This window comes from Onychostruthus taczanowskii, unplaced genomic scaffold (genome assembly GCF_017590055.1).
Source record: "Onychostruthus taczanowskii isolate IOZ18803 unplaced genomic scaffold, ASM1759005v1 scaffold35, whole genome shotgun sequence".
NCBI lineage: Eukaryota > Metazoa > Chordata > Aves > Passeriformes > Passeridae > Onychostruthus > Onychostruthus taczanowskii.
In genome coordinates this window covers 5,982,744-6,054,832 of record NW_024500905.1, presented here as the reverse complement: position 1 = coordinate 6,054,832, position 72,089 = coordinate 5,982,744, and positions in this window count along the sequence as shown.

Sequence of the window (72,089 nt, the reverse complement as noted above, 5' to 3'; positions counted from 1 at the left end):
CTTCTAAGTACTTGAATGCCTATCATATCTATAAAAATATGGTATTGCACAGATCACCCTAACTTAATTTTATCAATTATGGGCTCTACATTTTGACTCATCAAGGAACCAAAAGTCATCAGCATCTTAGGAAAAGATGCAATGACTCCTTCCATATGGCAGTTTCTAAGCAGAGCTGGAATTCTGGTCTGCAGCTCAGCCTGGAAGCTGAGTGGAGAAACCTTGTCTTGCTTAAAGTAGAAGCTCAATCACCTTTTTGATTTTTTATTCAGGAAAAGAGGGAAATGTTTTTTGGAAATGGCAACCACATAAGCAAGCAGGTTGTTGAATACTACCCTTTTATTCCTTTAAATGTGAGGCAGATTACACAGAAGAGTCTTCCATTTGTATAAAGGCAAAGGAGAGAATTAAATGGCCCAGGGGTGATGCGGAACAACATATCCACTGTCACCACAGGTCTTCACCTTTTGGTATGTATGCAGCTGTCCCTTCAAAGACATGCAGGTGAAAAAAAATATTGGTGTAACAAAAACACAACTAAATCCTATACAGAAATATCACCATAAAAGTCACATCAGATTACTGGCTGGAACACAGTGCTAAAAATAATGTGTATTTTATAGCTTGTAATTCATGTATGCAATAGAAAATGAAAAGTATTTTGAAACAAAAATTACTGACACATTTAAAACAGATTTTCATAATAAGAAACAGAAATTGGTTTATCACATCCAACATACCACCATAACTTGTAGCATCCAACATGAATTAATTATGTTCAACAATGACTACCAGTTACCTGAGGGAACTATTAAAATGGTTTTCCTTGTAAATTCTAAGGGGACAAAAAAAAAAGGTACGTGCTTTAAAACCTTTGTTTTTGTTGCTAATAAAGCATTTCTGCTCAGATCAGTTGTAAAACCTGTCAAGTGTGTATTTCTCTTTTGGACAAAAGCTCTAAAAGTTTTAGTCTCTGTTTCTGTATGTACACTTTTCATGTTTCTCCTCCTTATATCCCAGAATGCAGTTGGTATTTTTACCTTCACCCCTAGGTCTTACCATGGTGCAGCACCATGGGCTGCAGGGGAATCCCTCCCTCAGCACCTGAAGCTTCTCCTTCTCTCCTGCTTTGGTGTCTACAGAGCTGTTCCTCTCACATATTCTCGCTCCTCTTTCCAGCTGAAATAGCTCCTGCACAGCGATTTTTACCCTTCCTAAATTCTTTATCTCAAGTGCTACCACTGTGACTGATGGGATTGGCCTGGCCACTGGTGTAGCTGTACACTAGCCTAAGTTCTGTGCCCAGCCTACAAGATTTGGTTTATAACTATGCCACTACTTTGATCATTACCTGTTGAACCCTATGCTTGAATACTTCAGGGCATGTCCCCTGATCTTTCAATCCTACTCAGAGCATAGCACAATCTCTCTTGGGCTGTGCAACATGCCTACACTCCTAAAAAGTTAAGGGAATGAGTAGAGAAAGCAGCGCATGCAAGGCTCAGCCTGTGGAAGTGCTCCTGTGACCCACAGATGAGGCAGAGATGTACCCTTACCCTTTTCAGTATCCTGAGAAATAATTCACGGATCCAAAAGATTAGTTCTAAGTAGAGTGAATCCACCTGTACTCAGTTATCTGTTGTGGCTCCCCAGGTTGTCCAATTTCATGTCATTACCAGGCTGTGCTATTGCATGAAAGAAACATTCAAACATTAAGTAGAACATTTGTGAATATGAAAACCACAGGCATGGGAGAATATTTGAGATCAATTATTAAGAAATTATGAGTTTTACACCAAGCTCAGAGTTATTTCACTTTACTAATTTCTAGATTGCTAGGTATCTAGTATAAATTAAAAAAAACCCTTATATTCAGTAAGACATACAGACACACAGCAAGAATATCCACCTGTCTTAAATACTTGTTTTAGAATATGATTATAACTTAAGAAATTATGACCTAAATTGTAGATGTCTAAAATGTGGTTGGTTAAATCAGGTCTAAGATCAACAGAGACTTCCCAGGAAGCACAAACTTGAATATTTAAGCCATGGTCATAAATTTATACTCACTTCACCCTAAAACCTAAGAAATTATTTGATTCCAAATCAGAATGAAAGCAGTTTGATTTTTACAATCAATTTTGGAATTCTGTAAATTTTTATGAATATTTCAGATAACATCTGTAATTAAAGCCTTTGAATTCTCCAGGAAAAATCTTAAACCATATCTTAGAATAATTTTGAAAGCCTCATTTTTGGACTTGACAGAGTCATTTATTTATTTGTGTCAAGTCCTTTATTCACTTTTTAATGGACTAAAACCTCATTTAGATGATGCATTTAAGCATCAAGCTTGCTGACATGAATATCAATATTGCCTTCAATACAATTAGTTAAACTAGATTAAGTTACATTGAAGTAGTGTCAATTTTATCACACCGCTATGGATCATACTATCAGCATTGTCAAAAGTTTTCAATCTTGCCTATTTTCATTAAATGGTAGACTAAAAAGGAGATTGCATTAATAAAGGCCAGTGATCTTCATTTGTGTGTCCCACCCCTATAATGTATTAACAGTGCACGAGGCTCTGCTTCTCTGCTAAATGAGAGGAAAGCAAAGCCACACACAAGACCCACACAGTAACATCCTCTACAGCAGTCAAAATAAGCATGCTGAGATTTTTTGTTATGTTTTCCACTGTATGATTAAGCTATTCTTTCCATTTACATGTACGCTAATCACCCAACAAAACTGAAAAAAGGGTCATAGAAACAGATGGGAAGCTTTTAACACTTGCTGGCTTCTGACCACACACTTTCTTATTTTCTGATTTAAATTCAAACACTTCTCATTTTCATTAAACTCATCTTCTGGAATTTTAAAGACAGAAAAGAAAATTCATGGATGTGGTGGGGGATGCCCGCCCCCAACCCTTTCTCAGGCCTGCTTTACAATTTCAGAACCTCCTGATAAGCCTTGACTGAACCAGCGGGGTGTGAAGTGGTCCTTGACCATACCAAATGAGCCATGAGTTGGGTCTGACCATACCAAGAGCTCTTGCATGGTAGAGATGGGATCAACCAGAAACATCAGCTGCCCAACCAAGGAAACAAAGGACAAACAATTATCCTCTGTAGCTACGGCAAACCATTTACCTGAACCATAGCTCAAGTGGAGTAGCATCACTGGGAGTTGTAGCTTGAGTGGGACTGTACCGTTGTTACTGCACTCTGGGCAAAACACTACATTGTTTGCACTCTGGGCAAAAGATGCAGTAGTTATTGGCTTGGATTTTGGCCAGGATGGAAATTTACTGGTGACCAAAGTTAATCATCCTGGGACCATGCAAACAACAGTGTTAAGTGAGGCCCCTTTCATTGTTATAATTGTAGCTAATCCTATCAAATCACTTTGTAACGTATTCAATAATTTAATGCTGATAAAGCAGTTTGCACCCTTATCTTTTCATCCATATCCTTTGCACCCTTACCTCTTTTTGCTTTCCTGGCTTCAATGCAAGTCATACCAAATTGTTTCTAATTGGATCTTACTTTGTGTGCTCTCATTTGTGTAGTAACTAACAGAGTGAGCCTTTCCATCTAATTCTGTAAAGCTGTAGTTTCACAAATTCACATGAAACCCTACTTTTGCCAATACATTTGACAGTGGTTTTTTAAGGGATCAAACCACTCATTTGCGACAGTAGACTGGCAATATGCAGTGAAGATACAGTGAGGTAAAGTCAACAGATATCTAAACTGTATTGAGCTCCTGTGGTTTTTCACATCATCTTGGGTATCTCAGAGTCTGTGTCCATTATATAATTCTTGGTTTACTACCAGGACCATAACTTCTCTCTTAGGAGGATAGGCTGGGAGAGTTGGGCCTGTTCACTCTTGAGAAGAGGCAACAGAGAGCAGGCCCCACCAATGTCTGTGTCTGAAGGGAGCATTTCAAGGAGATGGAGTCAGGCTCCTCTCGGTCATGTCCAGCAGTAGGGCAAGAGGCAACGGGCAGAAACTGAAACACAGGGAGTTCCACCTGTACATGAGGAAGAACTTCTTCAGTGTATGGCTGACTGAGCAGTGGAACAGACTGTCCAGAAAGGGTGTGGAGTCTTCCTCACTGGAGATACTCGAGAATAGTTTGCAGTTCTGTGCAATGTGCTCTAGGATGACACTGCCTGTGCAGGGAGGTTGGATCAAATGACCCACTGTGGTCCCTTCCAGCCTTATACTTTCTGCAATTCTGCCCGTTTCTGCAATTCTGCACAGACACAACTTCTTTTGCACAACATCAGTAAACAAAGTCAGCACAAATAATGAGACAGAAAAAGGTTAGGATTTCTACTGCTTTACATCTTGAAACAAAATATTATTCCTATTTAAATTTAAATTTTAGATTAAGATCCTTATTAGGAGCAATAAGAAATTCCTCTTCAAATTTAGGGCCCTCAAATTAACCTTGGGAATGGGAAAAGACATACGCTAGGACACTAACAAACTTCCACATAAATTTGGTGAAGATTGCAGAAATAATGTTCTCATAATACCCAGTTCTAAAAGTATTTGTTGACTTTTACAGACATCCAAAACATCTTTCTTTCCATTCAGATGTGCATATTATTGCAATGAATTTTTTTGGAAATTAATGGGTAGACACTCACAGCAGCTCTGACATATTCCAAGTTTTCTAATTTACCCAAAAGTCTCAAACAACAGTTCTGCTAGGCCAAATATATTTAATCACATAATTTAACCTTATTTTGCAAAACCCTAATAGATGCATACAACATTACACTTTCTTCCCTCCATAGTACAGAGAAGTTTTCATTTATATATTTAAAAGAATAGAATTTGATAGAAGGATTTTATCAATCCTCACTGAAACTAATAGGACTCAAGATCAATCAGATTTTTTTTATATTTATATCTGCACAGCTGGATTTTGTAAAGTATTATCATTGAATTAAAGACAATGTTTGACTAACATAGATAATAGGAAAGAAGAAAAAAGCCGCAGGAGCTCAGACAAGTGAGGTGACAATCAAAAAACACAATAAGACACAGAGAAATGATGAAGAGAAAGGCATCTTGATTTTTACTGCTTTGATTTCTGCATTGCTTACAGCAGCAAAAAGCAAACAGCTAAGCAATGAAGCAAGCAGCAGCAAGAAGTGAAAGCAGTGAATACAAGCATCAATTTACTGTGGTGTATTCTGCTGACTAATAAAAGGAACAACTAATTTGATTTGGAATTTGCTGTGAAACTCTTGAATGGACTTGTTGCAGTGTGCTTTTATACTTTGTAATACTTTGTAATAGTTGGATTTTGTACTCCCTTATTCCCCCCCGATGATGTACCCCTTTTTGTACCCCCTTCCTCTACCTGTGTAACCATTCTCCTGTGTTGAGATCATCCCCCAAATCCCCGCCCTGGCTCTCTGTCAGTCACTCAGCACCCCACCCCTTCTATCTAGATCTTTCGGTCAAAGCTGTCGAGTGATTAGCCCGAAGCCAGGGGTCAGCCCCCCAAGGATGATGTTATACGCTATCCCAAATGTCCATCCCCTAAGGCTGTATCCCTGGAGGGTCTTTATTGGTCAGCAAATGTATCTACCCTCGGTTTCCTCCCCCCCTTTAAATGTAACCTCGAGACTCCTTTGTCTTGCTCTGAGCACGGCGCACCCTGAGGAGAGGGGCTCCCTGGGGAGCTCCGAATAAACCTTGGACTGGCCCCCTGTTCAGAGTCGGCCTTTTACCCTCCACCAATGTCTCCAGCGTCTCCTCTGATGCAAAGGTGACTAGCCTAGCTGCCCTCAGTACCCTCAGGGCACCAGAGAGTGTCCCCCCATTGTCGGTCACTTCGGGGCTGCCCCCCCCGCTGTTTGCCGACCCGGGGCTGGCCGGGGTTCACTGGGAGGCACCCAGAGAGACGGAGACATGGACTTCTCATTTTCAATGTACTGAAATCTTTTTAAAAAAGAATAGTGTTTGTTTTTTAGAGCAATGTATTTGTTCATTTCACTGGAAAGAATAAACTGATCTTAAATTCAAACTGGTCTTGTAGAGGAAAACTAGAGGAACATTTTTCTGATTAGAAGTTATAAGTGACACACAGATCTGTATAATAGATTAGTTCAGGTCATATCTGTTTTAAACAGGGATTTCATAAATATCATTATTTAAACCTCTTGAACAATAAGCCTAAAAGGAAAGAGTCTTCTTTTCTAAACTACCTCCCCAGAACTAAAATAGAATAAAAGTTAATGCAGTTATCCTCTGGGCAGCTTTGCTGGCAAGCTTTATGGTTTGTGATCATAAAACATCTCAGTAAACTGAATTTTAAGTAGCTGAATTCTAGTCAAGAATTTTTTATCCCACTTAGGAATTGGCTCATAGTGACAGAATTTATTCTCCTTGTTAGCTTAAACATTGTCAGAGAGGAAAGGCATTTTACTTTCTGCTGATCTGCTTTTGAATATAAAAATCCTTTTACTAAAAACGATTATCTGAGTCATTTAAGATATATAGTCTTGAGTGCTAAAATTTCCTCTGGTTTTCCTTCTAAATAAAAACAATTGGAGAGCTGTTCTGCTCCCAACAAATCCATAAATATTCCTGGCAAAAATAAATCTTAGGAAAAGGGAGGGGGAAAGAATGTTTGCTCTATTTTGGAGAGTAAAAAATGAAAATTCAGGGCAGAGACTTTAAATATCCTCTTCTCAGTAGAAGGAAAGTCTCAGTCTTTTATTATACTGTTCTCTCTCATTTTTTTCCTAAGGCTGAAAATAATACATACAAAAACTTTTGTGTAATGGTTTCCTTCTATATAATAGCTCCACCAAAGATGTAAATTAGTCTCTGTGCAAATATATCTTTAAAATAGGGGAAAGAGTCTTCAATTAAAGAGAGGGAATACTTATGAATAAATGTCCTAGGGCTTCCAGTTTACCACCTTTTTTTTTTTTTTTTTTTTTTTTTGGTCCAAAACCTCAAAAGTCTACTGAAGTTTACTGGATGGGGAGTAATTTATTTATATATTTATTGTCAAAGGCTGGACCTGAACAAAGAATCAATACAAATAGCAACTCTAACCAGCACCAAATAAAGATTTCAGGTACATCTTATATATATTATATCTTCTTTCCCTATACCTGAGGGTGAGTAGTCAGAAAAGTAAGTTATGATAATGTTTTGCACTTGGGGAATCTGCCAGCTACACTGAGTATAATGAGCTTCATAACAGTTCTCACACAGCCTTGACTTTCTGGGTTGGATTAACCCTGTCAGGATGCCAGGCTCCCACCAAGCCAGTCTATCACTCCCGTCCTGAGCAGCACAGGACATGGGGAACATGAAATAAGATGAAAAAAAAAAAAAAAACAAAAAAAAAAAAAAAAAAAAAAAAAAAACACCACAAAAAAACACCTCCTGGCCCAAGACAAAGGCAGTTTAATAAAGTAAAAGCAAATTTTGTGCATGAAAACAAAGGAGAAAATAGTTTTCATTCTGTACTTCCCATCAGCAGGCAGGCAATGCCCAGTCACTTCCTAGGAAGCCAGGCTTCAGTATGTGGTTGCTTTGGATAGCAAACACTGAAATAACAGTGTTCTCTTCCTCCTCATTTCTCTCAGCTTTTATGGTGAGCAGATGTCATATGGTGTGGAATATTCCTTTGGTCAGTTTGGGTGGGTTATCCTGGCTGTGTTCCCACCCAGGATCTTAGCCATCCTCAAGCTACTGGTGATGTGTGAATATTGGAGAGACAATGCTGATTCTGGGCCAGGGCTGCCCAGCTGTAGCCAAAACACGTATTGTTATCAGGACCTTTCTTGCCACCAATGCAAAGCTCAGCAATGTGAGGGCTGCTACAGGGGAAAAAACTTTATCTCAGCTGGACTCAGTACATTTTCAGGTAAGAAATAACTCCTATGGCATGGGCCTATGGCAGCTGGAGGAGCAATTAACTCTTTGGGAAGACACAGGAGAACATCAAGAATGAAGACACTATTGAAGCATAGTGAGAGTGAATCTACACGCAATGCAAGAAAAACACAATTAATGGTATTGAACTGAAAGTTATCTTCTTTTTAATGTGTTCACTTTTCTCTTCTTTCCTTCTTTCCTTTTTTTTTCTTTCACTTTAATTGACTGGGCTGTGCAGTGCTTTGAGCAAGCTCTCATTTAAAACGGATTTCCTACATTGCAAGGTCAAGCTTTGCTGCACTGATAACCCTGAAGCAAGCTTGGCTGGGAGCCCTCAATCATGGTGCAATTTTTATTATTGTGTAAGAGGATATCAAAAAAGAAAGCTGCAAATCAGAGAAGAAACATCTGAGGAGAAAAACTCTTGGGATTGTCAGGATGGATTTTATTGTCTGCATCTCTGTTTTGGGACAGATTCTGTATATAAATACACTTAGATGGACATAACTTATATGCTTTACTTATATATTTTACTTTACCTATATATTTTTCAACCTACACATGCACACCTATGCAAATGTATTTGAAAACAGAAGAAATATGTTTGTGCCTTTGCACATTTTGTAAAGCTATAATGCAGATATTTTTACACATAGGAGAGAAGGGAAATCCTAATATCCTACAGTCCTACCTCATTTTCTCTCCAGGAACAGTTGCACAATTTTTCCACATTCCAACAAAAATATGTGCCTGAATGTGTTCCCAGATTTTTTCATATATTTATTTATCTATAAGCATACATGTATGTGCATAATTAATTATGAGTATTGATCTCACTCCTTTGATTCCCCCAAACTGCTGTACTAAAATTATCATCCTACATTTCAACACTTGAAAAAGACCAATTATCTACTGTCTATTTTATATTCTGCCTCATATTCAATTCAACCGTTCATCAATTAAGTTTGTGGGAAGCGATTATAGCATCCTACTCCAGACTCAGTCCAAATCTCTTACATTGAGTATTGCCTTTACTGCAAGATGGAAAGGTTTAACATTACAAAGTAATCATTCTTCCTGAGTGATAGATATAAAAAATTGATGCTAAAAGATGTGGTATCTTGAGACTTTACTCAAACAAAATACTGAGATGGGCAAAAAATTATTTCCATGCAAAAATTGTGAGAATACTTTTGCCAAATTCAAATTTTGTCTTTCAGAGTCACAGGCATGACTCCAACACATACTTTCAGCTATATTCACAACATTTTTCAGAAAGAATCATGAAAAGCCCTCAAAAAACAAAACAAAGAAAAACCTCCATACAAATGTGTTTGCATCCAAGAAAAATAAGCCACAGAGAAGAGCTAAACTTGTAACAGCATTACTTAAGAGTTTGGCTAGACAGAGCACAAGTAGATACTCTTCACTGAAAGAGTCTTATATGGGAAAACATCAATTACTGAAAAGCAAACTGTCCTTAGAAAACATAAATAGCAGGAGCACAGAAAGCATAAGCAACAGAAGACTGAGACTGCATTTTCAATCCAAGGGGGGGTCAGATCCAGAAAATTTCTGGGTAGTTGCTCTGATACCATTTCTAGATCAGCCTATTCTTAGCTATTCTGTCTAGGAGTTTGAAACACAGTAGAGAGTTTCTCTTAGCTTTTCCTGTTGGAGAATTATATAAATAATAATCATTGTGATAGGCACATGAACACCAATTTTTCCTACTGTAGTGTTATATCTTCCAGGCTGCTTTTTCTTTCTTGAGATGAAAAATGGTGTAGAAAGTCACTTAGTTTTGTCCAATTGCTCCCAATGCTTATTTTTCTTTCTATTCAGAATTCATTTTAGCTCATTTTTTTCTCACTTTTCTCTTGAACCCACATACTGTCGGTTAATTAAAGCAAACAGTAGTTATTTGGCATAAAAGAAATTTTTACAAAATCTGCGATCATTTTACTTAACAGACACATCAAAGTCTGTTATGAATAAGTCCAAACTGTGACATTCTCCTCAGGTGTTTTGAGCATTTTTGAAACTTCACAGAAATCTCAGATGAGGAATGGCTGTCAAGATTTCTTACATTTTAACATCAGGTTTTTTAAAAAATCTTAATATTTCAGCCACTTTGACTTCCTGGAGTGTCCAGAGGGCCTTTAGAAACAATCAAATCCCCAGATGAACAAGACTGAGAAATGGCACATGTGCTTTACACTGAAAAATGTTCTTGAACATTGACATATCTATTTTTTCAAGATTCACTTCCCATATTTGCTGAGAAAGAATCTTAAGCCTGAAACTTATGTCTTCACTCCATATTCTGCTCCATACTCAAAATCACCTCAAGAGAAGCCCATGTGTGGCTGAAGTCTTCAAGATTAAAAAAAGACATAGATGTTCCCAAATTGGTATGAAGCCTGAAAGATGTCTCCAGTAAATGAATGACTGGACACTAAATGATAGAATGAAATTATGTGACTTAGACATCTCACCTCAAAGTTCTCTCCCTCTTGAAAACAGCAAATGGCAGATAAGGATAGGCTATAAAAATAACTATTATGGCTATGAGTAAAAGTTCCCTCTACAGGATACTATTCATTTTCTTTGAGGTAGACATAGAATTACTTTATGTCATATACAGTTACTGGATTTGAGTCCTAATCAACATACAAGAAGACAGATACCTTTCTGCCTTCCACAGTTGCTTTTTCTGAGCTCCCATCTTTATCCACACATTTCATAGAATTCATTTTAATTAGCAATGAACCTCTCTCACATTTCTTTTTGGCACATGTAAATGAAAATTTCTGGTCTAGAATAGAAAAAGCTATTTAAAGTCAGTGTTTTTTCAAAAGTTAAGAAACATTAATATTAGCCAAAAATACTGAAATCTATACTATTTTTGTATTCATCTACATGTACAGAACTCAGAGATCTTAATCTTCTTTCCTACACCTACAATAAAATACTCAGAGGTACTAAGCCCACTGAATCATCTTTTCTGAGTCATTAAAAAGAGGTGGAAAACAGTCCATGTGGCATAATTAATGTCTTGCAGCCTGGTGAAAAAGAATCATTTGTAGACTAAATGAAAGCATCAGAGCCAGAGGAGAGTGTTGCTGTTGATATGATGGTGATTCTCTGCTAAATTTGAGTGGAATGTGTCCTAGGAAATGGGGAGGAAATGGGGAGTAAGTTAAAACAGCTGTGAAAGTGGCTTAATTGATGTCAAGGTCAGTGCAAAGTTGCTTTAAAGGCATTTCAATTCCTGCTTCTGCTCTGAGACCAGTACAGAATTAGAAAAAAAAAAAAAAAAAAAAAATTGTGAGATTTGTGATTTCAACCCAAACACACAGAAAAACAAAGAAACAAGCAAAACAAATAAAAAACCAGACAAAAAAATCAAACCCAAAACACAAAAAAAACAATTGTTCCTTTAAAGATCACAAATAGTTAAATCCTCTGCTCTCATATCAGGACATAAAGTCATCCCTTAGGCCTTTTTGGCAATAGCTTATTGAGTCTGAAATCACAGTGGCTATGGATAAAGATTCGGCAGTGAGCTTATTACAAACAACTTTGCATTCACGTCCTTCATTTGGATTTCTCAAACCCAATAACTGAACACCCCAGGCTACAGACAATTACTACCCTATTTTAACCATCAAGCAAAGGCATATTAGAAAAAAAAAATCTTTATCCATCCACATGGAACCAAAAACAGGAAAAGCAAAACATCAGGATATACACCCCAGTGGGATTTAGTGGACTACTTCACCAAAGCAGACTCAAAATAAAAAAATTGACAGAACAAAAACAATATCAAAGAAAACAACCAAACAAAAAAATATAAAAGAGACTACAGATATTTCTCTTTTTTTCAAACTATGTAAATATCAAGTTTTTTTGGACCTCAGTTGAAACTAAGTTCCAAGAGCTACAAAAGCAATGGTAGCAACAGGTGCAGGATATTCAAAGGGATGAGTCATTCCTCTGGAAAATACATACTTTAACATGAGTAGCAGTTGTAATTTCACTGATCATTTTGTTTGTTTGGGTGATTGGTTGGTTGGTTGGTTTTTTCTAGGAAATCTTTCATCACCCCAAGAGGGCTTGCATGTAGAAAAATACAAAAATAATTTTTCTTTGCCTGTCCATTTTCTGTGACTATTTATACAAAGAAGAACACCTCAAAAGGGTGTTTCAGATTAGTACTAATTATTCAGAGGAAATATAATGTGGATGATGAAGCATTAAGAATTCTCCTGGAAACCTGAGGGAGCAGTATCATTGTACTGGGACTCTAGAAGTAATTACGACTTTGTTTCTTGTGTCTGCCTGTCCATGTCTCCCTCGCGGTGTGGTGTCAGTGTGTCCTTATTCCAACACAACCCTTGGGAGGGAGATTGGGTAGCAGATAGTTGAGTTCCAGGATGTTTCGTTTGTGTGGGATTAAGAATAAAGTACAAGTCTCAAAAAAGTAGGAAGATACAACAAAGTAGTAGACAGTGCACCTTCAACAGAAATTACCAGCACACTAGGAAGTCCCTACAGTTTAAATGAAAATGTGGCCTAATTTGACAGTAAGAGAGGGAAGAAAAAGAGAAGGATCTTTCCATTTTTCTTGCCCTCATAACTACTGGCGCGAGGCTGGTATGATATGTGTCATATAATGCATACAAAGAAAAGTAGATACCTAACTGACTTACGGTGATTAATTGCCTGATTCTGGAATTGAATTACCATTGGCTAGCAAATTTTATTACACACATTTATGGTGCTCTGCACCTTTTTTGCATTTTACAACAATTCTTAAATTAAATTATAATTTGCTTACAAGTACACATGTTACATAACTCAATATAGTACTTGCAGCATTGTTACAATAGCAAACAAATGGTCATAATCAAGAAAAAGAAATTTATAGTACAGCGATATAAAGCATATCACAGCAGAAGAACAGCATATTAAAGTTATTAACTAAATTAAACATTAAATTTGTAATTTTTCCATATTTTATTTGTTATTCAAAAAAATTTTCACTGATTTCAGTGTTCTACCTGAGTGACAAGAGTGGCATCAATGAAAAGTTAAAATGTTTAAGTTTACTTTGAAGATCAATCATGATATCAGTCACTGAAGATTAGAAGTGACAATGACTTCCCAATTAACAGAATCACATTAGTTCAAAACAGATAACAGGCACAAGGGTTTTAATTCTGTATTTTAGTGTGATTCTTCAAAGTATTGCTGGTAATTTTAATGAATCACATGTTATCAAGCTCAAGCAGAATGTTCATCTTAGCAGTGTTAGTATATTTACTGGATGGAGTCAGTTCCATTCAACTTAATAATTGGTCTCATTGCATTAGTGAAAAGAAGGAATAAATTACTTTTAAGATCTTTTATGTATCAACTTGCCTTTGCAATCCTTCAGTAAAATTACACACATCTCTTGCCTCAGATACTTTGAGCACATTCTATTCCCATTAATTTCGCTCCTAGCAGTCCTAGTATCTTCTAGCCATATCTACTCTCTACATACGTGCAAGTATTGCATAATGTCATATTTGTATTTGAACCCTGAAGTTCTAGTCATTCTACAAAAAATATCAGTCTCAAATTATGGAGATAAATAACGTCAAAATTTTGGCATAGCTAGACCTTGGTCTAGTTGAACACAGGCTGACTCCATGTCAGTTTTTATTTTAGAGCAAGGGTTGGCATTCTGTGCCAACATCAGCCAGCCCTGGCTACAAATGAAAACCATTGCATCCCACACTATGAGAAATGAGAATGAAAAAGTTGGGTGCTGAACAAGTTGCTACCTTCACTTACTGCTTGGTAGATTCTGCAGTCTTAGAGTCAAATATGTAAATGTGTAATTTTTAAAAAGAGAGCAATTTATTTTTGAAAGCCCCGACATTTAACGAAGCAGTAGTCAGTGATAAACTGCTCACAAGGACTGCCAGCAGGCGACTTCACACACTGTAAGCACTTTACTACTGAGTGATTAATACTTATCACAAGGGAAAATAATATGCCATCCTTTCTTGCTAAGAACATAAAAGAAGCTGCTTAGGTCACCAGGAGCAGAGCTGTGGACATGGCCACAGTAGTTACAGCTACCCTGAGATGCTCAGGTCAGGAATGGGACATGATTATTCAAAAGGCTAGATAAAAAGTAATGCTCAAAGGCCAAACGGGTGTTAGCTGAGTAAATGAATAGTCAGACTACTTATGAACTTCATATTTATTAGAATGCAAATGTCAGTTGGAATTAGACTGTATGAGAAATGTTTTATATCTCTGTTATGTAAATGGTGCCTTAACAAGTCATTCAAACACTTGCTCAGTGTCTGGACAACTAACACTGAATTGAGTTTTGGACCCCTTGTTCCTAGGGTGATTCCCTAAATCTCAGTAGCTGATGTAGCTTTTGGGAGACATTGATAAAAACCACTGGATACATATTTCCATTGTTTCAATTCAAACCAAGGGCCATGTGAAATGAAGCAATGAAATGTCCTTCCATTGCTTACACTCACATTCATTTCCTGCTCAAGCAGAGAAATGAAATTCCTCAGCCAACAGTATTTCCTTTGTTTCTTTACATCAATTGCTGTTAATTATATATATACGTATATCTACTCATAATAATATCTAAACTACCTTGCAATTTTACACCATTGATCTTGCTACAGAATGGTCCTTCCTTTTTAACAGGTGAGCAAACTGAAGACTAGATGATAGCAAATATTTGGCTGCTTTAAGAACGGGTAGGTATTAGGTATGTGGGTATATGTGGCAACTTGAAAGTCAAAAAGAAATCTTTGGCAGAGCAGGAACTGAATCGAAGCCCACTAATATTAATTCTAGAACATATTTCCTTTTCTGTTTCATTATGAAAGGAAGGTTCTGCCACATTATCTGTACAAACAACTTGCTGTACCATTACCAGTTATCTTAAGTTAAGGCTGCTATTTGTGTTGTCACAGCCTGCACAGAATAAAGACAAATCCTATCATCAAACTCAATTCCAGCCCTGTATGAATGTAAAACTTGAAGGGTATTTTCTGAGCATATCAATGCTTTTGTCTGATGTCTAATAGGTTCATATTATCTTCATTTCTCAGTTGTAATTAAATGTAATGATTGCATATTTATTTTTATTTACAAAGGCAGTTGCTTGTATAATAAAATTTGATTTAATCGATTGAAGAATCATTTAATGGACTTTTGAGGACCAAATGCATGTAAACAATGCTCTAATCAGACATCAAGACATGCATAAATCAAAGTAATTAAATCAATGTAACACTAAGAAAATTGTGAACCAGACAGATATTTTTAAAAATAAGCAATAAAAGATATGATTTAAGATCTCAGTTAAGAGAACAGCTGCAATACTGATTTCAGTATCCATTGTTGCTATCATTAAATAGCTGTCCCTGATCAGAGTCCTGTGATCAAGGTATCATAATTAGGAGCTAAGAACAATATCTTCCCCATAAGTGTTCTTCAGTATAAAATGGATAAGACCATGGAGGAAACCAGAAATAGTTGTCGTGGTGGAAAATTATAATTTATGTATATGTTCAGAATATGAAACCATAAACATTTCCCATATCTTACAAATGACACAAAGATAAGTAGCTGAAAGTTCAAACTGTCAACTAGGACAGAGAGTGTAAAGTTTAACAATCTACTTCTATGTGTGCTTAATCATAGCGCTTTGTGAAAATAAATCTCCAAGTATATAATGAAACTGAATATTCATTTTCTCATTCTTTTTTGCAAAGAGTATTTCATGTCTCACACTATCCTCACACAAGACAGAAGGGAAAATATATGTTCTATGTTTGCATAAACTCTGCATCCAGGTGGCTCCAGGCATGGCTGGTGTCTGGAACCAAGGTCTGCTGCATGTGTAACCAGCTTAAATGCCCTTTGATGCACACACAATGTAAAAAACTTGAGATGCAGCCATCAGAAATTAACCACTATGATGGGTTCACCCCCCCTGATACTCATAGTGTCAGGTTATTCACAGCATATTTTCATTTGTACTGTGACATCTCAGCACATGCGGAGGGCAGGTAACAAGAGCTTTCTGCTGGTCCTGTGGACAGAAGGACACACAGTTATTTGTCCAGATGATGCAAATCTAATATAAATAAGCAGTCATCACTACAAGCAAAAATAATCCATCCCCCAGGCTATGTCCTCTCTCCTCCAATGATCCCTTCTCTCAGTTTCTATCACAAAAGAGAGGGAAACCACAGTCTGATTAAGGCCAGGATTTATCACTTCTAGCTTTAGGTATGTAACAATTGAGGCCAATTTGGAAGTCTCCTTGGCTGCAAGGTATCTTCTACAGTCAGTGGAAACAGGCATCTACTGAGTGCTATTTAGTACATGTAAGATAAACTAGTTTTAATCCCTCATCAACTGGTGAAAAAGATGGGAAAACACCTTTTACCTGACAAAGGGTACAAATCCAGGTCTTACTTCATATCCCAATTCATTCCAAGAACCCATGTGGGAATAGAAAAACTGGTGTATGCTTGCAAATTCTTGGATGACACTCAAGAATGTATTTTCAGGACTGCATCCCCAGCTGACAATGATCTTACCAGTGAAGATCCTTTTGACATTATGCCCATAAAAATGTTTCTACCCAGGTACATCCAAATGCAAATGTGCTTTGAGTCACAGTTTTGTCAATCCTGCCCTGATGTATCCTTCCTCTTCTGTCAGTTCATGTTCCACAGTCTTTGCTGATAGTCTCTGCCAGCTTAATGTATTTGTTCATTCCCCTGCCCCAACAGCTTCTCTCCCACTTTTTGCCTGGAAAAGGAGCTTCCTCAATACCTCCACTCCTAAACTGTGCCTTACTCAGGAATGCATGCCACTCATCCTTTTTCAGCCTGGATGACAATGCTCTACAGAAGCAGTTTATTTACTTGCTCCAAATGTGTCTACCTGTTTTTCACATGAAATTTCTGTCATCTTTTCCCTGACAGTCAGTATCCAATCCTTTCTCTTTTCTCTTCTGTTTTCTCACTCCTTGCTGATTTTTTCCATAAGCATAAATGAGGTTTCAACAAGCCTATACAACATAATTATCATTTGACAGGAGGCTAGATTTCACAAACAAATAGTTAGACAATCCACCAGTTCACAATAGTGAACCTAAGATAAAATTCTCTTTTCAAATAAACTGACATGGATTGGTTGATATCAAACCTGAGAATTTAGACCTTTATCAGGTTAAAAATGAAAGCTTAACAGATGGCTTGTTAGAAGCTATCTACTCAAGACAGAATGTCAGTATATTGTGATGAATTTTTAATATAAGCCAGAAGATTCCTGGAAAATTTTTTGTAGCTATTTGCCAAAATAACCTTAGGTCTTTTGCGCATTTTCAATTTTTTTGCCCAATGCACACCAAAAAATACAGATTATCTGAGTGTTTTCCAAAAGTTAAAATAGGAGAAAAACACCTTTTAGCAAGCAACTTCTCTTACTAACAGTAAAACATGAAGGGATTCTGCACCTGAAACCACTTAATGATTTTATGGAAGCAATAAAATAGCTTCAGGTGTTTCTCGAGGAATGAGTTTTAAAACTGGTGGGGAGAAGATCCATCAAAAGTAAATCAAGGGTTGTTTTGCTTGTGCCACAAGAAGTGTGTGTAATAAAAAGTTATTAAGACCAAAGCTACCTGCAGCATTGCCTCAGAACACCGTCCGATTGCCAAAGCATTCTCCAATCAATCAACCGCCAGCCCCATTTCTCCTTGCCAGCACTGACAAGTCACCGTCTGACTGTAGATTATGAGATAAAAGGGAGCCAGTAGCTTTGGTTCCTTCTTTATTAAATTATTTTCAACACTCTGTTCTGTCTTCAAGACAGGTGTGAGCTGATAAGGAAAACCCCGTGCTTTCTGGAAAATTATTTCAAAACATAGGTCAAAATATAGTCTGATGTCTAGTCAAGGTGTTAATTAAAAATGTATAAAAATATAATGGGATTTGAATTGTCAGATACATACTAGATGAAATAATAATATTCAGCCTTAGAAAAAATCTCATTTTTAAGATACCTACAGGTATCTTTATTGGAAACCACATATGAAAATTTTTTGCTACATACTTCTTTCATAAATTCATGAAAAATTGCTTATTTTCCCTCTTGTTTATAAATGAACTACCCTGTTTGACCCTGAGATTAGCTCAGTTTGTTAGAGCATGGTGCCAACAACCCCAGGGTTGTTGTGGGTTCAATCCCCATACAGGCCATTCTAATCCTTAAACACCAGGAATGTAAGGATTGGCAGAATAACTGGTGTAATTTATGTTTTATAATACAAATCTGGAGTCATACCACAAAAAAAAAAAAAAAAAAAAAAAAAAAAAAAAAAAAAAAAAAAACCACCAAAAAAAAACACCACCACATAGAAAAATAGATTTCCAGATTGAATTTACTGCATTTTATCAGCTCCTCCTTCTCCTTCACCTATTATTCCTGTAGCTATACCTGCCATGGTCTTCCAGTGAGCAGGTGCACAAGAAGCCTGCAGGGACCATAGGCAGGACAGCTGACCTGAAATTTCTGAGGGGATATTCTGTACCACATTATGTCATATGCGGTGGGCAGTTAGCCAGGAATCTCTGATCTCTGCTTGGGAATGGGCTGGGTGTCCGTCCTCAGGTGATGAACAATTGTGCTGGACATTGCTTGTTTCTCTTGAGTTTTGCTCCCCTCTCTCTCTTTTTCATTACAAGTATTATTATCAGTATTATTGGTATTGTATTATATCTTATTAAAAATATTAAACCATTCTTACCTCAACCCATGACTTTTTCTTTCTTTTCTGATTCTCTGTCCCACTAGGATGGGGAGCAGGGGCAAGTGGGTGAGTGGCTGCATAGTGCTTGTCTACTGGCTGGGGTTAAACCATGATACCTGTTCATTTTATCAAATATAGCTGTGACTCTGCCAAAGGTTTGACACTTCTTCATCAAAGAAATGTCTATGAACACAAAGACCCACTCTGCCTTTGTTCTGCTGGATAGCCTAGGCACCAGCAATACCTTAAATTGTTAAGGTGTCATAAAGAGCTTCTGCTAGATCTCTATTTTACATACAAATGTGCTTTCCAGTACTTCTCTTTGTCAAGAGTGAGACTTGAACAACATTTCATGTAACTAAGTTGAAAGTAATTTCTAACCGCAATCTTTGCTTGCAAAGATTTATTAAGCTTTTTTTTATTTTCAAGGATGTATTTATTTTTATTCATTTTGAATGTCATCTGGTCAAATAGATCACTGGGTGCACAAAGAAGCATTTGAATTCACAGAAAATTTCATGCATGCTACAAACGCTTTACAGGAAAAAAATACCAGAAAATTAGGAGAAAAAATAATCCCAGTTCATCAGCAAAGTGTTGTGATGAACGTAGCTCCTCTCATGTACGGTACACGCACAGTACTGTTCTGATAAATCAGTAATATCAACACTCTGTGGGAGTCTTTGAAACACAGAGAGGATGCTTGTTAGAGATCCCACTCTCTCTATTTGAAATGCATCAGAAGTTTATTTCAGCTACTCAGCAGATCCCTATATAGCTTGGACCTGCCAGCTTGGGCTTAGTGTGTCAGGGTGCATCAGTGTGTTCAGAAAAGTGATTTATTGTGGCAGCATGAATGTCTAATTATGTGCATAGTTTACAGTTTTTCAACAGGAAAGAGCCCAAACAAGTGAAAAGCTGAAATGAGATTTATTTTTTGTTACCAGTATTTGCTTACATATGCCTGCTGTTTCTTCCTTTAAATTAAATTACTTTCCATCCCTCTCTCCTCCTGCCTTATCAAAGCTATATTACATTACAAAGTCTTCCTTAGCTGGATAAGTTTTTGAAAGCATCTCTATGCCTTCTTCCCACAAAACATCATCTTAATAATTTTTCTCATGTGTGCTGGCTGACAGTCATTTTCAGTATCTACAATGCTATTAGTTTCACAGACATTAAACTTAAAGGACAACTATTATTAAATCAAGCCATTACAGCATATAAAACACGAGGTTTAAATTGCCCTTAACCTTGGGTTATTTCCTGAATTATACAATTTTTAATTTAACTCCTGCCTTTCCAGATTTTCAGTCACTGTTTCCCATGGGCAAGACAGGTGCTCAGCCATCTCCAGGAGAGCAGGGCCCCATCACACGTAATGGTTACTCAGAAAGGCAACCACCATCACTCCAAACGTCTACACCTTCTTCCTCCTTTCCTCTACTTTATGTGCTGAGCATGATGTCATATGATCTGGAATGCACCTTTGGTCAGTTAGGATCACCTGTCCCAGTTCTGTCTCCTCCCAGCCCCCTGTCTTGGCCCCAGCACGGCAATATGAAAAGCAGAATAGATCTTGACTCTGTACAAGCACCTGTTAGCAAAAACAAAAACATCTCAGTATTATGAGCCTTGTGTTCACCACAAATTTAAAAATTAACCCCATACTAGCCACTGTGATGAAAATTGACTTGATCCCAGGCAAAAACAACACAGTTCAGAAGATAGAATTATTAATTCCCATTATTAGTGTCTTACTGCAGTCCTCACTGCAGTAGCTCACAAATATGAATTCATTTGTCTTCACAGTACCCAGGTAAGATAAGTGATTCTTAATATCTTCATTTTATAGGCGCAGGGGGAAAAAAATCTAAGACAAAGGTTTTCACTTAGAATGCCCAGTTTGAGATATTTGTTATTCCTTTTCACTCTGTGCAGAACATTTACAAAGCCCAGCTCCCAGTGATTTCAGTCACTGCTCTGAATGCTCAGCAATTATGCAGATCCAGGTGGAGGATGCTAAGCTGAAAACACAGCTAATGCCTAAACATAAAATTAGTGCCTGCCTTTGTAGAGTTTGATTCAAGCAACTTACCCGTAGGAACACTCTTACAGCAGCAGGACAGAAAATAATTCTACTTATGAGCAACCAACTGCCTTGACTCTCCCATCTCTTCCTACAGTCTCCTTCCTCACTTAATATTTAGTTTTCAGTAATAGAAACAAAAGTGCAAGCAATGCAAAATTACATATTCTGGGGGTTTTGGGCGGGGTTTTTTGGGAGGAGTTTTTTTTTTGGTTTTGTTTGTTTGTTTGTTTGTTTGGGGTTTTTTTAAGCCTCCAGTAATATTTTGTTGTAAGAGAACTGAAACCAAAGCTGGGAGAGATTAAGCCCTGGTCCAGATAATGCAGAATTGAGCAGCCTCATACTGCTCCTGGACTGTATGACCAACCACCTATGCTCCTCAGACCCGTGTACCCTTTGGGAATACCAAAGCAAAACCACAGGCATATGCATCTGTAGCACACATTGAATGAGTTCTTCAGCTATCTCAGACAAACTTATTCTCAGAGTAGCTGCTGTGCACCTTGCATGCACAAATTGTAGGTCGGATGTGTTCAGAGTAGACTGGATTACAACTACGTGTCTATTGTGACCTCTACCCAGGATCTGGAGAAGAGATGACTGAGAGGGGACATCATCAATGTCTGTCAGTATCTGAAGGGAGGGTGTGGAAAATTCTGTGGCTCAGAAGAAAATCTTGCCACGGGATGATCAGTAGAACCTCGCTTACATTACGGAGAACTGTCCTCATTACAAGTTCAAAATTTAGTGGAATGCAGACACTACCTTGAGGACACCTCTTTCAAAGTCTCATTGTGCATGGCATGCCCTGTGTGAGATGCCATCATCCCTGTGTAAGTGCTGTATGCCCTGGACTATTGCTTCCAGCCTCTTCTTTTCAAAACAGGTTCAGCTGTACCCAAACAATTCAAGGATATCTTTGTCAGATCTTTCAGTAAGACTTAAAAGTGATAGAGATCTCATCATTTATATTTGGATTATATACTCCAGAGGTGTAATTCTTAAAATAGGAAAGTTATTTTAGTAAACTTTCCTCCAACAGAAGTTTACTGATTATTATTGTTTCTCCAACAGCACAACATATAATTTTTAAAAAAACAGCATTCAGGCTTAAGCAACTGAAGTGTATGAAGTATTAAACCTCAAGAAAAAAAAAAAAACAGCATGTTTCAACTGATTGTTGTTCCACCTAAACTCCCCTGACCTATTTTTCCCCTCAGGATGCATTAAGATCTCTCCATATATGCAGCTTGGGTTCATTCTATCCATGGTAAGCACCAGCTACGAGCCGCGTGGTCGCACAAGGATGGTGCTGTGTTCATACTGACCTAATGCTCAGCATCCCAGGGGAATGCCTTAGCTCACATAAGCATTACCTTAACACAGATGTATGAATGATGCTTGCTCACAGCTGACCAGGTTTGGCAGCTCTAAGTGTGGGCAAAGTTGTTTGTATGTGCTTGTATGTCTGTTTAAAGATATCCCAATTTACATCAAGGCTGTCTTTTTCAGACAGCACAGAGTGATTTTAAGTAAGAGCCCAAGTGAGAATTGGAAGTGTGTTTGCAAAACTGAGATACTATACGTTAGCAAAAAGATGTATAGTACTTGAGAATTGTAAGTATAGTAGTGCTTATGTAGAACTAGAGATATCAAGCGGTATAAAGTGATAAGGATGAAAGAAAATGAAGATTCCCTCTAGACCTTATTAATGTATAGGTATCAGGACTCTCATAAATATATTCAATAGACTGCTGTAAAGTTCACTTGGAGGTTAGGATAGTGAGCAGACTTTGTAGTGTGAAGGTGAGATAGCTAAAATTGGTTTACAGAACAGCTAATCTTCCACTGATATTTCTGAAATTCTTGTAACTGTCTTTGTCATTTTCTGATGCCCAGTAATGTCAGCCTTGTCCTTTATATGCTGATTGATTCTTCAACTCATAATCCATTTTCCATCTTTAGCTCTTTATTTTTTCACACTGTCTATCCAGGGCAACCAGGAATTTCTCCATCAGTGTAATGCACATTCCCATCATGCAGCCAGCCATAGCAGCATGACAGGATTTCCATTAATCAAAATTGACTATATCCAGAAGCATAAGTTGAGCAGGAATTCTGGAAATAGTTGTAACCAATCTTCTGTAACACTGGGCGCTGATCTGGACACAAATGTCTTGCCTCATTCGAGCATCTTAGAGTTATACCAAGTGGATAAGGACATTACTTGATACTGCTAGTTGCCTTTGAAGAACCCTTGCTGCTGAGGGACTTCACTGAAGACCTCACAAATTCCTTGGTTTCAGTGAATTACCTTGGTGTTTATTAATTGACTTAAAAAGAAAAAGAGATATTTTTAAAATAGGGTTCACAGTGTATTCCCCAAGGAAATATATCAGTTAAGTGTCGCTCTGATTTTGTAAGACTTTGTTAAGCCTTCTGATGTTTGCATTCTTTCAACAAACTTTCTCACACACAGTTCTGTAAATAACCTATGTTTTGCATTCTTTCATGGAGGTGGAGAGAATTGATGGACCCTTGGTCTGTCCAGTGGCATTGGAGAGGTGGCACTGTCACCCTCCAATCCACTGTCACCTTTGGAAAACTATAAATGTTGGAGTCAGAAAATAAAGTTTTTTCTTCTTCTTCCTTTTTGTTCCCCGCGAGAGCAGCAGTGTCTGTGTCATCATTTCGTGCCGTATCACGACAGTTAAGACTGCAGGGTTAACTCAGATTAATTTTACCTAAACACTGAACTCTGAATACCAATTCCATGATCAGTCTCAGGGTAGCTTTTGGACAGGGAAAAGTAAAGGGTCAGACATTCTAGTCCCTAGGGAAAAGATTGAACATGCATAAGATACTTATGTACAAACATTTTCCTTTTGCACCTTTCCCCAGTGCTAGTAGTTTTCCCTAATGATGAGGCCAGCACAAACAGAAAGGAAAAGCAAATAAATACAAAATTACAGACTATTCAAGCTATAGTATTTTCAATGTACTAACATTATGGGAATTACATGTCTAGTTATGTGGTTTAGCTTTCTTTCCCAAATTCTTTCTTTAAGAAATGGCCTAAACACATGTTCTTCTGTCTATTTACACATCTGCTGTGAAAGCATTAATGAGAGATTGCAACTTTGCTGATCTGCCAAGCATTTTAAAAATCGTATCCCTGGGCATTGTTTTCAGCCCACTCAACTTTTTTTCTCTTTCTAACTGACAGATATATGGGGAGGGGCTTTCCTCATCTATTATTAACTTCTTATATCCAGGATCACATGATATAAATGGCTTGTAAATACACACTTCTTTGTAGTGGGCCCTTCAAATATCAGTCCTGAATTTCCTTCTTCTCTACTTCAATGTGTAGCTAGTGGGTCATTTCTCTTGGGAGTTTGAGGGGATCTGTGATATCTGCCCAGTTTACCATTTTACTGGTATTTTTCTAATTTTTTTTTCTCTGCTACAAAATATGGGATCTCCAAGCCCCTATTGGGAGGCTTGTCATGCAATCCTCTCAATGAACCTAGTGGTAAGAAAATCTATAGAGATCCTTACCAAACTCCTCTCTTCAATGATAAACCATTAACTAACATGACTTTTATAAATTTTAGTGTGCAGAAACCACTCACCATCACTCAAACTGCCTTCTTTCTTTTTGTTTCAGGGAACTTCAAGCCATTTATGTCTGCAGTTAGTTGGTCAACCTGAAAACTACAAATGGGGCTTTATATTGATAGCAAACTCTTTAAGATACCACCATCATGCACACACTCCCCCACATACAAAAATCAGGACATGTTTTTGTATTTCCAAATGGAGAGACAAAAGATGCTCCTATAAAGTATTGAGTTGTTCTCTTTCATGACTTTTACCTATTGCTTGTAGAAAATGAAATAAGAAATAAAAATATAGAGGCCTCAGAATAAGGCTTTATGTCAAGGAGCAGGCACTCATTCCCTCCTGCATCCAAGAAAAATATAATCCTCTCTCTTACTTTATTGCCCAAAATTTCAAGGCAGATCACACTACCTGACTTGACGGTCTGCATGAGAGTGGAATGAAATAAGATTGAGAAATACAAAAAGTAACAATTAGTGGAAGCATTTCCAAGCCAGAGGTAGAGTGGCAGTCTGATAAAGACATTCTTAATTGTGGTAAAAAGGCACATGCACACTCAAGGGCTGCAGGCTCAGGATGAAATGCTCATCAGCAGATGTACTAGCCCCTGTTGTGGAACTAGGATGTCAGTCTCATGCATTATTGCCTCTTTGTCTACACTTCCTACCACCTCATGCCATTACTCAGTCTGTGCAGGATTCAGACACCTCTGCAACTGCTTTGGCAGTAAACAATCCTAGCTATGGGAGAGAGCGGCTGGTACTCAGCTCCCACGAACATCACCCCTCCTGCATAGCAAAGTACAATGTAAGAAAGAACTTGCTACCAAAATAAAAGTACAGCAGATGGGAATATTAACTCTTATCAGGAGGTGTCATTGCCAAAGAAGATGTTTAGTAGCTTATGCTACTTTTAATTGGTTCATGGTAGAGCATGCTATGGACTCTTTAGTGAACACCAATAAATGCTTTACTTCTGAAACTGATAGTTTTAACATGGAAAGATGCTTACAGAACACATAATACCTGTGTACATGCACACACACACATGCACTTTGTATTTAATCACTGCATATCTCAAGAGCAATACCAGAAAAATATATAATGAATACAAATTCAAAGTCTATGAAATTTTATTGTTGCTTTTTTGATCCACTGCTCATATTATAAAAAAACTAGCACACAATTAAAATAAATAACAATAATTTTTAAAAAGGATCATGACAGAACACATTCACACATTATGCTGCTCTAAATCAGTAAGTGTGGAATGATTAGTCACTAGCAAGTTCTGATTTTGCAAGGGCACAGGAATAGGTGAATACAGTTTTATTATTTGACCCCGAACCTCTGATTAGCCTGGGGGACAAGTTTATCCAGACCAGAAACCCATGAGAATCCCAGATATATACTGTGTATACAAACATGCATAGTATGTTTTAAAAGTCTCATAAATTACATACCTGGAGAATGCATCACAGGTTTTTTCTATTGTCATCTGGAGACAAGTTTCTGCCCCATCCATAGGCAGAAGCACACCACCAAATTTTCTATTGCTAAGCCTAGGACATCAGGATTAAGATTTCAAGACAGCAGAAGAAAATAGTAAAAAAAGTATGGTAAAAGTTTAAGATTATCCTAAACTGACCAGAATACCTTCCTTGAATTCACTGGTCTGTTTGTAACTCCCTTGAATGCATTACATAGATGACTGGTTGCTATGCTGAGATGAATTTAAAAGGAATTAGCAGAGAATAGTCACAGATTCACATCATGGTGCAGCTCTGCTCCACTTCACTGTCAAAGGATTTTACTAATGTTATCAATATTAAAAAAAAAAAAAAACTCTATAAAAACACAAAAAATTGTGTCACATTTCCTTAAACACCTGTATTTTATGCACAAGCTCATTTTATCCTATAAAGTACAGCTGCACATCAAACTCTGAGGAAAGGATCAGGAGAGCAATGAGTGAGGACAGAAACATAAGTCAGCTATAGCAACCATCTCTGTCTCAGGATGATGTTGTTTAATAATCAACATTGAATCCTCTAGGAAATGTGGAAGAGTTGTTGCAAAAAGAGTGGAGAAAGTCTGGCAGCCTAACTAGTTTCAGGGAAAGGGTACTAGTCTTTCTCTCTTCTCTAAGTGCTGGTCAGGAACTTTTAGATGAGTAATTAAAGAGATAAATTTCTTCTCTTCATAAGGAAAAGGCTGCAGAAGATATCTAAAGACAACTTTACAAAAAAAATCTTTAAAAATGGAAATTTCTGCTTAGTAATAAGAGAATGTGTCACCACAGAAGAGCTAATAATAATTTGCACAGGAATGAGAGACTTCACTGTGGGATATCTGGACCATCTCTTTGAACCTAATCTTCACTCTGAGAGTTGAAGATGGGATCATATTTATGCTTTTGACCATAAATTTCAGGCTGGTTTTGGGACTCTTTCACAATGAAAGATTCTTTTAAAACATCAAGAGGATTTTCTAACAAAGAAGGACAAAGAGTCTGATTAGTTTTTAGGATCCAGTCCTAAAGAACATTTATATTTTTCTTCACAAAGTGAACAGAGCAAATCTAAGGCCTTGCCATTCCTCATCAAATGATTCTCATGTTCTGGCCAGCTTTATAAAACAGAACACAGACAAGCAATACAGAGAAATAAACACCTGAGAAGGTTTAATAACTTTCCTTTATATATGTGTATGTTATTTTTTGTTACCTCCATACACATGGAGAAAGACAAAACAATCATATGTGGTTTTAGTTTAGTCACATGATGCAGCCAGTTCAAATGACTTCCCTATTTAATATAGAGCTGATTTAATCTGACTGTTAGAAAACTGCCCTGTTTAAAACAAGGTTCAGGGCAATAACTCCTGATTCATACACTTTCCTTCACTTATTTATTCTCTAATGAATTGTGTTTCTCATCTGGAAAGACAGAGCAGCTTATACATACCAAGTAATGCATGTGAAATAATGCTAGAGACAGCCTAGCTATAATGAATAACACTATATCCAACTGTAATTCCCAGATGAAAAGTTAATTCAATATTGTACCAGGTTCAGCAGATTGAAATTCTGCCTGTTCTGAATTACTCCACACACATTTTTATGAGAGATACAATGATATTTTTGTGTTCAGGTTGATATATATGACATTTCTTGCAGAAAGATTTGCTACTGTCACTAATATCCCTTGCTGGTTTACACAGTGGCTTAACCACTGATCAACACACTTTAAAAAATTCCTAGTAAAAAAAACCCCAGATTTTCTGTATTCCAGTGGTGTCTACCTATTAAGTTTTTGCTTAATAAGTTTTTGAACATATAAGTTCATATACATATTCAGAGTACATTATTAATAGCAATTATAGCAACTATATTGAATTATGAAGAGATCATGCATTAACTAGATGATGGCTAAAGCTTCAAATATGAGTTCCATGAGAGAAGCAGCTCACCTCAGTCTGTAAACTGCCTCGAAAAACTGACCCACAGAACTGTTACCTGATACAAGTTCAGACTATCTCAGCATACACAAGGATATTTCCATGTTTTATTTTCAGACTATACAGATCATGGGTGTCAAACATTCAGTGTCTTACTGGAGAAAGTCAGTCTGAGGCCTAGTGGTCTAAAATTTATGAAATTGAGATTTTCCTATCACTTACACATTTTACATGGACATATTTCTTCAAAACTCACACTGAATGACCCTACTTGCTGCTTCTTTGCTCTCGTCTGACAGACTACATTTATCCTGACACAATGGGTGTGCAGCTGCATTCATCCACAAAGTTCAGACAAGTTAGAACAAACTTAGTCACTGCCTCTGTCTTGCCAGGGAAGCTCTTTCTCAGGAGCACTGCAGGAGGCAGAAGACATGCTGTAGTATCATCCAGAGTATGGTTAGAGGGCTCTGATAACAATTAACATATTATTTTAGGGTTTTAAAACATGTTAAAGTCATTAACCCCTTTAAGACTAAGGACTAAAAATAGTTATCATTATACATATATATATTTGAGCAATTGGTCTGAAAAACCAGGAATATGATTGTATATTTGCTTGAGTAACAAAAGTTTTGTACCTGGTAAACTGAGCTGCTTACCTTGCTGGTCACAGCTATTTCATAATAACCTGAGTATTTGTCACACCACACTGGATTTTTGATGTATATTATTATGTTGTATTAACTACAATATCAGAAATAACGCTCCAGGTTCACTTTTATCAGTATCTCTAATATTTTAGATGGTTTGGCATAAAAAAAAAAAAGCAAAAAAATTTAGCTGAATGGAATGAATGAGACAAGATCATTTAAATCTGGTTATATTAATAAAGCACACTGATGTACAGTCCAGGATGCCAGCTAAAAGGAATATGGTCAAATGTGTAAATGTGTGATGATGGCAAGCTGTTCTATTCACACAACAAAATAATTTTAGCTTTTCATTCTTCATACGAATGCATGCAAAGGAATTTCCTATTTATAAAATTGAATTAATAATGTTATTGGCTTCATAGGTCTATTCAGGTTCAGCTCCTGCAGCATTTCAGTTGCTTCAACCATATCATCTCTGAAACTAGACATTAAAAAAGGAGGAGAGGAGAGGAGAGGAGAGGAAGACTGGAAAATCGTTGTTCATCTTTGCTCAGGAAGTAGCTTTTTAACTTAGTGCCCTAGCAGAATAAGTGCATCAGTCCAAGGGAACAGCCATCTCTACCTCTCAGCTTTACCTAACAGACCTCAATTAAGTATCATAAAAAAAAGAAGACTTTTTGTTGTCTTACTTCTAGGAAGTCAGAGTGTCAGTTGTTGTCACTATCCCTGAAAAGGCTGGGAGTGGTACAGCATCTGTCTAGGTTACCTGAATATCTCCAAAAACTCAGCTTTGGCACGGCTGGAAAATAATGTAGCCTTCATGGAAAATTAATGCAGTGAAAAAACAAAAGATGAACATAAATCCCAGTACACTGAATCCACAAGTGAATAGGTTCAGATAAAGTGACAACAAATAAAAGTATTCTTTTATGGAAAGGTTGAAGTAAAAAAAAATTAATTAAATTAATTGAAAAGTAAATTATGGAGAAAGCACAACAGACGAGAGAGAGGTTATGCATGCTGACTTTAGATCAAGATGCCTTAAGCTATCCCAGCATAATTTAGAATGTATTGGATAAAATGTACTGTGCTTTCAGCTGCTTAAAATTATCCGAAATCGTGATCTGGTATAATGTTTGCCAGAATTAGAAGTACAAAACTAAAACATGTTAAGTCAGTTCAGAGAAGAAAGGAATTAAAATAAACTTCACTGAAATTCCACAGATATTTGTCTTACTTGATGCTGTAACTCACACAGCATTACTGCTCTTTTATAAGGAAGAAGTATTACATGTAGTGTGAAAGTGAACACTCAGAAATAATATTTTCATACAGTGGTTCTTCTGGGAAGTGAAAATCTCTTTCAAAAGCAATATAGAAGGTTGCTAAAAAGTGTGGGATGTCAAGAAAATTTGCAAGTTTTCCCTGCGTGTAACTGTAAATTGTACTCGAGTAAAGCATGGATTCAATTAGTATTTAAGATTTCATCTTATGTGCCCTTCACAGGACTTGCTACATTTCAGAAACAAGTCTTTAAAGATTTTGCTGAGTTTTTTATTATTTTTATTGGATCCCTATTTCAGTAAATATTAACTTTAGCAATTTTTCCAAATATTCATTCTCTGCATATCAGCTGACTTCTTTACATCTTTTGATGTTTGTGAGGCAACAAGTACCAGCATATCACAGAGCTTTAGGAGAGCTGTTCTCCCTTCCCACATCTCATTTCTGATAGGGCCACCTACATAGTGAAGTTGATTGGAAAGCTTATAGGACATGATGTTTTGGAAATGATTGTGTTCAGGAAAACAGCAGGCACCAAGGTCAAATTGTCAATCAAGGTGTAAAAAAAATACAAGAAAAGAGAGATCCAGAGAAAAGAAGAGTCAAAGAAATACATGTGCTCAACATATATATGAAATATGTGGTATCATTATTCTGTAAGGAAACAGTGCAAATCACATGTGCTGCATAAGTATATACATTTTGGGAAGATAAAAGGGCAGATTATATAAATGCAAATTACATTCATTTCATCCTTCATCATAAACTATGACATCAGAGATGTCAAATGAAAGACCATTCGTTTTCTTGACTGACAGATGAACTGAAACAACTCTCTCATTTTTCTTTCTCAGTACTGACAGTAACAAATCCTAATAACATTAGGACTTTCATGAACCATTAAGATTTCAAATTCCACTGTGCATGTCCACATTAAGTGGTATTTTAGTCCATGCAGAGCTGAACAGTTATTGGAAAAATTTGCAGAATAAATGCAGAGATAATACAGATTATTGAACTTACCTTTAATAAAGGGTTTGAATGCATTTTAAGGGCTCTTTAAAATAAATAACTTGTAAAAAAGGGAAAAAGCGAAATATGGAAATATGACAGGGAAGATTTATGGGGTAAAGTTTTGTTTAACAAGAAAATTGGAGAGACTGAATCTTTTGTTGAAAACTAATGGTAAATGTCTTATAAAAACTATTGTACTATATTACATAGATGGGTGAATAATTTAATAACATATATTGTGTACAAGTGTATTTCAACAAGGAAGGAAATGTTTATAAGGAGAAATAATAAATATTATTAGACCATCTGGGCTAGTTGAAGAAAAAATTTTAAAACTGAACCCCTTTGAATAAACCATCTTGTGTTGCACATGAAATGTGCACATACACACACACATACACACATATACATCTCCAAATGTCATGTCTACTGTTCTCAGCACTTTTCTGCTTCTTTTGCCGCACATAAACTTCCACAAAATGAAACATGATAGGTGCTATACAAATAAAAGGAGCTTTGAATTTGGGTGAAAGAGGATATTTTTGTCTCCTAAACTGAGCATAGTGGGGGACCTTCGAATAATTCACAGTGAATGACATCACCTGAGTCCTACTGTGGTAGTTTACTGAAGCTGGAAAATAATGTATTTTGACTCCATCTACCAAAAAAAAATGAAAATCAGTCCAACTTTGTTTTGTAGGCATTTCTTATGTCAAGCAGCAGCAGCTGTGATTTCCATCAGGAACCGTCCAAAAACTAAAAACAATGACAATTTAAAACAACAAAGTTCAATAACTGTGGAGCCATTTCACAGCATAATATCACAATTTTGAGCACTCACCTCTGTGAAAAATGGGAACTCTCTTGCTTTTTCTAGCTCTTGCTTCACTGGATGTACCCAGAAGTCTCAGAGAATTGCTTGGCTACAAGGTTAGTGTCCTAAAGTTCTTGCAATATTCTAGGAGGTACAACAAGGACACACTCATCCTTCTGGACTTAGTTTTGAAAAAGGAATGTGGCTTACACCTAGGAGTTGCCAAAAGGAGAATGTATTTCCAGACAACCAGGTCAACCACTGAAAAAAATGATACAATAAAAGAAAACTCTGGAACTGTTTTTCAAAAACCCACATTTTTGGGACATCACTGAAGAGCAAGAATTCTTCTTTATCCAATCAAGTAAAAATAGTGCATTGTCATTAGCATGATTTAGAGTGGAGTCAGTGTGGAAAAAAATATACTGGACGTAGATCAGAAAGCAGTACCTGGAATTCCTGAAGGTGTTTTTACAGACCTAAGTGTAGAAGTGTTGAGGATCCTGAAGTGAACATAAAGAAGTGTTGATGAAGGAATTATTTCTCCATCTCTAGTATTTTTTCTAGAGTATATTAACCTTTCATTATCAAGTACCTGTCTTTTCTGAAAATTTGTATATTAAAGACTTTGTAATGTGTCTTGTCCTTCCTTTGGGTTCAAAGAATACCCCAATCACCAAATGAAAAAAGTGAGATATCTGTCATCTCCTTTACAAACATAGAAGCTAAAGCCTTTTAGCAGGGTCAACAATCTGCCACAGGCATCTACTTATCAATTGATAAAAGGGAACTTCCTTTGTGGAATTCTATTAATCCCTTTACCAACCTGTCAATAATGTCACTGTCTAGAAATCTAGTGTTATTCATTTATAGTCTGCAGAGTGTGTTTTCTTCTCTGCCAATTAAATAGAACAGCTCTGTCAGGTCAACTATATATAAGAAATTTCAATAAGTTGTCACGAATACTGTATTTGATGCTCAAATTAAAATATGCTTTGCAATGTAAAAGCATACACATGAAATCAAAAAATGTATTTTAAATGCTCTTTCACAGTTGTAGATACATAAAAATTTACACATACTGAAAATGCAGGGCTGGTTTTACACATAAGTGTAGGAAGATTTACATGCTTAAATTTCTATTTAGTTTTTTCGAATGGTCACTCATTAAAATATACAAAGTATGATTCACCACAAATCCCATGTCTTTACTACTCACGCTTCAAGTATACTTATCTAAATGTAGTTAATAGATATGGCAAATGTTTTTTTCTCTTTTGAGTTTGCAAGTTGGTTTCTTTTCAAATATTTAATTTAATGTCTATTTAATGGACTAGAAGGGATACTAAGCAAGTTCACAGACAATACAAAACTGGGAGGAGCTGTTGACTCCCTGGAAGGCAGGGAGGCCCTGAGTGACCTCAACAAACGAGAGGGCTGGGCAATCAGCAACTATATGAAGCCCAACAAGAGAAAGTGCTGGATTCTGGGGTAGGGCAGCCTTGGGTGTATGGACAGACCGGGGAATGAGAGGCTGGAAGGCAGAGCTGTGGAAAGGGACCTGGTGTCCTGGTCAGTGGCAAGTTGGACATGAGTCAGCAGTGCCCTGGCAGCCAGGAGGGCCAAGAGTGTCCTGGGGTGCATCAGGCACAGTATCACCAGCTGGGCAAGGCAGCGGGGGATTGCCCTGCTCTGCTCTGCACTGGGGCAGCCTCACCTCGAGTGCTGGGGCAATTCTGGGTGCCACATTAAGCTATTAGAGAGGAGTGCAGCAAAGCCAGTGGAGGGCCTTGAGGGGAAGCTGTATGAAGAGCAGCTGAGGTCACTTGATCTGTTCAGCCTGGAGGTGCAGCTGAGGGCAGGCCTCACTGCAGCCTGCAACTTGCTCCTGAGGGGAAGAACAGGGGCAGGCACTGATCTCTGCTCTGTGGTGACCAGGATCTCAGGGAATGACCTGAAGTTGTGTCAGGGAAGGTGTAGGTAAGATATTAGAAAAAAGGCTCTCGACCCAGAGGGTGGTTGGGCACTGGAAGAGACTCCCCAGGGAACTGGTCACAGCCTGGTGGAGTTCAAGAAGCATTTGGACAATGCTCTTGGGCACATGGTGTGAGTTTGGGCATGGCTCTGTGCAGGGCAAAGATTTGGATTCAATGATCCTTTAGTGTCCCTTCCAATTCAGCTTATCCTGATTATGTTAAAAAAAAAAAAAAAAACAAAAAACAAAACCACCAACCTTATTTTTGTTTTAGAATTTAAAAATTGTATAATTAAATTGAGTATTTGCATGTAAAGAGACCTGAACAGAGTAGGGGGGTGAATTCCTAACTGTTGATTCCAGCAGGGGAAACCACTTCCTGATGGACTTAGGTTCAATGAAGTTTTAAAGCATAGGTCAGTTTCACCTAGCCTTGACCTGGTTTTGACTGAGATAGAGTTAAGTTTGTCAGTGGTAGCTTGTATGGGGCTGTGTTCTGGGTTTGTGCTGAGAACAGTGGTGGTAACACAGGCATGTTTTTGCTACTCCTGGGCAGTGCTGACTCAGAGTCAAGGCCTTTCCCGTCCCTCACCCTACCCCACACAACCAGGTCTGTCAGAGATATTCTTGACCAAATGGTGCCATGATCAGTATATAAAGCTGAAGGGAGAAAGTGGGGAAGTGATGCTGTTTTTCTACCAAGTGGCAATCATGCAGGATGGAGACCTGCTCTCCTGGGGATTGCAGAACACCTGCCTGCCCAGGGGAAGCGGTGAATTAATTCCTTGTTTTGTTTTTGTTTGTGTGCAGCTTTTGCTTTTCCTATCAAACTGTCTTTCTCTCAACTTATGAATTTTCTCACCCCTATCCCACTAGATCAAAGTGAGAATGTGGCAAGTGGCTGTGTGAGGCTTAGTTGTCTACAGTGAAATCATGACACCATCCAAAGGCCAAAAGTTAAGCCCAAGCTCTTTTATACCCCAGTAATCAATAGGAGAGAGAGAGCACATCCATATGGTATCTATTCATGTTATATTAAGGCATGTTACACCTCCTAATAAGATAACCTTTATTTTGTCAGAAGGACCATCTACCTGTTTTGACAGCAAGTCAAGAGTAATACCTGGCTGAACATGTACTCATCAGATTAGCCTGACTCTGTATCCAGACAATGAGGCTATTGGAACTGCTCAGTCACTTTAGCCTTCTAATAAATAAAGGATATAAGCTACAAAAGAATAGTTTGTCTCTTTTATTTGAGAAATGGGCACTGTCTATCTATCTGTCTTTTTTAGCAATGGGATTCACATTGTAGTGGGAGTTGGTATTTAACAACAAGCTACACTGGAAAATTTTCACCTGAGGCATTTTGCCAATTAAAGATGAAAATATATTGTTCTTTTGGTTAAGTGATGGAATCAACAGAGAAATTATCTGGTGTAACAGTAAAAAGGAATTCAATTATTAATGTGCAAATATGATACTCTACAGCAAAATTTAAAAATTAAAAATGCAACAGAAATGATGGAACCTTAATTAAAGGCTGGTAGTTTTTTCTTCTTTATAATATAAAAAAACTAATAAAATATTGATGATAATTTGTTAGAGGAGCCTGCTCTGGTTAACAAAAAAAAATAAAATTCTACTCTACAAACATTTTCTCTGTGCAATTTATTTGGCCTGTAGCTGCCAGGTTTGACAGGAAGCATGTGCATTGGGTCCTATTTACTTGAAATTCACACGGAGAACAAGAAACCCTTCCCAGCAAAGAGCCAAAGGATGACACTAGTTTCAAATTCTATTGTAACTACCTCTTTGGCTTTCCTTTAGAAGTCTTTGTAAACCCCTGTTCAGCAAACTAGTCTGGTAAGGTCTGTGAGGACTAAACTTGTGTCATGTGTTTGAAAACAGTTTTTCTTACTTTAGTATATTAACACAATGGTATTGCTGAACTTCCACAGTTCAGGTAAGTAACAGTATTGCTCGGGGATAATCTCTGCTTTACTTGTTACATTTCCACAAAGAAAACTTATTTATTCAGAAAAAATATGAATTATATAATAGTTGGCAGAAGGAAAGGAATAAGGAAAAGAAACTTCAATGAAACCTGAAATGTTAATATTATTATAACAATTCCTTTACTTATTACATCCCATGCAGATGTTTTCCAAATGGACACTAAAGTGAAAATTTGGATAGTTGGAAATCTTGATAGCTAGTGATTTGAAAGATTTTTTATTTCACTTTTTAAAAACACCTCAGTCATGATGTGTATGTTTATAATTCAGAGCTACTGAATTATTCAGACTGTCTATACTCAGTAAAGCTAATTTCAGGGGGTCATGAAAAAAGCCAGCTATTGAACTATGGATGAAGTACAATGTTCACGACACTTTCAGAGTCTTCCTGACTAAATAGTTGCCCAAATGTGCTGAGTGAGAAGTGTTGTTAGATATCTGTATGTTATTAAAATAATCTCTTGAAGCACTCCTTCATGTTACCCAGCTTAAATGTCAATGTATTTCATGTCAGTATATATTCGGCTGCAGATCACCCTCTTTTTCTCCCTCTTTACACATCCACCCTTGTCTTTGTTTAATTTATTGAAAAGCAATAAGCATCAACAGGTGCTTTATCCAGCACTTCAGATACAGTAAATCATATCCTGAGAATGCCAGTCTCTCTACATTAGACTAGAAAACTTCTCAACAACTGCTCTAAATACTGGCCCTGATTCAGGGCAGTGTGATTCCACCCTCCGATCCTACTGTTTTTGTCATCATCTGAAAGGAAGTTGCAGTGCACCTGAATAGTGTGCTTAACCTCAGTAGTCTTACTAAACCTTATCACATGGTGTGTGAGAAGCTACTAAATTTTTACTGAGTAGTGCACCTCCTGTTACATCTATTTACTGAACTACCACAAAATACATGACATTTATGCCACAACATACTGAAGATACCACATAACGACTTGATAATCATTCAACCATTCATACAGTACTGCCAATAGTCAAGGTAAGTTCAAATTTCTGGGGGAAAAAACATGTAATAGTCATCCACATACAGTTCATAGCTTTACCTGACTACAGTTGATCCTCTTGTTTAATACAGCTTTCTATAGGTTCTCTACTTGGAAAACCATTCCCATTTCTCAGTGCACCTAAAAATGTGTGTTTGTCCTTAAGCACACGCACTTACACTGCACAGTGCCTCGAGTGTCTTAACCCTCATAAAGACAAGGTCTCTACATTTGCAATTCTGTAGTCTGACTACAGCTGATATGGCAATATTTTCCCACTGTTGTTCTCATGCTGGTTTTCTGATGTTATTCTCATGGCCTTGAACCTGACAACTCCAATGTTGTAACAATGGCATATTGTCATGAGAAGCTACTTCCATTGGCATGAGGATCATCTCCCCTACCTCTGCCCTATTCCTCGATTTGTAACTTTTAGTTTATACTGCAGGAATACAGAGCTTAGTAACATTCCAGATAATGGTCATAAATCACTGACAAGCATTACCCAACAACATGCAGGCCCAAAACACAGCAAACCAATTTGTGTGCAATGCTTGTACCTAATTAGGCATGATCCCATCAGTGCTAAAAGCATAATAAATAGGAAAAAAAAAACTAGCAAGTTTTTCTGTGTCCTGAGGAAAACCATACAGGTAAAAAGGCATATCAGGAAAACTCATCGTGTTTATCACTTCCTGCTATACCGTTGCACTAGAAAAGATATGCAAGAGAGGACTACGCTTTTCTGGGGACCTTGCCACTTAATTTACCAGCTAGCCACCAGGGGAAAAGATTTCTTTCTTCTCTCTTCCTTATTTAATTTTACTTCCCCAGTTTTTTCTCTCATTCATATGGATTCCTTCCTCCCTCCATCACTCCAAGTAACTTTAAAGTCAATTTACACCATCTGTTGACTTCACAAATATAATTTTATGCACATATCTCATAATCCTTTCTACAGCACTTAAATATTGATTAAACATGAGAATCTAAACATGTCCTAGACAGGGGTAAATTAAACACCTTTAGATGCTTTCTGAACTTAAACTGAAAATCATGCAAATCGCAGGAGGAGCAGGCTTAGTGATCCAAGGATGACACCACAGGGAGTATTTTACATAAATAAGCTATAAAAGAGACGCATGAAAAGACAATGGTGGATGAGATAAGGTTACAAACTAAGTGTTACAAAGTCAGAGTCCATCCAAAGAACAGCAAAGGCTGACAGATTTTGAATTATTTGAGTGCAGTCTGTGCTGCTTTCAGAAACTGCCAATGTATGAGTACCTGTAAGTCATTAGGTTATGAATGCTGTGGATAGCTGGGAAATATGATTACTGGACTCTGAACATCAAATTCCATGCAAAAACTTCAGTTAGACTGTTTCAGGGAAGTGGATTTAAGTGGATTACTCAGTCTCTATAAGTCCTGAATGAAGGACAACAGTCATTATCTTAAAAAGTGATCTGCAGATGGATATCAGCATAAGAAAGAACAAAAACTAACAACGGTAAAGGGAAGTCACCAAATAAAGTACTTAAATTTGCATATCTATAGGTGAGCTAAGTGTTTCAATTGCCATGGTAATTGCTAGGTATTTAGTCAGTAGAGACAGCAGAGCTTAAATAATGTGATTTATCTCAATGTAAAAGTTGATGTCTATTAGCTAGCCAGATGAATAAAGCCCTAGGTTCCACTGCCTGTATTGACTGTTGACTAGAAAGGAAGTTTACACAACACAGACATCTACAGTTAGCAGTCTTCATCTCAAATTGAATTCTGTCCTTCCTGCCTCCTTGGGTTGCATATAGCAAGAAACAATAAGTACAAAACATAATAAGTGGTGTTTCATTAAGTATGGCCATTATTACTTTAAAATTCAAACACACAACATTGTAGTGCTGGCCTAAAAGATATTTCAGGGGAAAAAAAAAACACTAAAGAAAAGTGTTCTCAGAAAAATTATAAATTCAGTCCTCTCAGTCCTAAACGAGATGAAGCATGAGTGCACACATTTCCGCATTAAATGCTCCGTGATGATAGGGCCATGAGAAATGTTACAATATCTTCTAAGATATTTTCCATGAGAGGAAATACTTTTGCTTTTAAATACATATGTAAATAACTAGTGATAACACAGAAAAGTCCTTTTCTTCCAAGATCATTATGCAAAGATATTTAAAGCCAAATGCTTATAAAAATTCTAACTGGACAAACAACACATTTGACATAGCATCCTGGAGTTTCATGCTTCTCTGATACACAGAATATAATTAATTTTCTCTTAACTCTGTACATTACTAAACAGCATTCAGAGATGTCCATGTGATGAAGAGGGTAGGATTTGCTCGTGAGCTAAAATTATGCATTGTTCCTGAAGCTGTGCAAAACATGATTTGTCCTTCTCTATGCTTGTGTTTGAGCTGGTTTAATTCGTTTTATCCATTATGGACAGTTTTTGTTGGCAATAAGTAATTTTCGCAGCAGATCAGGCTGGAGAACTTAACCTCCTAACACCTGAAAGATGAGATATAAAGGCATCCAGAGAAAGGCCTTAAAATGATTGAACTCTAGAAGTATAAGTTTTTCCCAAGCCATATTTCCACTTCGGTGTGATGGGAATAGTACTACGATTTTTTTTCTTTTTCAAAGGGAAATTATCCTTTTCCTTTCCACTAAATAACAAGTCCTTTGCACAGGTGACTGTTACTTTGGTAATCACATTGCTTTCCTCAGTTGTTAATGATGCATTTTAAAATTTCTTCACAAAGTACACCTAGTAAGAAAACATATATACGTATGTGCCAATTGAAAAGGTGCTCCAAAGCACAGATTTCCGCTGCATTTCTCTGCATGGAGATCTGTAAATCACTGATCAAGAACTGCCTAATTGTCACTTGATGGAAGGTCCTGAGAAGACAGGATTCAACCTCCAATACTTTGTGTCTCTTGTCTGCGTGTCACAGCAGCTACTGACTTCCTGAGGGTGTCTCAATTTTGCCAACAGTTTGTAGCAGTTCCTAAGGTGCTTCTAATATTAATGTACCAAAAATACTGTTCAGTTCAAATGCATGGATGAAGGATTCTTTTTCAAGAAAGAGGGAAAGCATGAAAAAAAATTAAACATTTAAAATACAGCTCAAAGAAAATGCTGGATCATTAATAAAACCCGAATAAGTCAAAGAAATATTTAATTGGTGAGAAAAGATGATTGTCAGAAGTTATTTGATGAATGAAGTCACTAAAGAGAGTCATTAAAGAGAGGTAGCGTACATACCTCACAGTAAGAAAATTAAAGGGAGAAATCATTTAAGTTTGCATTGAATAAAAATGACCATTTGAAAGTACCTGTTCAAACCCCTTTTGTCTATACTGCTTGAATGACTGCCAAATCTGACAGGTGAAGTTCCCAAAACTCCCTATTGGTCTGCCATCAGAGGTTGTAGATACTTGTTGCTATGTGAACAAAAGTGCAATGAGCCTCCCAAAGGCCATCCTGTGCTCTTCTGTGGTCCTTCTGTCTCTTCCGGGCTTGCACTTGTAACCTCAGCTCAAACGCGTTTAATGGCCACATCACAGTACCAACAGGATATCAATACTAAGTAAGCTCTGCTTGGAATAAGAGCAAAGCTGTCCTGAATACCCAAAAAATAAATAAAAAAGAGCTTGTGTTTTGATCAGGCTTTTCCAAACAGAAAGTGAGCAGCTCCTAATGTGTCTTGAAGCCTTATGCTGAATGAAAAGTATCATGTGCAGTGCTCTGAAGGCCATCAAGCAGCTACTCCTCAAAGTCATAGTAACAGAGACTCCTCAAAGCAAACAAGGCTGGTATTTGCTCATGGTAATGAGCTCACTGTTTGCATGCAAAATGAAATTTTAATTTATTTTAAACCTCTTCTGTTTCATCTTGGTAATCCAAGGAAGCATAAAATAAAAAGGGAAGAGAGAGAAAAGTACTAGAAAACTGCCAAAATGCCCTTCATGTTTACATGCTTTCACAGGTTTTCTTCTGCTCTCAGAGAGAGCTCATTTCTGCGCAGTATCAACATATTTAAAAGTAAAACTGATTACAACTAACAGTATGAGAATAAAGAAGAATAAAATTAATTATAAAGCTCTTTCAAGTCAGTATTGAGAGACTCTAAGGAAGCTCCAATCTACAGACTATGCTGCATAGGTTCAAAACTTCAAGAAACTACTTTAGCTTGCAGCTCCCAAATAACACTAAAAACAAGTTTAGCTGTGTAAGAGTGAATTATTTCTTGAATATCAGTTTATCATTAAAATGGAGCAATGATAAGCTTTAAGAAAGAATAACCTAGAACCTGTATGTTACTTCTCAGTCTAAATTTAGAAAACATTACATGATAACTTAAAACATTAAATAACAGCATTCATGATTTCAGAGAGGTTAATAAAGGAGTAACTTACTAAAGAAAAAAACTCTAGGCATTAGAGGATAAATTTAATTTCCTTTTCTTCAAGGTAAACTAGACTGTAATAATTTCTAAGGAAACTCTCTGACTTCCTGAATTTCAGCTAGGAAACACACGTAGCACCATAGACCACTACTAGCAAAAACCAACCACACTGCTCTTTCAACCTTTGTGCTTCTTTCCCTTCTTTTAATGGGAATCAGAACCCCAGCTGCTGATGTTTAGGAGAGGGGAGACTGCTTGATATAAGAAGAGAGGGTTCCATCCCCCTGCCTCAGTAAATTATATAAGATTTTTTTTCTGGAGCAATTGCTGTGGAGACTTATTTGAGAGAAGGTAAGCAAAACAGGCTTTTTCTTTTAAACAATTTCTTCAGCCAAGGTTTTTAAGCCAGGGGAGTATATTTCCTTTGGTGTGATCAGCTAAGATACTAAAACTACAAATAATCAGAAGAATCTTCAAAACCAATTCAACTGAGTTATTTTGAGTAATTTTGATCTATAATTTCATTACTGTTTCTTCTTCTTTATATTCTTATTTTACTAAACGCAGGCTTTTACCAAACTAGTTCTTGCAGATTCTCACATTTAAAACTAAGTGAATATATTCTAAAGATTCATTTTACACTAAAAAAGCCTGCATCTTGTATTGCTGAAAGGGGTATATATAATTTAATGTCAATATTTATCCAAATTAAGAAAATTTTAGCAACCTTATAGGCAAAATAACTTTGTATAAGCACAGTTTATGTAAACATTACTAAACCCAAGTTAGCTACCTCTTCCTAACATGCTCTATTTCATGTCTTCTTTCCCCCATCCTTATAATCAAAGGGTAGTTTCACATCTTCTCTGCCCAATCATTTAATTCTGCTTCACCTTAAACTCTTGAATTCAGTAAAATGTGCTCTCTAGAGCCAACTGTGATGAATCTTAGCTTTGATAAATAGAATGCTACAACAGAAAATAATAGGAATAAAGACAAACACTGTGTTACTAGAAGGTGATGTCAGCAAGGATGACATTAAATAAATGATTACAGAGGTTCAGTTCACCTGGGCCTGGATGAAAACCAAAACCTACTGGTGTATGACTCATCAGTTTGCCAAATGAGAGCAGATGCCAGGCTCCAGGAAGTCAGCAGGATCAAATGCTTCAGTCAAAGAACAGAAACCTGGCAGTAACTAAACACAGGCTAAATTAGCCTCTTAAAAATATTTTCAATAATTTCTAATCTGACTATTTACTTTGTATTGATACTGTGGATTGATTTAATAATAAATTTCATCAATTAACATTCAAGAATCCTACAGGTTTTAACATTGTACAACTCTTATATCTTGCCACATCACAAACTTACTGGAAGGTTTTAAGAATAAAACCTGACAGATAACTGCAATTAATAATAGAAAAGTTTCTCATAGAAACAAAATTCATCAATAACTTACTCCTAAACTCTAGTATGATTTAATTCACTTTCTGCATGGGTTTTCTCCTGAGAACACAATTAAGGGACAGTCCTCTGGCTGTAATGAGAATCTGATCAACATTAATTAAAAATGCTTGGAAAGTACTTCTCTGAACCGTAGGTGGCTCCTATCTCATCTAAGCTTAGCAGATGAAAAATTAGCTCCTTAATTTAAGCCAGTTACCTTTGATCCCCACAGAGTAAATGCAGAGGCACACATGACTGAAGGGAATTGCTCCATTCTAACAGAGCCCTATGTCCACAGCTCTATCCTATGTATAGGTTCTAGCTGTAGATTATGGCATCTCAATTCAGGTGAGAGGAGATAAACTAGGTATCCAAGCACCCATTAAACTGGATAATTATGGTCCTACTATCTACAAACTCAAAGCCATTTTACAAAATCATTATTAAAAAAATAAATTTTCTTGCTAAATTCTGTTTAGATGCTTAACTTAATCTCTGTCTTCTAATGAAGAAGGAAAATTTAAAACACATTCTTTAAAAAGTGTTTTAGCCTAATGTCAATTTGGAAGCATTATTACTCATTAATCATATCCCTGTAGTTATTTCATAGCCTTGTAGATATTGTGTGGCCCTGTTCCAGGGAAAAATGAAAATTGGTTTCTGCCATCATTTCTCTTTAATCTGACTCCAGTTCTGGATTTCCTGTTTTCATAGTGTTTAGTTTGAAGATTATTAAAATAACTCCACAATATTTTTATGCTTTAATCACTAATACATACTTAACCTTTGAACCCTTTGAACACTCTTATTGAAAATAAGAGCTGTACATGAATAGACATATCATGTAATGAATAATTAAATCATATCTATAAAAATATTTCTCTTGCAGATAGATCCATTCCTATTTCCATTGCAAGCTGGTGTGATTTAGTGTAAGTGCAATTGAAACACTGCTCTGCATTCATGTCACGTGGATTTAGTGACATAGATAGGATACGCTCTCAATTCAGCAATTTACAAGAATTTTTTTCCACCATTCATTATTCTGGTGAGTTCTTATTTTTCAATAATATTTGTGGCCCCTGAAACCATGTAACAGCATCCCCATTAGCTGGAAGTTTATTCTCCATATAATGTCTCTGGTATAGTCAACAGATTGGCCATCAGGAGCTTGTGCCATACCACTTTCAACCTAAGTAAAAAATACTCTGTAGCAAAATACTTTGGAATGAATCTGCATTGACAGTCATTAGCTGTACATCTGGTCAAGACACTTTCCAAACATTCACTGTTGGAAAAGAAGTTTTCATAACTAAAAACTACAACACATGACTCAATGAAATACTAATAAAATGTTTTAGTTACTCATTGCCATTTAAAAATGTCCATGTGGGTTTGTCAGTACAGCTTTTGAAATGTAATGAATTAATATCCTTACTTTGTCTTAATTTGTGGACAGATGGTATGAAGAGAGCTGTGATCCACAGTGCTGTCCCTCAGCTTGTCAAGACTTATTTACAGTACAGGAGCCATCCTCTGATGGCTGATTATATGCTTCATTTAGTGAAAGTGAAATTAACCTCTGGTTTCTGTGCTGGTGACTCAGCAGGTAGTGCACCAATAATGCAAAAAGTAATACCAGAAAGACATTGGTCTTCAACCCTAACAAGGCCCATTAAAGAGCTAAATTGCTTTATTAGACCCAAGAGATAGAAGCAATCATTTCAGTCTACTAACTGGAAATAATAAAGTCTGAGGGGAAAAAAAATTAGGAGAAAATGAGTTTTCTTTCCATGCCTGACCAAAAAAAAATGCCTTTTAGGTGAATTTTTTAAAAAAGCTCATAATTCTGTGATTAAGTTCACTGGAAGCAGATCTGGGCACTGAAATTGAAAAATCAGGAAAGATACAAAACCTTATATACGTTGTTGCAGCTACTGTGGTTTTTGCTTCTTGGTTTGCATTACCAATATCTGGTACAAAATATTATGCACAGTGCATCTCTAACAAGAGTAATCTTAGTTAAACAACTTGATGCTAAGTACACCTGATGCATGATTCTTTATGCTGGTTAATAACACGGCAGCAGTAATAACCCATCCGGAAAAGCAAATTAAATGCTTTCAAAACTGTAACCTCTTTTGAAAGGTTCTTCTAATGATAGCATTTATGAGCTCACAATGGAAAATCAGCACAGAGGAAAACTAATGATGAGCAATATGAACCCTGTTTAATTGAATGTTCTAAGAACTACCTGAATCTCAAGGGCTATCTGTCAACAGGAGGAAAGGACAGCCTATTTGAAATCAAATTTACATTGTATTTCTGCAAGAAAAGCTTCAATGGTAGCTCCTTTCACAATATATTTTGTTTCATCACATGACACATTTACTCCATCTGAAAATATCCTCTTTAAGCAATGTGTGATGTATCAGAACTGTTAAAAAGAAAAGAACCTTTTTTCTATGCTGAACATACACAAAATGCTTCAAGAAAATATTGTTTACCTATGGGTAGTTTTTGAGAGTAAGTATCAAGCAAGAACAGGTATCAAGCATGATACCCACTCATGTTATGAAAAGCAAACACTGAGGTACACGCCAGATGGAAGATTAAACAGAGTTCAAAAGCTTTTCCTGAAATATTGAAAAAGTGCATATATGGAACACGCTGAGGAATTCTTGTTATGGAAATATCTTGGTGGTGTTTGTTCAAAAGCATCAACTCATTCTATAGATATTTTTTTAACCCCTCCTAGTCTTTTTGAAAGCATTACTTTAGATTATTTTCTAAAAGAAACGTTAATATTTTTATTACACATTTGACTGTGTTGGCATGTTAAAATCCCTGTCATTTGTTCCTGGACATATTGTAATTTATTTAATTCCACCAAACAAAGGCCACAGAGCAAGACTCAGGACAGTTAAACTAGGATAGCACTCAATGCTTCTATAGAGTAAAGCACTACTGAAAGCTGGAATCACCTTTCCAAACACAAAACTGCAAGGAACATTAAAGGAAAAAGCACACACTTTTTCTTTACGTCAAGACGCTTTCCATTTTTATTCCTCTTCCTCTGAGACTTCTTGTCCAACTTAAAAAAAACCAAAAACCAACAACAAACAAAAAAACCAAGAACAACAACAACAATAAAACGCCTACAGAAGTCTTTTCTTGATTGATTTGATCAAAGCTCCAGGACTGTTCAGGGAAATTTGCTGAGCAATAGGTTTTCAGCGTCTGCACAGGGATATGAAAATTTACCATGCCTTCAGAATAAGGTTATATGGGAAGGATCTCTAGCATAGCTTATAAATAATATTCAGTTTCCTTGTACCCCAGACAAAATGACCTGGGTTGAAAGACACACCACAGAGTCTAGAAAGGGATTGTCTCCAAATTAGTACTTATCTTATTCTTCTCCTGCCTTGCTCCGTACTGTGCAAGTTATTTTAACCATCCATGTAAACTACTGTCTCATATGACTGAAAGTAAACAATGCTGTTATTCTATCAGGAGATCATAGACTGTCAAAATGTGATTACAGGTCTGAGATCTCACAGTAATTGTAGGACTGTGCTGGACCCAGGAGAGCTCTACATCTTGAGAAGGGTATGTTTGGGAAGAATGTTTTGACCACGTGTATCCTCATAGAAAATAAGTATATCATTCATATTTTGTGGAGGAAAGATAAGGTACACAACTTGTACATGTATCTAAATTCTCCTGGAAGCTGAAAACTCCCATATTACATTTAACTTGATCTCTAATATTCATCCCACTCTCTACATTTTTATCTTGTCACCTTACCAAGTCATCCTGATTTTTTTACCTCCTTTGGAACTGCTTCACCTAAAGTTTGTCATAGGCTGAGATTTTGCAACTTAAAAGATGATAATTTGCTAAAGATTATAATCTTGTGTGCCATATTGTGCCAACCTTTCCCCACTGAGGTGTCTCCCTCTTGTCACATTCCTTCCCAGTTAACAGATCACCTCCTCCAAAATTTTTTGGCAGTTTCCTGTATGTGGAACTATCATCTCCTTTTTCTACACAAATCAGTCATCTTTTGCTTGCCATATTTCAGTTTTCTTCTCAATCAGATCTTTTGGTGGATCACATTGTTCCTATTTAAGAATCCCTGTCTTTATAGGATAGGCTTCAGTCTTGGGATCACCTTCCCTGATACTAACCCCTACATTTGATCATATTTATTTGTCAAAGCAAGGCATAACGAAGACAATACATTGATGAATGCATTGGACAGTAACAAAAACTATGAGCAGCATCTTCCAGATTGCAAACAGATTCAAGTCACATTCGGAAAGTTACAAGCAAATCTCCCGCTCTCAGTCAGACTGCAGATTCCTTTCTGGCTTTGAGCTTTTCATTCCCTCCAGCTGAGAGCAGGAAAGAAATTAAGTCTCAATAATGATTACACATCAGCTTCTCATGAGAGTCCCAAGAGGAAAATCTGTCATTTCACTTCAACATTTACTGTAGCAATATTGACAAAGTGTCCCTATGCCACTAGCTCAGAGCACTGGGTATATGCATATCTTCACCAAGTGTGTGAACACGAGTGATCCTTGTTCACTGCCACTTCTTTAAGGACTGTATTCTGTGATTGAGCAATCTAATGTCAGTTTTATCCAATATTTAGACTCAACTATACTTTTACCCAAGCATGAGAAAAGTTTGTTCCTAATCTTCTCAGTTTCCTAATGACAAAATGGTTTTCTACAGGGCTGAAGAGGTAACATTATAAAAAACTAATGAGAATGGTCAATAAATTCCTGTAACAATACATATCAACTATATTGATGCAGTTTGTCTAAATTTAAACAAATTTGTTTTGTGACGTTCCTTCCCACAGGACTTTTTTTTACAATTCCAGGAGGCTGAAAATCTTCTGCAATTTTTTGTGGCTTTATTTTTTAGATACACGTAATTTCTGAAAGGCTAAGTAGTATATAATTCTATCTCCTGGAATCTCTTGCAGCAAGAAACTTAAGTAAAACAACTAGCATTCATAGTTGTCAGAGAAAACTTATTCTAATTTGCTCAGGTTCTTGAAGTGGTCTTTCTGGAATATTTTTAATTTCACAAAAAGCCATTCCTTCCAGGAACTGGTTCTCTTAGTCTCTTTTTAATTTTTTCCCTAAGATATCTAGGATAAAGACATAGTATTTCATGTCCACATGTATCTACAATATGCACCTGAACTTCTCAAAAAACCTCCATCAAATACTCTTTGAGTTTATTTACTTATTAGCATTTCAGCAATAACAGATTGCAAATTTTATTTGCAATATAGCATAAGACAGTTGCTGCAACAACACTTCCCAGACTACCTGAAGCAATAGCTCAGAAATAGGGATTGTCATTTTTTTGCTTGCAAATTTATTGAGAAGAACAGTCACTTTTCCAATATTTAGTATTTAACTGAAATACATTGCTTAGTCCTTAGTCTTTTACTCTTCCAATAGCTACTAACTACATAAGCTGTAATGACTTCAAAGTCATTATGACTCAGCAGCTATGTTTCACTTAAAATCCATAGAACTGAGGAGCCAGGAACAATACATAATATCACTTATCAAGACAAAGAAAATGTGCAGTGCTGTACTGATTGGCTTGTTCTCTTACGTGAAGTTAATGAAATTCCTGCATTTCAAAATCAATCCAATTCTTCTGCAGGTCTAAAGTGTCTTTTTAGACAATTTGGTGAGCTGCACATCAAGCTCTGGGGAAAACACGGTTTTCAGCTGAAAAGCAGAAATAAAACAAATTCACACTTTTAAAACAAAACATAAACATGTCAAGTCCAAAGACGTAAAGCCTAGATGTATGTGGGGAACATTGTCCACATGTAGGAGAGTAGAAATTAGTTTTTTTAATAGCAAACACTATTTAATACTAAATGCATAAAAGGCTATTGGGGGAAAAAGAAACCTAAATCACATATAGCTTCCCAGCAAGCTCACTTGTCTATAGGGCTACGGAGTCACACATTTCTCTTCTGACTCTACAGAGTCACATATTTCTCTCCTGGAGGCATGGTTTTGCATACCACCATGTTCACCTTAAATGGATGGTGATGTTATAGCAATTAAAACTTCAGCTGAGTTATCAGAGCTAGGCAACCATTAGCCACATTGAGAAGGACCTGAAAAGCTGGAAAGCATCTTACTAGCAAGCATCTATTACCCAGAGTTTGCACTCCTCAAGATTTTAGGTAGGTTCAGGGAAACAAATGAAGTCTAATACTTGAGGATCAAACGGCGTAAGGAATCAAATATATGTCTAAGGCCTAGAGAGAGGGGTTCCAAAATGAAAGCAGTGTTTAAGTCACAAGCAGAAATAGAGAAAGTAAGGATGAAATTTTTTGCATGAAATCCCAGCAATCCACAATGTCAAGGGCAAGCTTATCTGGAGAGTTCCTTAACATTAATCCCTCAAAGATGCATTCACCAGATTTTATATTGTTACATTTTGATTCTTACTGGCTCCTTTTACGTATACGTTGTGCCTCTCTAGTGTATTTTGTACAGATTTTGCAATGTTAGCTGTACATTCCTTCTCTTGCAGGGCTTCTTTGTTGCATGCCCAACCAGAACAGGCATAAGTTTTTGCATATTCAGTCCCAGGTAGCACTTACTCTTCACTGAAAGAGTTCAAGTGATAGGGATTAACTTTTCTGTCCTAGTTTCTTGTTGATTTTATGTTATTAAAGTGCATACAGAAATGCTGCAGTTCATTTCAGACTGACCTTCCCAGTCCACAGCTACTCATACTACCACAGTAACAAGTGCATAAATAATTTACTCTCAGTTATTGCTCCCAATACATGAGTATTAGCCATTTTTCTTCAAATTTGTATTTATCAGAGTTCAAATTTAGTGTGAGGCAACAAGGATTTAAATTGGGAATAATTATCACAAAATGTTTTCTTCATAATTTTACTCAATAACATAAAATGGTGATGATGCGACTTTTTTCAGTTCAAGAATCATATATCCACGGATTAGGCAGTTATATTTCATTTTTTTAAACAAGCAACTTCAGATGAAAAAGTTGCTACAAGTTGCTTTACGAGATGGTAGAGCTGCTTTCTCCTTTCAGGCTTTCAGTAGTAAGGGGCACACAGCATAGCGCGGCTTTATTTTGTGCAGTTTATGCCATACAAGTTCTATCACAAAATATTTTACTGTAAATATTATGGGTATATTAGCAATCAGACAGGTTCAGCTCTCAGAGAAACTGTGGGGTAGCCATGTTTGTTCAAAAAGGAACAAGAACTGCCAATTTAGAAGAAAAATAAGAGGACAAAGAAAATTATTCTAAATATCATTTGGGGATCTGTAAATGCTTAAGTGATGACCTGACAGCAAGGTCTAATGAGGAGGGAGGGTTACTTTTGTCTTTGGCTAGCAACCTAGCCAAAGGGAAAAGCTGATTCCCCAGCAGTAAGATCCTGGTTGGAATCCTTGTCCTTTTGATAAGGAAGATAAGGAGAACTGAAGAGCTGACCTTAGATGTTGTATGAACCACAGGTTTCACTGGCAAATAGTGGATACTAATGTATGTAAGTGTCTGAAACTATTTGATTCATAACTAATGATCTAATAAGAATGTGTTTTCTTGACTATTTTGTCTGCAGCAGTAGAGACAGAATATGTTTTATACATGTAAAACAACATGAAGATAATGTTCTCCTGAGTTCAGATGGCTTTGGTGTATGGGAGACAGCTGCAGCAAAACAGGGAATGCCAAATGTGGCTTAGCCCAGTACATTATTGAGGTACAATTATTAGAACAGCTAAGAAAAATGAAGTCAAAGTCAATGTATCTCTTCCTTATTGTTATTATTCACTTACACCTGGCAAAAAAAAAAAAAAAAACAACGAACTGCTTCAGAAGAAAACTCAAAAGTTCAGACTTTTTAAAATATCAATATCCTAAATCTTAGAAAATATGAAAATGTGGCTAGAATAACTGGAATATGGTGAAAGCTGAACTATAATGACTAAGGATGATAGCCTTAATCCTCACTGAGAGATGGTATTTTGGGTAGTATGAAGCACCCATAAGTCCCACTGAAATCATCAGGAGCTGTGCCTGTTCCTGTGATGAATGAGAATATTTCTACTGTTATTAAAATATCAGACTAGGTGCTCATATATCAAAATCAAATTTTGCCACACTAAAGTCTGCAAAACAAATACACACTCACAGTGCTTTTTCCCTGGGATTTTGCTATTTCTGTCCATTGAGCTACAAAACAGAAAGACCAAATTCATTTAAAATACAAGTCTAGCAAGGGGGTGGGGAGAGGGAAGGGAAGAAGACAAAGTTGTAGGAAACATCTCTTAATGTCATTTAAAAAAATCCTATTATTCCTAAGTATTACATGGAAAATAAAAGGTAAAAAAACCCATACAAAATTGATATTCAAAAGACTAGGACTTTACAACTCAAGACTTCAAGAAGTATCTTAATGCATTCTATAACTGATGGAATTTTGAACCTAGTAAACATTAAATTTTTTATTTTCTAACTTAGTATTATAGTATCAATGTTGAAATATGCAAACTAAATGGGAACTCTATGGAACTGGGTACCAGCAGTCTATATTTCACATTATAATTTGTAGGATGTAATCCTAAAATCATATGAGAAGTACTTTTAGGTGCATTGTTATTAATTTACTTATATTTTATTATAAAGCTGAAACAAAAAGATAATGAATTGGACAATATATTTCCTGTACCTCCAGGAGTTTTACTAGAATCATAGTTCTACAAAAATTGTAATGCAATTCAGAAAAATGTTACTGTGTATAGCTAAACTATGGTCAAACAGTAACCCTTATTTAATCTTGTTCGCATCCATCCTTGAATCTTCTGTGTGACATTAATGGCTTTTACAAAATTAAATCAAAGATGGTAACGGTGATAAAAAAAGTTAAAAAAAAAGTTTTCAGATAGATTATCATTAAACATGAGAAATAAGTGGCTACCTGTTTTTGGGTCAATTGGTGAATGACAGCAAACTGCTATTTTTTCCTAAACACGTTAAGAAACCTTCACATTTCACACTAATATAAATTAGCCAGGTATCTGCTGAAACAGGTAATTCAAGTCACAAAAATTGCATATAAAGGCTCTGTATTATTAAATTTATTTTTATTATTATTATAAATAATAAACATAAGGTAGAAAAGGACTACAGCATGAGCTTGGTAAAGTTAAGTGCATATGAATGTAAGTGGCATTTTCATGTGGTTCCTGAAAATATTTAAAACTATATCCATGACATTACCAGCAATAATTTCTTTTTTTTTTTAACTCCTTACTGTTTCTCAGAAGATGTGATACTTTAGCATCACAGGCAGCATCTAACTGCAGTTTTAGGGACATACAACTTCAGAATCCACATTGACAAATAGACCCACATTTTTATATTAGAATAGAATAAATTTATATACTTTATGGGTTATTTTCAGTGATAATTTTCCTTAAATTCCTTAGATTCACTAAGTAAAGGTTGAAAAACAATAAAATAAAATTTATCCAAAACTTATCCAAAACCCTGGAGATCCCAGGGAGAAATCTTCCTTTGTCTTCTATGTCTACTAGGAACAGACTGTCAAATCCTGGAGATGATTCTACCACAAATTCTAACTATTCATGACTATAACACTTCCCACTCTCAAAAATCCATCCCTAACTCCACAGAATTTGATAAACTCCCATTTTCGTGTTTACATGTAAAAGTTTCAGTTCAATTTAGAAAAAGTGTTCTTTATAGTTTTAGAGAAAAGGGTGAAAAATAAAGCTAGAAAAGGGCAAGTCAATAATATAATTCATTCATGTCTCATACCTGGAAGAATCCAAATTGCTCAGCCTTAGCTTTAACAATATTGTTATGAATCCCCCTATTGATTCATCAAACCCCACTAATAGGAGGCAGATTTACAGCAATATACTGCAAAGCAGAACTGGAATACTTAACTGGAAATTTCCTGAGTAGTTCACAAATCAGAATGAAATTCATTACATCCTCCCTTTGCTTTCTAGATAAGATGAAAACACTTGAATCATATCTTTTAGTATCAGCAGCCAAGGTCTGTGTTTAAACCAAGGAATTAAACATCCCAGGAACAGTCATAGTGTTGGTGTGGAAGAGTCATTGTCACTGTTGGTAAACTCTTACCCGCCCAAAAAAAAAAAAAAAAAAAAAAAAAAAAAAAAAAAAAAAAAAAAAAAAAAAAGTGATTATGTACAAACTGTCTACTATGAGTAGTTCCTGGAATGTCTAAAATTCCACACCATGCCCGGAATCTTTTGGGAGAGTGCCTGACACTAGGAGCCAAAAGCAGACTAGCAATCATTCTCACAGCTCAGCAGCACAAACGACTGCACTCTACTAGACTTTGCTTAATCTGCTAAAATAGCCTTAAGGAAGGAGCCCAGCAGAGTGCTTCATTCATTGCTGTATAACTTTGAGCCTCGGCATCACAAGAAAATCAGCTACAGCTTTTTCATTGTCATTATATTTACATACAGACAGACCCATTTTTCCCGGTCTTACTTTGGTACGGAATGTGGTTAAGGGATAAATAGCAGAGCTGCTCCACCTGTGCAATTTCACAGATACACAGGTACACAGATATATTATAAACTAGAAAAATGTGCTCCAAGTTCCCTACTGCCGATGCTTTAAAAGGGCTGTAAAATGTCCTACCCCAGGACTACCACACAATGGATCTTCCACAGGGGCACAAAAGGTGAGAGTAAAAGGTGAGTTCAGGTTTCACTGATTTGTATGCATCAGACACTGAGATGCTGCAGCAGTGAACACACACGATACTCCTCATAGAGCTGAGGTTTCCCACAATGGGAGCATTTGAACACTGCACTTTAATGGATTATTTTCACAATATTTTTACTTTCATCTTGGGAAACTGGAAGATATGAAAATGAAGATGGTTTTCAAAGGCCAGCTTGCCTAGGGTGACTCCAAAATTTCAATTCAAAGCTCAAAACCATTATACATTCTTTAACTATTGTTTTCTCCACATAGTAATTGCCCAGTTCCTGCCTGCTGAGTACATACAGAAACCTTTACAAATGCGTACAAATAGATTAAAAAAAAAAATCCATTGTTGCAAATAACAAAGGAAGATTTTCTCTTTTTTATTTCCAGAAAGATTTTCTTCACAGCAAAGGTTGTCAGGCACTGTAACTGTCTTTCTAGGGAGGTGGTGGAGTCACCATCCCTGGAGACATTCAAGGAAGGACTGGTTGTGTCACTCAGTGCTCTGGTCTAGTTGACAATGTAGTCACAGGTTGGACTCAAAAGTCTTGGAGATGTTTTTCAAGCTAAATGACACTGTGATACTCTAGAAAACAAGAGATTGATCATTAATGTTTCACATCTAATTCAGACTGTGAATTTGTTAATTAAGCAGTGAAAAATTTTTACCTTACAAGAGTAACAGAGAATGTATGAACTAACACTGTAAGAACACAATTTTTAGAGAACAAGTTTTACTTTGACTGGATTTTACAATTATTTTAAACTGTGTAATTTAAAAGAAAAAAATCATTTTCCATGCCATTTATGGAGAAAATTGTGATTGTTTATTTTTCAATCACAATTAACTTGGAAATTAATTTTGATCCTGGATATCAAAATTATTAGCAAGACAACCCATGAAATTTTACCCTTATTTTACACTGCAAATTGTACTACATGGCAAAACATGGTATATAAATATAAATAATTTTCACAATGTAGAGATGAGAAAAATTCAGGGCAATGAAACCACATTTGAGAGCTGTTAAGACATAAGTCTGTCAACCTAACTCATTCCTTATTCCAATCATTTTATCTGAAGTAACACTTTCTACATACATGAAAGAAAGCGCTAAGTCAAAATTTCTTTTTCCTCTTAAACTATATCAACACAAACTTACTCAGTTGTAGTCACTGCCTGGAGCCAAGCTGGTATCCAAATATCATAAAGAACAATATTTTACAGCAGTTGAGAGAGCATAACAATCAGTATAATTTATACACCATGCAAAGATAAAAAAAAAGGAATGCAAAGCCTTGCACTCTGCTTGCTAGTAGTATTAATGTATTAATGTTACTGCACTTTCTTATCCAAGATGCCATCTCTGAAAATATAAGTTCTCCCAAGCCCTTATCTTCTTGAGAATTAGCAGAAATTAGAAAAATGAGATCTAGCTCTAGTCAAAAAAGTTCTCCCTTCTGTAACATTTTAGAAGAAAGGCATGACATGTACCAGGCAACTGAGAGGGGATGTAAGTAACATCTTATATTTATAACTGCATTCCTTCTCTTTTGTGAATATGAAACCAAATTTAAAATCATATTAGATAAGAAAATTAGTCTCTGCTCCCAGTCTTCACCACTGTCTCTGTATTGCTACTGCAGTCATGCTAATTGATGGAACCCAGTAACATTAAACTTAAAATCAAGTGTCATAAGCACATCTTTTTTGTGTTATTTACAGGGAAATTAGTGGGCAGTTCTTGTGAAGAATTGTAGAGGATTTATTTTGGCTCACTGAGTATGGCTGCTCTCAAGTGACACAACAGGGGGCAATGAGATACCACAGAGCCCAGAAGACTGAGAAAGAATTTATAGGAGCAAGATGGAAAAAAACTTTCTTTCTGCATTATGTGGCTCCCTTGCAAAGTCTCAATGAGACAATTCTTTTATTTTCAGCTTTAGTTGCTGAAATTATTTGCAATTAGTTGCTGCATTTCACAACTATAACAGTCCTTATTGATAGTGATACAAAGTGGATAATTCACTAAACCCATGAGAATGATGATTCTTCCTTTTTATCCCAGGCACTAGGTTGAGCATCCATTTGTGAAACAAAAACACAATTCTGGGTGGTTCTGGACTAGGATCCTGGTATGGACCTGGTAGGTGTGCATAAACAATGAAGTCCCTGGGGTTTTTTTTCTTTTTCTTTTTGTCCTCTTCTCTCATGGATATCACCTAATCCGCTTCCCTGAGCTAGGTCATGGTTAAGTTCCTCCATTTGATGAAGCAATTTTTATCGAAATGCCCTGGCTATGAACCATCATAGCTGCTAGCTGGCACTGAAAAGATGGATAAGGGAAAGTATAAATGTGATCTTTGCTCTTGAAAAAACCTGAGTGGTTCAGCACAGGAAATTTTAGCAGGTACTTCAGTACAGGAATATTCAGAAGGTATTTCAGCTGACTTTAGTTATCCTATTGCATATATACAAAGCTGATATATGCTATACAGTAGAAATGCAAAAAAAAAGCAGTAGTCATCAGTTTGCAACATTTTCATTGCTCCTCTTATTGCTGTTCTTTTTTAGCTAGCAATCAGTTGTCCAGCAGGTCTACTGTTACTCAGCTCACCAGAGTTTGGATTGCAAGAGATTGCAAGGAATTGCAAAGAATTGCAAAGGCTAACCAAAAAATCATAACCAAATAATGCTGTGAAAATACTGAAGCTAATGGTATTCGTTTACTTGTGTTACCAAATAACCACAATAAATCAGTTCAAATATGCTGCAAATATGTGAATCATCTACATGTTAATAATTAAACAAGATACATTTACATAGGAATACATATTTCAGATGTGTTTGCAAATGACACTTCAATGATGAAAGAAACTGTAATTAAATCATTTTAATAAAAATGTGTAAGACAGTTGCATATTTTTTTTTTGCTTCATTGAGGTTAAAATAACTCAGACCCTGTTAAAAAATGAAAGAGAACTGATGCACAGTGGGAATAAGCCTGAGCATATAACTGCAGTTTCTGTGGAACAAAAAAATGCTAAGTGAATTGGCATGGAAAAGTAAGAGCAAACTTCGAAACCTAAATGAAAAGATTATTCACATTCTCAATGCTTAGAAAGAAACCATATTAAATGAGGGTAAACTTTACTTCTTAAGGAACACATATCAATGATATCATGAAAGAAAGATTTGGGCTTTTTGAAATAGATAACATTATTTATTCCCATTCCTATCTTTTCCTGCCATTTTGGAAGAGTGTTTCCCGTTAATTCTACCATCATCTGAATTCTTTTGCTCGAAAAGAAGAGCAAAAAGAAATATTTCTCCATGCACCACTTTTTTTCTTAAGTTTTAAATAACAGAACGTTATAAAAGCGTTGTCTAAAAATAAAAATAAAACCAAATCAAAAAACATCAAAAAAGGCCAGGAAAAATCCCCCACCAAATCCAAACAAACCAACAAAACCAATTGCAAATTAACTGTCTCTCCAGCACTCTATGCGACCTCACATAATATTAAGAAGGGGGAAAAAAAATCAATTTCAAATTTGTTGCCTTACCTTGTAGCTCAGGAATGAAAATATTGATTAAAGCTAAATTGTTTAGACAAATTTTTACTATAAGTCTAAATCATTTGCAAATAGAGAAATTCCAAAGGACAACCAAAATCAGTTTTATGTTCTTTCAGTGTCATACAAATAGTAAAAATACAGCTTCCAAACACACACATTGCTTCACAGCAGTCCTAAAATAAATGCCTTATGATCATGATAAATAGATTTCAAATGGAAGGGAAAAGGCATTCCCTAAAATGCATAAAAACATCTATGCAATTTACTAGCCCCTCTAGGTTATCCCCACAATTGGTTTTAGCTGTCAAGACTGGTCTCTTCAGAGTCCTTTATTCAGGAAGGCAAAGAATCATGTGGAGAATGATTGAAAACTTCTAAAATTAGGCTCCAACTCTGAATTTCTCTGCAAAATCATGTTTCTCTGTATTAACTCAAAAAACGCCTGATGGCTCTATGTGGTTTTGTAGACACTGTCCAAGCCCCAACAAGACAGTCTCTTAAGGGTTATTCTCCAAAGTGTTCAAGGACACAAATAATTCTGACAGACCATAGGTACTGTAGAAATTGTCTCTCTTTTACTATAGATATTTAAGCTTTGAGAGAGTTAATTTTAAAACAACAAAACCCTGAGAATTCCCACATGGAACTGCTAGGATTACTGACTGGTTTAAGAAGTGACCATGCAGATTTTTAGTAAAATAACTAATAAAATTAACAAGTATGGAAATATGAACTACATGAAGATGATCAGTTCCTCAATAACAAAATCTTTAACCTGAGGAATATTTGTGATGCTTCAGTACAAAAATTTACTAATAAAGAAAAAAGTGAGAAGGATGCTTAACATCCTTCCCATTCTGTTACTGATGAGAGAGATTTAGACAAATGGTTTTGCTTGCTAGCCCAGGCTCCTGACCTTCAATCTTCTCTCTTGTTTGTCCTAAGATTAAATACTCAATCTTCAGTTCTTCCAAGAATTAGAGCTTTTTCTGCAAATCTTCAAACTAAAAATTCCCCTGCTGATTCAGAGACAAAGAGAAAAAAGATATTCAATATGAAAAAGAAAAATAATAAAGTAATTAAAGAAGCAGCAAAACCTGTATGTTTCTTTTTCTGGTTTACTAAATAAATATTTTTCTGCCATTGAACCAAAACAAATTTTAAAAATCTATTATGTCCAAGGATATTCCAGAAGCAGAAATGTACTTCTGTGCAGGAAGCTAGCTTTATGAGCCACACCAATTACCTAAAGGTATATCCTCTTAATTGCAACAAGCTCTTGGAAAGGTCTGAGAGTTGTCTTGCTGCAAAAATAAATTTCACATCAGAAAAACATCAAGCATAGATACAATAGAAACTGCAAGCATCTGTACCCTACAGACATAAGGGATAGCTTTCAAAAATGTCAGAAAAGATGAGCATGAGAACCAGGATTCTCCTATTAGTATTCCTAGCAGCATTCTCAGTTCAAGAATGCTCACACTCCTCATGCTACAAAACTGGAAGGAGTGCAGTTTATTCCACAGCAAAGCATTCTAATAAATGGTGCTGTAGAAGTCCTCCTAGGGCTACACTAATTTTCATGACTGCGAACAAATTAAGTGAAAATTGCTGTGAATGCAGGGCAATCATCTGAGCTGGTTGTGTTTTGAAAATAGTTTTGGTAGTAGAAAAGAGAAGCTGTGAAGAAGCACCCCTTCTTAAGGGAGTACTGTTAAGACTACTTCTGAAATTGTAGGTGGTATCAAATGGCCTATTTTGCTACTTTTGACAAAGGAAATCTTGGTTGAAATAATAAAATAGCAATTAGGTCAAAATAGAAACATTATAAAGAAATAAATAGGACTAGATGCTGAGCTTTTGATGTAGCCCCACAAAGTTGTATATACAGACATGTAAATCAGGAAAAGATGACAACATTAAAAACAATGTGACAATTGTAATCCAATTCCTTGTCACTAATGGGCCTTTTAAATCTTCATTTATGAAAAAGAGCAACAACTGTTCAGCTATATGTACATTCAAAATTTCAAAGCAAAAGAGAAGTTTTCTATTGTTGTCATCTCTAAGTCATTGAGAGGTAAACTGAAGTCCTGAGTTTCTTATTCTACAGTTTTGCTTCAGCAGATGAATCTTCCCCAAAGGAGCCAAAATCTTCCCAGTAAATATGTTGGGGATTATCTTCATTATAAGTATGATGATCCTCTATATTTATCCTTAAAACATATATTCCCTAGACCCCTTTCACTGCACTAAACTTGATTAAATCCAGGAATGCTCTCTATTGTCAGAAGACAACTTTTGATATTCTGGAATAATAAACTTGAAGTAATTAATTCCTCATTCTTGACTACATTCTTGGTAATATAGCCCAGTATATGTGATCAGCCACCTCTGCCCTTGTGGCTAAGACACGGCGTATGAGAACGGGTTTTGAGTGCTAAAAACAAGAGAAGAAATTCAGTATGAACTTTTGCAAATGTAGGAAAATAAAGAGATTTTTCAAATATCACTTAACTGTATATAAATCTGACATTAGTTTGGATAGTTCTTACAGTTTTTCAGTGATCTGTATTGTCACTGATCCACAGGTTAGCTCATAGAGGTTCAGTGAATGCAATATTGCAATATTGCTCTATGAGTATTACTTTTGGCTTGTATTCCAAAATGCTACAATGCGTTAGGAATCAGCACAATTGTTTTCTGGGGTAATGAAGAAACAATACCTCAAGTCATGATAGTTTTTCCTTTATGATGAATATATGTGTCTAAAACATACTTGCTCATATTTTCTTCTTATACTATTAAACTACTCTGTGTTCACCCAAAACTAATATATACAGATTTTCTTGCAACAAAAGAAGAAGGAAAAATCTTGAACTGCAAAATAAAGGTGTCTAAGAATTCATCAAGAATGTTTTTTTCCTCAAATAGTCTTCTCCTTAGAATAGCATCCTCATCAGAAATGTCATCTGAGGAAGTACAAAATACAAAAGTAAAATATAGCCCCAGGATACAGTCCTATGATCTTCAATAATAGCTAATATTCATTACCCTCCATCATTCTATAATCTTCAGCCATTTTAGATTTAAAATCATCTTTAATTTTAACCAAAATCAATTTTAGCTATGTATTTTATCACAAGGAAAAAAACCCCTGAAATTAAAAGAAACTTAGTAGAAGTCCCAGCACAAAGACCTTTAAAGCTTGCTGCAAGAGATTTAATCTACATTTTATAACCAAGTCTGCAAAGATGCTTATCAGAACCAGTTCTAACCCAGCTAACTTTAATACGTGAAATTTGCAAGACATTTAATTTTAACACAAGAAAGAAACCGTTAGAGATACCAGTTGCACAAGCTCATTTTCATGGGAGGTACCCTGATCCAGGCAAATAAGAATCTGAAATACCTGTTCTCCAGGAATTAACATGGGATCCTTCATTTGTAGCATTATGTATGTGTACTGATTAGAAAATAAAAAACTGTAAAACAGTTTTATACTACATTCAAAAATCAGAGTCAGACATCCATTACATCTTTCAGAATACCTTTAAGGAGGTATGAGCTACACTGTAGTTAGTACGTCATGAATCAGTACATTGTGGGTTTTAAAAAGTTGCTCATCTGCAAAAAAGTGAAAGGATAATAGTTTTCACAATGAATGGGCATTAATCAATTTTATAGGTCACCAACAAATATTAAAATATAAAAGCTGAAACCAAACCAGTCATAGGATTAACTGCTCAATGCCCCAAATAGCAACAGACAAGATAGTGGACTCAGTGCATTCTGTCTCTCTTCTCTCTGCACAGGAAGCTCTGATCAACACACTGCCACTGCAGTTTACTGGTTATATTCTTTTTTCTTTAGACTCTAGAGAGCAAAAGCAAAACTGTTCCAAGGCATCCACAACACTTCAATGCATTAGGGGTGTTTGCAGCACCATCATTTTATAGGATCAACATGGATTTTGTCCTTAACTTGAAGGGTGGGATAGCAGAGAGACAGTAATATGCATTTTGATCACAGAACTTGCAAACTCTTTTAAGGTTTGAAGGTCTTTGGCTGACAACTTTCTTACAACCCTTCAATATAAATTGATGGATTGTGCTAAAGCTTGACATTGTCATTTCAACCCTAGAAACAAAGGATAGGGAATAACAAGAAATTACATTAAAAAATAATTATTAAGGATGTCTACAGAGAACGAGTCTTTTAAAGATGTCATGGAACTCTCTAAAAGTTGGTATCTCAGATAGACTGTTAGATATCACAAAAGAACTAGGAGACAAAAATATTTAATCACTAAAATGAACAGTCTAGCTCAGTTACAATAAATTGGGCAGCGATATGCTTTTTTACAGAAGATGGAATCCAGAGGATAGACATAGTCATTATTTCTTCAGAGAGCTGAAATATCTTGGGATGAGCATAGCAAAGCTGATTTGGGCTTTAATCCATTTTTGATGCAGTGACTAATGCAGACAATTGGTTTTTAAAGATTGGTATATTACAGCTGCTGGAAGGCACTTGCTTCGTGGATGTTTTTTAATTCTTCAGAAGCAAATCCAAAGTTGAGATCAAGCTTGGCACTCCTGGAAGGCCTGGAAGTAGCTCCCTTAGGACTGATTGGAGCATTGTTTTTCTATAGTATTTCTGTTCCCCTGAAGGTTCACATCAGTCTTCCTTGGCTCCTGAGGCTTTCATCTCATCAGTTATCTAGAACAGGAATAGAGGGAGGGAAAAAAATAAAGGAAATATCTGTGTTTTTTCACTGTTATGGAGATTTGGTCACATGTCTTTACATTGGGTTGTCATGTTTCTGTCATTTCCTGTTATCTTTTTTAAGCACTGTTTCCATCATAAGCAGATTTCTGTTTATATTCACAAATGGTAGTTAAAAGGAAGGGACAGTTCTTGCAACACCTATATGGGTGTTGCACACAGATATATCTATATATATCTATATATATGCATACAGACACAAACCTATTTTACATCTATATATTCACTCAAGTTGTTTATTTAGTTAACTCAATAGCTCTCGGGTGTTTCGGATGACTTTTTCCTATGAGCATGATCTATCACTTTTGGCATAATGAACTCCTGCAAAGGTCAAATTTAAAGGATAAATGCTGCAGGAAATGATGACTCTACAATAATCCTGTTATCTTCCTACAACTCTAATTTCATTTTATTGAGTTGAACAGTGTAAGGGTAAAAGGGTAACTACCTTCTCTGTGCTAACACCCATATACCCAAGTCCCCTGAGCATGGTTTTATGTTGAATCACTCCTGTAAATGTATTAGTAATAACAATCCATTAGAAAAATAATTGTTTTCTGGTTTTTATTTGTTTATGGGGGGGGGGGGGGGGGGGATGGGGGGAGCATGGCCTAAGAAGGAATTTTATTCTGACAGATTACTGTAAATGGAAGGCAAACTGTGCTGTGAACAACAACATCTTTGTGGCTGTTATCAACTGTTCATACTGCTACTGGGCAGATGTTCTGCTAAATATTTGCATATACTGATGCCTAATGTTTTAGCTTTCATGTTTTCCAGATTCTGCACTGCATTAGTATGTAACTCTGAGTTTCATATAAAGTGTTGGCAAGTTCTCTTCACAGTTTAGTTAGACAAAACAATCCTTTTTTAGCTGGAGAACCAAAGACACCATTGCAGCTTCAGGCCCAAAAATTATAAACAACAGTGAATTGAGGAGAGCAAACTGGGAGGATAGGACTTCATAACCTGAAGCTGTAATTGGACAATTAAACCCAATATATATATGGACCAAAACTTTAAAAAGTTTTGGTTTGAGAAAACTTTAAAGTTTGAGAAAACTCATGACTGGTTGTTCATTTTGGGTGGAGCCACGGCTGGGCCCTTGTACTGCCCAAGGTGTATCTTTTAAAGGCCTTTTAATAAATACCTGTTTTATTCCTTTCACACTGTCTAGCCTCTGTACTAAGTAGCCTCTCAAGGTATCAACACAGGATGAACAAAACTTCCAGACAATATGTTAAAAAAAATTCCTAACCCTGAGCTGTTTAAAACTTGCAAAACCTTATCCTGCAAACAGACTGGGGTTTTCTTGGTTTTCCTTTTTTTTTTTTTTTAACTTATTAGTTCTATTAATTCATTAGTACTTTTCATTAACTGTGACTATTCTCTGGTTGATGCATTCATACTTTCTGTTCCAGTAATGCTAAACAAAAATTCCTGGATAAAAATGTAGCACACACAAGGTATCAGAAAGCCCTGTCTTTTCTAGAATGATCAAGGAGGAAAACAAGGCTTCACTGTTCTCCTGCTAGATGAGCCCTTTCATCTTACCACAACATAATTATCTCAGCAAATGCATTCAGTAGCTTGCCATATTCAAGGCAGCATTCAAGGCAGCATAAAGTACATTACTTTATCCTGTAGCTGCATCTCTCTTAATAGAGAGCAAGCAGGCACAACTTCCCAAGGATATTTCCTGGGAATCCCACAAGGAACCTCGGAGAAAGAGAAAAAAAATTCCTATCTCACTTGCTGCTCCTGTGTTTTTGAACATGTGGAATATGTTGGAAGATCATTTACCTGAAGGGATTGCTCGATTGGATTCTGGTGATGGTGTTTTGATTCATTGACCAATTGGATCCACACGCGTGTGTCGGGACTGTCAGCTGACAGTCATGGGTTTTTCAGTAGTTAGAAGTAAGTATGATAGAATATAGTAGGTATCTCTTTAGTATAATATAGTATAATAAAGTAATTAATTAGCTTTCTGATATCATGGAGTTCTGTGCATCAATCTTCCCTGCGTCGGGGGATCTTATATCCGATATTATCCTAAGGTAGGGGCAGGACTGTAGCTGTTTAAGAAGCATTTTCCCTGCTTTGTAGCTCTCTTTCCAAGCTATGCTTTTTACCAAAAAGTAATTTAACAGGTATCTGTGTGAGGTGAGATCCCCTCTCTCTGTTTCCTGATGGTTAAGTAACTCTGCTTTTCTAAGGGCACGTATCCAGTGGTATGCAGAGCAGACCAGCTATGGCAATACCACACAGGCTATTTGGTAGCCCACAGGTAACCCATCCTTGGAACAGCTTTGGCTTCCTGTAATAAACAAACCACACCTTTTCATTCGTTAGAAACAACACTGTGTACGGTAAGGTGAGAATAGGCATTCTCAGAAAAAGTTACTTTAAGGAAGCCCATCCGAACATCTGTGTACAAAAAGCTTTAAGTTTTACTTCTGTACATCTCCAGGGAGGCCAAACAAAATTTCAGGAGGTGCTGCAGAAACCAAATACAGATTAGGCAGAAATATAAAGTCAATTAATTTGTTAAAATCATTAACATATGCTTATAGACAAGTATACTCATTTTCAAACTTTTAGTCATATCAAATACATTGATATTTGGGTGTCCTGCACACACTGCTGCAATAAGCAATTTAGCCCAGTCTAAAGTCTCACCTGAAAATGTAGGAATATTTTAGCAGTTTACCAGCTAGGAAGACTCAGAAGGTACTGGAGGTGTTCAAAAGGGCTGCTGAAGTCGTATTCTCCCACAGAATATTTTTTCCTGGAGAATTCCTCAGTTACTACAGACAAGATAGGTCACAAAGAAGATAAAAGCAATTTCATGTCATTGTCTCAGCTTGTTCTAAGACATGCAAAGCCCCTGTGTAAAGGATGCATTTCAACAGCTGTGGCTATTAATTCTTACCTTTTATGTTTTCATTAGGTGCGAATCTCAGATAAGGTTTGATACTTTCTTTGGCAGCTTGTGTCAATAGGTTGAGCAGATGAGTTTACTTAGATATTGGGAGCAGAGAAACTTGAAAACACATGAAAAATTGCAATGACAAGGTAGGAATTCACTGCTTCTGATGTAGTGAAATGAAATTCTTGCCCCATGCACCTAGTGTGTCTGCATAGGTAATAGATCCCACACAGAGGCTGGAGTGATATTTGTTTAAAACTAGCTTTCATCCCTCCATAAACAATATAAATGTCAGCTTCCCATAATCTCCCTTGCACACTTTTGACCTGGCACAAAGGTTGTATAAGCAAATAAGGCTTGCAAAGGTTTTGAACTAAAGTTCACCCCCAAGCCTTCAGAAAGGTCTTTCACTTGCTGAGTACTAATGAAGAGCTCCTGAGCCCCGAAACAGCAACATGTGGTTTATTAACAGAGTAATACATATAGAGCAATACAACAGCTAGACAATCATTACATAACAAAAATTATACCTGGGATCAAAGCTAGAAAAGTCACCCTAAGTTTTAAAAGATTTGGTCCATTGCATGGAACCCAACTCCTCCCCATTATTAGCCTTCTCATAATCTATGATGTAGACTAATTTAAAATCATCAAAATATGCATCATGACTAGGCATAGACTTTAAAGGGCTCCTGGACAATATTCTAAAATATGCTGATGGCCATAATTCACACAAATGTAAGTGACATAAAAGAGGATAGAAGAGACAATCCAAAGAAAATATTGGGCTGTTATTTAAAGATAACAAAACAATTCTTTAGATGTTCCAACTGCCATTGGGAAAATAAGATTTAAAAAAAAAAGAGAAGATACATAGTAAGAAACTGGTGTAGAACAGAGTATAAATTCACTATGAGCTGAGGAAATAATAAAATCCTGAACCACTAGTATGTATGTGTGTGTGTGTGTAATCTCTCTTGCTTGAATAGATATCACAGTTTGTAACTCAGAATTTTATTACTGTCTATGATGCTAAGAAAATATTCTAAATTTACCTTATAAGAAAAGAATTGCTAACTAGAAGTCAAATCTGTATGCCAGTGGTCACAGAAAGGAGTTTTCTTCTATGTCCTGGGATAGAGACTAGACTCTATCTAGAGGTAGAGACTTTCTGCAGCATAGTCAGAAGGAGGAAAAAAAAAAGGAGAGAGACTTGCTTCACTTTACTTAAAAAGAAATTGCTGACAGAAAAGTTTGTTCTGTAGAAAGAGCTGGAAAGCACAGTGCAATATCATCTTTTTAAAGAACAGGGTTCAGTTTAATGTTCAGTCTTTTTGCAGCACTGTTGCCAATTGGATAAAATATTTAATAGCATTGTATTCTGAACTATATATTTTTGACAATGTATTTCATGCCTTGTATGTCACTGAGGTTATGAGATTGGAGTGAATAATGAAAGAGTAACTCAGCATTCTTCATGCTGTTGCATTCAGATTTGTCATTTTTCATTGATGTGCCACTAGCTACATCAAGCCTTGATAATCCATAACCATTTCTTACTTAGTAAGAATTATATTAAGGCATAAGAGCATCTTAACCTTCTGGTTTTTTCTATGCAATGTTAAAATCATATTAATATTTGAAGCTTTGGTCTCAATTGCAGGAACAACAAAACAACAAAAATTTTAAAGAGCATGTACAAATCTGTGCTACAAAAATTTGATTTAAGAGCTTTAGTTTTCATACCAGTGTTATCTGTTCGCAAAACAATTCATCCAGGAAGAAAGAATAGTAAAGTTAACAAAAGCTTTCAAAATGTTTATTATGCTGTTTTAGGAACACTATATTTTTCAAAAGCAAATATATTGCAGAAATACAAACCTTTTCCATGGTGATTTCAAGAGCACATAAGGAGTTTGGAGGATTTCAATACCATTTGATTTAAAAATATAAAAGGAAAAGTTTGAAAGTAAAGGAAGATATTACAAGGAAAAATGTAAATTCAAGGGAAAAAATGCTACCCTGTTTTTGCGAAGCATTCTGATAGTAAAGCAGATTAGAGACAGATCTTGTATTAAGGTCAAATTACCTGCTGTTGTCTACATCTTCATATTGAGACATTCTGTGCCCCATTGGCATCTTTTTGGAATGTTGAATGTTATGTCATAATCACAGAGAAAGGCAGGACAGTAGGAACAGTTTGTAGGAGACTTTCTGATAGATTGTTTGTAGGGACATTTAGGAATGAAAAGAAAGCACCCTGTGCTGTATAATGGTCTTGTATCAATCCCTAGGAGCTCCTCCTGAAATTACTAGCTGGATAAATCCAAGGGTGTACATGGATATATACTCAGGATATGGGTGTAGGATGCTGATTCTTCTTATTTAGGGGAGTAACTCATTCCAATTTTTAAGTGAAATTCAGACAGGTCATGTGTGGCAACTAAGAGAGGGACTGGTTAAATATTCATTTCAGTTAGCGTGGGTATCATATATCTAGCAGAATCTTACAGAGCTATAGAAACCAGCAAGTTGATTCAAATATTTGAAAACAGGTATTATTGTCAACCAGGAAAAATATTTTTAATAAAAAAAAACCTTCTCGTGATTCACCCTTTTCCTACTTGCTCTTACCTCAAATTTGTCTAGGTTTCCACTGAAGCAAGCTGCATTTCTGGTGAGGCAGATGTTGGTCAGGCATCCAGGACCAGTACTTCATCTACAGCTTTAGGTACAGCTAAACATGTGCTCTTGGCGGGCAAACACCAAGATGAGGTGAGATCACACATGTGATGAGGACCCACAACATCCTGGAAGAAGTGAGCTCTACAAACAGAGCTCATGGGTGCCTCTCTCTGCATAGGAGGGATGCAACTTACTGCAGCACTGCAGCATGTCAGCCCTGGGTTTGCACTGCCTTCATCCATGGTTCTCCTCACCCCTGGCAACCTTCCTGATCATCAGTAAACACACACTGCCCCAAAGGCTCACAGAATGATGCTGCTTATGGTAGGCCAGAGTGAACTGCAAAATGCTCCCTATTCAGTATTATAGTAACAGGAAAATGTTGAGTGTTGTCACTGAGCATACAACAGTTTTAAATATAATGCGTATCCTGGAATAAAAACCCCAAACAAACCATGACTGAATCCTACAATTTTAATTTAAGTAAAATATATTTAAGAAAAATATGAGAAAATGTTATTAATTAGGTGGTGATAAGAGGAGAAGACCAAGGTCATTAACACAAATAGTGTAATTGCATTTTAAAGAAATACTACCTCTCCCAAGTTAACAAACGAACAAAACTTTAATTTCAAAAAGGTCTTTGTCATATTTCTTTTATGTACTGGATACACCAAATTCCCATTTATTTTTCCCATTATTTAACACCATGATAAGGTTTGCTTTGCTGACTTTGTCATATGCAACCATTGAGTGACTATGGCTAATTGTGAAGAACAAATACAAACACCAAGGGGAAAAGGTGGAAAATTTCTATGATTGGCTGCCCTAGGTACATAATTAATCAAATGACAGGTGATATAGATCCAAAGTTGTTGGTCTGCTAAGACAAAACCACTAACAGATATTCTATGTGCTTGTAAATTAAAGAGAGTCTTTAGCATTGTAAGATATTTAGTTGATCAGTTGTAAAACCATGACAGCTTGGAAAAACCGTCAGTATGTGACAAATTCTGATGCTAAAGCCATGACAGTAATCATGGGTGGGATGGATTCCACAGAGAGACATAAAGATATATGCACGAGCTTTCATTATATCAAAACGAATGTGAAAAATGCACACATACTGACACTTTAAAAGTATATCATAATTTGGGGTTTACAATGTTAAAATAACAGATTTTCAAAGGATAATGTTCATTAGAGTCCCAGGGGAAAAAAAAGAAAAAGGAAATAACAGCTTTATGACAGGTATTTCATAAAAACATAGAACCAAGAAATCACTTTTATAAGTGGTTCACTTGCACTTATGCAAGATTGTAAACAGAAAGACATCAGAAAGATAATGTCAAAGTGAGGGAAAAGCAATTGAGAACACACTTTACTATATTCATCGTCAGTTTCATAATTTTTATTTTTAATCCCCTTCACATTTCTTATTGGAGGAATGAAAGTCATATTGTTCAAGGAAAAATATTTTTAGAAAGACATTAAGTGGCTCTAAAATTCTACATTTATCATACTAACATTTGTTTGCCACATTATGGTAGGGCTATTTTATTGAGCAAAATATCCTTTTCTGACATGCTGCATCACTTTAACGGCTTCTTTTTTCACATGGTGTGAATACATATCCATTTCAAAAAAAAAAAAAATATATATATATATATATATAACCTGAGCAACTTCTATTGCATGAAGAATTACTTTGAGCTTAATGTAAGACTATGTGATAGTTTGTTCTTGAAAAAAAATTAAAACAAATTGTTGGGTAACATGAGGACTAAGTGAGTAATAACTTGTGAAGTGCCCTTGGATGTCAGTAGTTAAGGTTAATAATCCCTCCAAATAATGGGATGTAAGATGATAATTTTGCTAAGAAAATAATAGGTAGTAGATAAATAGGATTTCTACTTCAGCAACCCACCGAGGACACATGCAGCTTAACTTCTGAGTGGAAAATATGGATTGCAAAAAGTTGTATTCAAAGACGCAGTAATGTTATGTTTAAATATATTATTCCTACATTGTACCTTCAATACTCTTCATAACCACTGCATTATACTTGGACTCCTGTAGAGCTGCAGAAGACAGAGGCTTTCCTTTTGACAAGTCATAAATATTGTCCTGCTGTGCAATGCTTTACAGGGTTGAAGGTAATTGTGTGAAGCTTAAAAACACACTGGTAACATGACCTCCAGACCCCATGAGATCAACACAGAGAGAAAAAGAACAAGCTAAGTAGGAATGGTCCAAACTTTATTTACATTTTATAAAAGACAACAAAAAATTTTAGATATTTAACAGATTTATATCTTCTGTGGGCTTATGAAAAGTGATTTACACCATTAAAAAAAAGTAATCATGCTTCCCACATTTCTGTTTCTTTCTATCTTTGTTGTGGATCTTTGTTCTAAACCAAACAGGTTTACTCCTGCTTGGCCTCATCACCTGAATTTTGCCCAACATGAGTATATCATACTTTGTTTCAAGTAGCTGTAGAGACCATTAAAAAAATAAATAGACTTAAAAATTGAAATATGAATATAATACATTTGATTGAACTGCATTGAGTGGAAACTGTGAGGGATTTTGTTTTCCTAGGGCTGTGAATTACAAGCAGATCACACTTGTTGGACACATACAGATTTTAAATGTCTCTGTACTAGAGACTGCCCAACACAGAGGTCAACAGGACGGAGAAAGTACTCCTGAGCTAGCCATGAAGATGTGAGGCAGTGTCAAGACTAAACCCTACATGTACACATGCAATTGTATGCACACACATACTATAAACCACAGCTGGATACCCAGACCAACACAGGGAGAATAAAGCGTCATTTATGGCATCCACTTAAACACAAAGAACACCCACACAAACATGAACAGTGTGAAAGGCTCAGCCCTGTCCTTTCTTTATGGCTGATCAGATCAAAATATGTTAGTAGAATATACACACAGTAGGGGTTTTGACAGAAGCTGGTCCTGGACGTTCAACCTACAAGGTAGCAGTCTCCAAGACCTATAACCTCAGGTTCTCAAGCCTCTGAGATTCATGGTCCCACCACCTAATTTGCTGGTTATCAGATGTCTTAGTCTATCACCAACCAGTCCAGGTTGAATTTCTGTAACATCCACATATATTAATAAAAATTTAAAAAAAACAAACAAAACAAAAAAAGTAATTTAGTTAGAATATAAAGCAGGTTGCAGTGATAAAGCACATGGCTTAGCCACATAAATGTACTGGCCTTTACCCTTCCTCTTTTCTTTACCCATATTTCTTCCTCCAAAGTATAGTCAAGCCCCACCTTTACCTTTCCTTTTTGTCCACTCACTAAACATGCCATTATAAAAGTTTCACATCATCTCAAAATTCCCAAATTTAAAGCATGTAATAATAAATATCACAGAATCCCAAAATACTTTTCTCCCTGCATCCCATCATAGTCACTGTACCCTGTATTCTGCAAAGCACTCACAAGTGGCAGTTCCTTGGGCTGACTCGTTGTGGTGGGCTCCCCATTAGCTCCAGGGGTTCATTGCTCATCATGGAAGGTGCTGGGAGTGCCAGGTCAGGATACTCTATTACCAGTTCTTAGCTTCTTGGGGTCACTCTACCTGCCACCATTCCCCTGATCCCCACAAATCCTTTTGTTTATGGGCATTAGCTTTTAATCATAAAATCTAATACTCTGAGTTCTTGAGCAGACACATGTAAAAAAATTTCAGGACCTTGTGTTGAAAGTGGAAGTGAAGACAAATTAACTTGAAAAAAATATGCCAAAAATTATAAAACTTGGCAGTGTTTCACTGTCTACAACGACTTCATAAGCCAGAGCTGCGAAGCTGAGTTAGAAACAAAAAGCCACTGGTAATCTTCAGAGGCTTTCTGACCCACCAAAGATATAGGAGAGAAAAAAACCTCCTTGAAAGAAATCCTACTCAGTCATTGCCTGAATGCTTTCACTGATAAACCAGTACGTCTGAGGGAAAGGGCAGGGAGAGGAAAAGCAGACTGTGCTCCAGAGGTGGCATCACCCCTTTCAGGATATCTGACAAACCAGGCTGTGTTTCCCTCATTTTTTGACTGTCAGAGGCTGCAGATTCTGAAAGTTGAATTATGCTGTCATTAGTCCAGTCTCTCACAGCTCAACACCAAGGATGAGTCTTCATTACTTAGAAGTGTAAGAATTTTTCACTGCAAATTTATTTACACATTTCTTTTATCAACAGTGAAACCTAGGGAGGGACAAGGAATTGCAATTCCACTCAGAGGTAAACTGAATAAGGTCAGCCCAGCAAGGTAGCTTGACTGCTGCTGGTATCATGTAGATACTTCATGATAAAAATACAAGTGCTCAATCTTCATCTGAATCTTTCAATGTATTTTCATGTAGCAGTGTTCCCATTTGTAAAAGGCACATCTTTTTATAGACAGCAACAAACCAGCCCCCAAGTGCCACCCACAGTATGCAAGTCCAAATGAACAACAGGAACAACAGAAGATTTTAAGCTGACAGTTTTGCACTTTCTTTTTTTCTTTTACAGAAGCCTGTACTAAATAACTTCTCATACATGACACACTGGGAAAAAATATCACAGATAACATATGGTAGTCTCCCTGAACAAAAATGTCAAAAGAGATACACTGGAGACGAATAAAAGGAAATCCAGAATAGTG